Source organism: Talpa occidentalis, unplaced genomic scaffold (genome assembly GCF_014898055.3).
Source record: "Talpa occidentalis isolate TD23 unplaced genomic scaffold, MPIMG_talOcc4v2.1 talOcc4.16, whole genome shotgun sequence".
Lineage (NCBI taxonomy): Eukaryota > Metazoa > Chordata > Mammalia > Eulipotyphla > Talpidae > Talpa > Talpa occidentalis.
In genome coordinates this window covers 61,714,675-61,785,232 of record NW_023601653.1, presented here as the reverse complement: position 1 = coordinate 61,785,232, position 70,558 = coordinate 61,714,675, and the positions used below count along the sequence as shown (strand labels likewise).

The 70,558-nt window shown below is 47.4% G+C and overlaps 2 protein-coding genes and 1 pseudogene across 2 annotated transcripts; 1 reads left to right on the top strand and 2 right to left on the bottom strand.

Moving 5' to 3' along the window:
* The first annotated feature begins 21,083 nt into the window (after positions 1 to 21,083).
* Positions 21,084 to 43,181, top strand: GPRC5A (G protein-coupled receptor class C group 5 member A). Its single transcript, XM_037514315.2, has 4 exons — positions 21,084 to 21,212; positions 35,200 to 36,143; positions 38,833 to 38,891; positions 39,183 to 43,181. The coding sequence occupies exons 2-4, from the start codon at positions 35,207 to 35,209 to the stop codon at positions 39,267 to 39,269; spliced, it is 1,083 nt and encodes a 360-aa protein (XP_037370212.1). The 5' UTR covers positions 21,084 to 21,212; positions 35,200 to 35,206; the 3' UTR covers positions 39,270 to 43,181.
* Positions 43,182 to 45,181: 2,000 nt separating this feature from the next.
* On the bottom strand, positions 45,182 to 47,372 carry LOC119246973 (saccharopine dehydrogenase-like oxidoreductase; annotated as a pseudogene).
* Positions 47,373 to 61,171: 13,799 nt separating this feature from the next.
* On the bottom strand, positions 61,172 to 68,367 carry GPRC5D (G protein-coupled receptor class C group 5 member D). Its single transcript, XM_037515281.1, has 3 exons — positions 67,470 to 68,367; positions 62,339 to 62,406; positions 61,172 to 61,243 (listed from the first exon to the last, which is right to left on the bottom strand). The coding sequence occupies exons 1-3, from the start codon at positions 68,365 to 68,367 to the stop codon at positions 61,172 to 61,174; spliced, it is 1,038 nt and encodes a 345-aa protein (XP_037371178.1).
* Between the last annotated feature and the right edge of the window lie 2,191 nt (positions 68,368 to 70,558).

Here is a 70,558-nt window from a genome sequence, read left to right as displayed (position 1 = left end):
ATGAGTTAACTAGTGTACTAATAGTGAACACTCAGTAAATGTTAACTCTGCTGGTGGTGATTTCTGTTTGTGGGTCATGAGAAGTTTCTAAGTCCACCTGGCATCTGTTATTTGAACTTAGCCCTGAAGATCAACATTCATTACTTGGAACCAAATTCTCTTCTCCTACCTCTTTTCACCAGCCTGAAGCCTTCTTCTGCCTTCCTTCCTATGGTGCCTCTATTGCACAAAATGAACAGGGGTGAATGCAGATCAAACTCTGAAGAGCTAACCAATCAATGAATACTTAATCAGCAGGATGTTAGGTGATGAGAGATCTAGCAGTTTTTGCCTTTAAGGAGTTTTTGGTCTTAATTGGAGAGTTAAAAATAGGAAGTGCATAGTGAAAGGATGATTCAAGAAAATGAAAATGGAGTGTCCTTATGAGAGAAATTTGGGCACAGAGATAGAAGACACTCAAGAAGGTGATGTGATGATGGAGGCAAAAATTGGAGCGATGTGTCTATAAGAAAATATACATCAAGGATGGCCTGCAGCCTCCAGGAGGGAGGAAGAGGCAAGAAGAACCCTCCGCTAGAGCCTTCGGAGAGTGTGCCTCTGCTGAGACCTTGGTTGAGAGCTTTAGCCTGCAGAACTGGGCGAGAATATTTCTGTTCACTTTGAGACTTTTATTCTGATAGCTCTATGCAATGAATCCAATCCTCCGTGGAGGCAAAGCTGCCCTTAAAGCTCAGAAAATTAGTTTAGGATAAAAATAAGGAAACACTGACTCTACACCAAGTTTCTGGAGACCGGAAAAGCAAAAGTCAAATGCGGGGCTAAGTAGAACTCTAGAAATGGCAGACACTCTTGACATGGCTGTAGGACATTCTGGCATCTATAATCAAAGACCAAGATTGCTGTCACGCAGGGCAAACCCAGGCACCTAAATCCATGCCCACGTCTTTATACCACTGTCAGATGCAGAGCCCTGGCACCAAGAATAGCCCTCATCGTGTGTTTCTGGACAATGTGGACAAGAGTACACGACTGATTCTTTTCCCTTAGCCTGTTTTCTTTATATGTAGCCACTGTGTCAGTTGTCAATTGCTGGCCCCTCAGCTCCCTCATTCACCCTTCAGCACCTGCTCACGATAATCGAACAGAGTCTGAGCATTTCTCCTCTTTGGTGAGAAGGATCTTGTGTCAGCAGAGGACAGAGGAGGGAAATTGCAGAGGAAATTGGAGGTGTCCCTTCTAGTTCTGGCACATTGTGCTTTTTCTTTCTTTTGCTGCATGGATGTCAGTGATGGTTATCTCTGAGGACACAGTGCCTCCCTCCCTCATCTTATGCCCAGACCGTGTAGTGTCTTGGTGACCATGCTGCCCCAACCCAGTCCCAGTGACCACCTTCCCATGGCTTGCTGGGTGCATGCTGCATGCTTCAGGCCCGCAGTGCACCCCCAACCACCCCTGCTAATCAGCCTCAGCGCTGGCACCCTGGAGACCTGCCTCCTCATGCCTGGTGATTGCAGACCAGCTCTGGCCTGGGCACCCAGTGAGCATCCCCCCTCCAGTGGGCTGCTCCCAAATCTTCTCCAAGGAGTTGTGACATACGACCTTTGGGAGGGGCCTTCCCTCCAAGTCTGTCTTTCCTCAGCCCTAAAGAACCTTCAGAGCTGTCTTTGTGTTTTGCACTGAGACTCCCTTCATCGCTTCATAAGTCTTTACATTCAACATCTCCTGTTTAAGTGACTGTGTGATTCCTCCGTCTGATTGGACTCAGATGGCTAGAGGCACATTCTGTCTTTGACGAGAAGCCAAGGTGCAGAGCCTTTGAAGGAGTCTCCTGGCATTTCGTTTGATCTCCTGGCTTAAGATTCCTGCCATCCCTGAATCCAAATATTCTGTAAAGTTCTTGATGGGATTCACATGCCTGGCCCTCATCCTGCTCCAGCTCCTGGACAGTTATCTCAGCTCTATTGCCTTCACCAGCTTATCTCACTTTCCAAAGGTTAGTCAAATACTTGTGTAATGATTGCAAGATAAATGCTGCCGCAGCGGCTCTTCTCCAGTTAAGTCAGGATTTTCCTTGTTTGAAAAGATCATCCCTGAGTGTGTGTTAGAAATGTCAAACAGGGTGTTGGAGATCAGAAGTCACTGTATTTCCTCTGTCACAAGGAGGTGATAAGAAGTAAATGAAATACTCTAGGTTGAATGTTTAACCTGGTTCTGGTACTTTGTATTGGTCGTTCTTTTCATTCATTCATGCTTTCATTCATTCATTCATTCTTTCAGCTCATACTCAGTAAGCAGCTCTCATGTTCCAGGAGCTGTTATCACCGCATGGGGAGGCAAGGATGAGCCACACTCATTTCTTGCCTTTAAAGATTGACCAGTTCAGCTTCCTGCTTAGTTTACACCAGAGTATAAGGAGTAAGTCTCCTCGTTATTCTCTCACAAGTAAGTAGAATCTAATGAATGGTTTACTCATAAAATATACAACCTGGAAATATGATCATATATCTAGAGGGACCTTGCTGCTGTGCTAGTTTGATATGAGCTTTGACCAGCCTAGGTTATTGTGGGACATTCTTTTGCTGTGATTAACTATAATCAGTCACAGGTGACATATATAGAGAATGTTACCATATAGTAAGCTATGGGATAAAATTTGCAAACATTGCTTAATTTAATCCTTACAACTATCTTTTATTTATTTATTAGATTTATTTATTTATTTATTTATACAAGCACTGGGTACAGTCAGAAGCACAGGAGGTTGAGAGAATTCACCAGAGCCAGAGGGGAGAGCAGAGCAGGCAGAATGACAAAGTACACTGCCGAGGGGAGCAGCGGGCGGCAGGAGAGGTCTGCGTGTCATGTGGGACCCCGGCGCTGCAGAGGCTGCAGGCAGCTTCGCAACCCAGCGCTCAACTGCTGCGCCACCAGGGAGGCCCCTTACAACTATCTTTTAAATGAAGCATTATTATCCCTATTTTATAGATGAAGGTGAGGCTCAGAGAGTTTGAGACACTTTCTTTAAGTCACTCAACAGGCAAGTACAGGGCTAGGATAGCGTGCAGACCCAACTCCATCTGGCTCAAAAGCCCATGTGAGGGCCTCCCTGGTGGCGCAGCGGTTGAGCGCTGGGTTGCGAAGCTGCCCGCAGCCTCAGCGGCGCCGGTTTGATCCCCGGCTGCTCCCCAGCCACCGGAGGAGGGTCCCACATGGCACGCAGACCTCTCCTGCCGCCCGCTGCTCCCCTCAGCAGTGTACTTCAGTCCTTCTGCCTGCTCTGCTCCCTGCTCTGGCTCTGGTGAATTCTCTCACCCTCCCGCGCTTCTGACTGTACCCAGTGCATGTACAAACAAACAAACAAATAAATAAATAAATATACATGCCTCTTTTTAAAAAAAAAAAAAAAAAAAGCCCATGTGATTCTTTTGGCTTCACCATGCTGCTCTTTTGGGTTGATTTTCAGCTTGGTTTTGCTAAGAACTGAACTGTCTCTCCTTGCCCCCCTCCACCCTCACACTTATCACACCTTGGTACTTGCTGTTTGCTTGACTGTCTTTGCCATGAGACTAAGATTTCCTTGAGGTTAGACATGATCTATTGTTTTTTTTTTTTAAAGATTTATTTACTTTAATTACTTTAATTTACTTTAATTTATTTACTAGAATTGGGGTACAGGCCAGAGATGCACGGGAGGGTGAGAGGATTCACCAGAGACAGAGTGGGGAATAGAACAGGCAGACGGACCGAAGTACACTGCTGAGGGGAGCAGCGGGCGAGACAGGAGAGGTCTGTCCCGCCGTGTGGGTTTCTCCCTGGCCAGCCGGAAATCGAACTTGTGCTGCAGTGGCCGCGCATTGCTTCATAGATTGCATCTTAACCCCTGCATCACCAGGGAGGCCCTAGACATGATCTATTGTTCACCACGGTATCCCCTTGTTTGGGTTACTATTATAGCCGTGTGTAGCTTTATAACATTTCAGTCACTTACGGACCGCTGGACCATGCAGCCGGTGTGGGTGGGGATCTGGCCGTTCCATCCATGTTTGTGTAATTACACTCCATGACGTTCGCACGACAGAATCGCTTAATGATGCTTTTTGCAGACTGTATCCATGTTGTTAAGCAACGCATGACTGTACAGCATAGTAAAGACACCCTAGTATTCAGAGGCTTAAAATGACAAATCCCAGTTCAGTGGGTTGACTCAGTTTAGCTGCATGGTTCCCTTTTGGGATTGCAGTCAGCTGGTGGCTGAGGCTGCTGTTATCTGAAGGCTCAACCACGCTGCCATTCGAGGGGGTGCTCTATCTATGCGGGGTACATTGCTGTGGATGACGGGAATTGTGGGGGATGGCTGGGCATCTCTGTTTCCATGGAGTCGGCCGTGTGGCTGACCTGCCATCCTCCCAACATGAGATACTTCTTTCATAGAATCTGATTTAACCCACGGTGAGTGTTCCGGATAGTTTTGGGTGGAAGCTGCAAGACTTTTTATGACCTAGCCCCAGAAATTAGTCAGCCGTATTCAGTGTGAGTCATGGGGCCAGATGAGATTCAGAATGTGAGGTAACTGCATGGGGCCATATATTGAGATATGTGACTCATTGGGGTCCATTTTGGGAGACCAAGTGCCATTGAGGGGAAAGGGCAGTGCGAGGCAAGAAAGCTCAGAGGAGGAGATGTGTTCATGGGGACCCGCAAATGGAGAGAAGGAAGTAGCTAAGTAAAGGTGGGAAGAAAGAGGAGAGAGGGAATGGTGGTCCAGGGGTGGAATGTAGGGGCCTGGCCTAAGGCGACAGCAGTGGGGATGGAGGCAGGTGAATCTGCAAAAGGTTACGGTGCTGGTTAGTGACAGAGCAGGGACTGGGGCTGCTGACTAATGGCCCAGAAATTTCCTGCCAGGAAATTAACTTTTTTTTTACTTGTTTATTTAGGCAGGCATTTAGCACTTACTATTTAATGAATTTAATGGAGATAGATAAGCAGCTGCGGTAATTGGGCAGAGGTGGTTTAGCTGGGAGCTATGGTTTCCATTTCCATTTCTCTGCCTGCAATTACTGATAACAGATGTGCCCTCGGGAATCACTGTACCTTTGGGTAACTGAGTAAGGTTTGTGATTTTCTTTGAAGGGCAGTCTCCCCCCCCTCGCCCCCCTTCCCCGCCCCCGGCCCCCCCCCAGCTCTACTAGGTTATGTTTATAGGATCACACCCTATTTTCTCATAATTGCCTCATTTATTCTCTTTTGGGTCAGACTGGGAGTGTTTATTTTCTTTTTCTGGCTTATTTGGACTATAAAACACTAATCAGAATCAACTGGCTACTCTGCTCCATTGGGGGCATCCTAGGCCTTTCAAGCAGTGTTTCTCAAATATTCTCTCTGGATACAGGTTGGTCACAGAGCCATGGGTCTTCAAAGGTCCAGACCTGGGTTCTGACTGGTGGGTAGAGATGAGGGAGCCTGGTGGAAGGCAGCTGGGAGCAAGCAGCCCCAGTGGCTTCCGCTTAGAGGAGAGACATTGGAGGTCGCTGTGGTGGCTGCCGGGACTGTGAGTGATTAGTGAGCCTGGCGATGCTCTCATCCACTCAGATGACCCTGAAGGTCTGAGATGATATTCCAGATGACCCCTGAAAATATCCACTCTGATCTCGTCTCTCGTCCATGCTTGTTCCACAGGTGCTTTGATCGGTAGCTCCGTTTTTCAGGGCTTATGTCAGGTCCACCTCCCTCTGTGGGAACCTCCCTCATGATCCAGCCCTTGGGTCTCCTCCCTTTCCTCCACTAATCCCTTGAAGAGCCACAGGGGAGAGCAGGGCCATGAAACTCAGCACTTAGTGTCCTGGGAGGCCTCTGAGGACTGAGGCTTTCATTGCTTTGTCGCCCTACCACCGCTCAGAGTTTTGGGGCAACCTTCATTCACTGATAGATCTAGAAATGGGGAAGAAGTGTTAGCCTGAATGTATAGATCAGGAAGTTGAGGAGGAAAAGGTTAAGTTGCCTGCCCCAGTTTGGGAAGGTTGGCATTTACTCAGTTGCCAGCGAACCAGGAACAATCCCCGCCTGAACATTCCACATATGTTTGTAGTTTAATCTTTCCAACAACCCTAAGAAGTAGGTCCTATTATCCACTTTTTATTGCTGAGGAAAATTGAAGCTTGCATTTTTTGAATAACTCCACCATACTGAGCTGCCAAACGCACCCAGAATGAACGCCCAAGTGTGTCACTGCTAATTGCTTCTAGCTGCTTGTGGTGAGCACTTCCTACATTATGGTACATATTTACCTGCCTGTCTCCTCTACAGACTTAACTATTCCCTGTTCTAAGGGCAGGGCTATGCTTCTGTTTTTATTTTAAACTTGGTAACCCCAGAGCCTGGCACAGAACCTCATGCACGGCTGAAGTTCAGTGAATGAGCCAACAGCCAGCACAGCCTCCCTGCAGAGACTGTGCTGGCCTGCCCGCTTTCAGGCAGGGTCTCTTTCTCACAGTGACATCACCAGACACCTGGTGTGAGGAGAAGTTGTGCTTCCTGATTTTCTATGAAGCCCCGTGGGAGGAGATTGCAATGAGCAGGTGCTGCAATGAGCAGGCAGCTCCCTGGGGAGTGCCAGGACTCTTCACACCTGTGGAGCTGAAGCCACAGCAACCCATGGCTCACTCCGGCCAGATTTATTTGACTTTATTAAGCTTCAATTTCCTCCTCATAAAGTGGGCATACAAATAATGGCCGCCTCATGAGATGGTTGTGGGGATTACATGAGAGGAGACCTGCAAGGCCTGCATCACAGTGAGACACAGGGCAAGCTAGAGTTATTAGGCAGTTTCAGGGACAGTGCAGGAGGGGACCTCTGAAGAATTTAGGGAGGCTTCAGAGATAAGGACAACCAAGGGAAAGTAACCCATTCCACTAGGAAAAACAAACATCTCAGGACCAAGGACAACATTGTTAAAGCTGGTCCTGGTTTCCTTCAGGTGGTAAAGGGAGGCGGAGATTGGAGAAATGGAGAGTGGTTTAATTTATGGTCACATTAGAAGGGCAGCTGTTTAACTTCAATGCAGGGATGCCCATCCAGAGGACTGGGCCATAAAGATAAAGATGCAACACATGGGGAAAGAGAAAGCTGTTAGATAAGGAATGTGAAGATCCCCCACTCAGTAGCAAATTAAGTGAGACAGCCGAGAACTGACCAATCACAAAGAGACTGGTGGAGCTTTAGAATAATGAGGGAAAGAAGGTCTATATTCCCTGAGAGAAGACTCCACTTTGGCTTCCTTGCTCCTCCCAGGCCTGGTTCCCTGGCCTGGGAGTCCCACTTTATTTCTGCTCTTTTTCTCCTCAATAAACTTTTTCTTTCTCTAAACAAACCTGCCTCTTCTCGCTTGCTTGCCTGAGCGTCTGCGAAGTTCCTGCTGTGGCTTCGTGAGACGCCAACCCGTGGGGGTCTAGTGGCTGGGGCTCAGCGCTGCCCCTGCAGCCTGGGGTCCATTCCTGGCTGGGAGACTAGGCCTGACAATTCCGGTATCAAGTACACAGAGATGGTGACCAGAGTTACTGGCTATCTAAAAACCTGAGAAGGGGCCTATCAAGCTATCGCCAGCCACTGCAGCACGAGTTTCATCCCCAGCCAGTGAGCTAACCCACATGGCGCAGCACACCTGTCCTGTATCGCCCACTGCTCGCCCTCAGCAGTGTATTTCAATGGATCCACCTGTTGTGTTCCCCACTCTGTCTCTGGTGAATCCTCTTACCCCCTGCACCTCTGGCCTATACTCCAGTTCTTGTATGCATAAATAAATAAAAATAAATCTTAAAAAAAAAAAATCAAGGCCTGAGAAGGCAGCATGAAAGAGTAACAGTAAAAGCAGCACCAGACCCTGTGGGTACTCTGCCAATAACTCTTTTTTTTTTTTTCCCCCGCCAATCACTCTTCATGTGCCAACTCTTAGGCCTCGTTCGCTGTGCAGAGGCCTTCCCAAAGCAACACTGTCCTAAGCTGAACTTATTTTCCAGGCCTTCCCATTTTTCCTCTCTCTCTTCCTGGTGCAGGGCCTCCTCTGTTTGTACCTGTTGTGTCAGGCTCCCTTAGGAAATGATCCCAGGGGAGATGAATGGGCTGCTGGGCAGGGCAGAGGAGGAGGCCAAGTAAGGTGGGACCCTCAGATGGGCCTGTGGGGAGCAGCCTTTGCAGGTTAATGAATGCAAGAATGAGTGAAACAGATGGCTCAACCAGGCCCCTCTTGTCTTAAATGACAAAATAATATATGTGTGTGTGTGTGTGTGTATGTATGTGTTGTTAAAAAAAAAAAACAAAACAACCAGATACAAAATGGAGCTGTTCAGGCCCAACCCCACCAAAGCTTAATACCTACTAACCTAATTGCAGTTTCAGCCTCTCCCAAAAGTGGACTTTAGAATCCATCAATCTGGAGTGTCACTAGTGATGTCATCTGTGTGTTAGTCACCAGACAAGGGAGCCGCCTGGGGCCCCTCAGTCCAATCCCAAGCTCAACAACACAGGTTTAGGAAAAGCAGGCAGTGAAACAGCTGCTGTTGGCCTCTCCACCCACCAGGAATGGGGGTTTGGATAAAGGGGCCCTGCTCCCAAGCCTGGAAAGGGCTCTAGAGACCCTCTGATTTAGATTGAAGAGAAAACTCCACAGACACTGGTGAGGCCAGGCAAGGAATCCAGGTTTATTGATTAGTGAAAGAGCAAGAAAATAGAGCTCCTGGGAGACGCGGGCAGGAGAGAGACTGCAAGGTGCCAGACATAGGGGTCTAGATAGATTTTAGTGCTGGGGTTTGAGAACAAAGGAGTTAAACTTTATTGGTTGAGAAAGCAAGGAGAGTGGACTTGGCTAAAATCCATTTGTCGGTTGGAGTGTGATCCATGCATTGTTGCCAATTGTGGGCACCAATCAGTGGTAGCTTGGTGGGTGCAGGGCTCGTGACCATCTTCAAAGTCCACCCGACTGAACCTAACCACGCACTGCCTCCTTCCTGCCTTTCTAGTACTCCTACATTTGCTGTGACAGACTCAGGCTTCCTGTGAGTCTGATTTACACCAGGCTTAATCCATTAACTCTTATCTCCCCTGCAGACCTTGCAGGGATTGTTTTTTATCAACTTCTTCCTGGGAGGGGAAGTTTAATTGAGATAATGCATATAAAGCAAATAATGCATGCCTGGTGTAAGAGAGGCATCGACAGATGCTAGCGTAAAACAGAGGATGTGCAAAGAGCCAATTAGAAGTGGAAGGGGTTCAGAGGCAGAGATGTGGGGAAGGGTCCCGAGTGAGTGGGTAGGAGTGAGGAGGGGGCAGGAACCTAGGGCTGCCAGCATCCCCTCCCAGCGTCCTTTAGATTAGAGCAGGATCTTGCCTGCTAGAAGCTATTAAGATGAGCCGGACCCCACAAAATGAAATAAAGTCCCTGATTAATTTAATTTATTTTTATTTTTAAAATTTTAAAATATTTATTTATGCATACAAGAACTGGGGTACAGGCCAGAGGTGCGGGGGGTGAGAGAATTCACTAGAGACAGAGTGGGGAACAGAACAGGCAGACGGATTGAAAAACACTGGTGAGGGAAGCAGCGGGCGAGACAGGAGAGAGATGCCATGCCATGTGGGTCAGTTCCCTGTCTGGCCCCGGGATCAACTCATGCTGCAGAGACTGCGGATAGCTTCACAGTGTTGTGCTTAACCCCTTGCGCCATCAGGGAGGCCCTCCATGATTAATTTTAAATAAAGAAATGTCCGACAGTCCTGTCATGTATCTCAGACGGTGCAGAAATGCAAGAATAGCATCACATATGAATCATGGAAAATGAGCTGTGAATGGAGATATTTGCTAAGAGATGCCAGCCTGGTCTCTAAGAGGTCAATTTGTCAGCTATTTTCATGCGGGAAAGGGAAATTAAGGGAGGAGCTAGGCCCCTGTCTAAAAAGCAGAATGTTGAAAGCTGCAGAGCAACCCAGCTGCCAGTGAGCTCAGCAGGGTGAGGCCCAGGGAGGCCGATCTCTCTAGGGAGAACATGGCAGGGGGCACAGGCTCCAAAGTCCCTGCAAAGTCGGCCACACGCTGGGCCCAGCCAGAGGGAGGGGTTGGAGGAACAATAATCTGACTCTGGAGTCAGGTGCTGAGATAGGGGCTGGGCTGTGTGGGGGCTGCACTGCTTCCAGAATATTTACGTGCTGGCCTGTTAGCTCCCGTTAGCTCTGGAGTCCTTTTCCTCATCTATAGAATAAGGATAATAACATCCACTTGGAGGAACTGTCATGAAGATAAAAAAAATGAGACCAAAAATACACAAGTGCTGTGGAAACTGAAATCGCTGGGTGCCAGTTGTCATTCTCATGAGAAAGAAACAAAACAGCTTGTATCAGTGGGCTGGGGCTCCCAGAACAAAATAGCATGGACTGGGCTGGGCAGTTAAGCCCTTGGCTTGGACTTGACCTTGAAAGTTAATACCGAGCTGGTGGCCAGGTCCTCTCATTCTGCAGCCTCTTCTGTTGGCTTGCAGGTGACCACCACCTGGCTGGTGCTCTTGTGACCTTTTTTTTTGTGCCACAGAGAGGGGGACAGAGCAAGCTCTCTGGTGTCTTTCTGATTAGGACATTCACCCCATCACTAGGGTCCCCCTGTCAAGGCCTCCTCTATCCTTAATTATCTCCCAAAGGCCCCTGCTTCAAATGGCCATCATTTTGGGGAGCTAGGGCTTTAGTATATGAATTTGGGGAGGATATACACACCCAGTCCATAACACTGGCTAAAAAGAATATTTTTCTTATGACTATTCTGTGATCTATTTTAATGAGAGAGAAAAATCTAGATATAGAATTTTTTTTGGTAGTAAGCAAATAGACTTCAAATAAAATGCCAAAATGACTGATTGTACATTTTTCAGCCAAGCTAGAATGTCCCTTCAGTGCCCTCCATGTCACTTCTAGAGCCATCCTTTATTTTTTAAAATTTTTAATTATTATTTTTACATAGAAGAACTGGGGTACAGGCCAGAGGTATGGGGGGTGAGAAGATTCACCACAGAGTGGGGAGCACGGCAGGCAGATCTACTGAAGCACACTGCTGAGGGGAGCAGTGGGTGAGACAGGAGAGGTCTGCTGCGCCATGCGGGTAGCTCCCTGGCCTGTTGGGGATCAAACTCGTGCTGCAGTGGCTGCAGATAACTTCATAGTGCTGAGACTTAACCCCTTGCGGCACCAGGGAGGCCTCTAGAACCATCCTTTTTAAACCAACCTCTGCTGGTGAGTACAGATGTGCAGAGTTACAGGTAAATAGTGGTTCTTTTATCTTTGAGAGTGTGATAAAAGCATTTTTTCAAGGAAAGTACACATATATTTCTGATAATGAAGAGAGGTTCTCTACTTGAAGACCATCTTTGGATCCCTGATATGTGTGTGTATTCTACAAACCTCATGTTATGAACCCCTGAAATACAGAAAATAGGGAATGTTGGTGGGCTCTGAGAATATCAAGGAAGTGTCTTCCATTTTTTGTGGGTGGGAGTAAACATGTGGGATTAAACAATACAGGATGTAAAAGAGTTTGCTATTTAAGTTGCCCGTAAGTAGGTAGTGAAGTGGGAACTGGGAATGGATGGATGCAGGAACAGGAGCCTAGGGATGAGGGATTTCCATTTCTGAGTCCCCAGTTAACTGACTTTGGGGTGTGAGATTTATCCCTGGGGCTCTCTGAACTCCAGTCCTCTTCTTGGTCAAGCTCAGTCTGACTACCTGGAGCTACTATTTACTGAAGTGACACCAAGGGCCACAGTAAGTAGGTTTTCCCCTCATCCTCAAATATTATTACCAATACTTCAGAATTCTTAAAAAATTAGGAAATATTAACCTGCTAAGTTGAATATTATGGAATATCGAACAGTTCTGTTTTATTGAAAAAAATATGTACATACCAACCAACCACACACACACACACACACACACACACATACCCTTGATGTTATTATTTTGTGGGCAGAGAGTCAGGCTTTTTTACAGTGGGAAAATACAATTCCCATAGGTCTCAATTCAGTTCCTTCTTGGGCATCCGGGAGCAGTCTTGGGTATGAGAAACTGAGCAGTCACACCCAGAAATATCTGAGTCTTCACCCCCGATAAATCTTCAGGAGGATGACAGCGGCCTGGTCTTCTCTCACTCTTAAGATGTTCTTCTCAATGCTCACCTTTGTCAGTGGCTATTTACTCTGTTCCCTCCCAAGATCACACCCATCAGTTTCTTGAGAAGTTGTTTCAAGCAGTCGTGGTTTGGGGCAGAAATAAGGAAAAGAAATAAGGAAATGACTGACATTAAGTGGCAGGCCCAATGGCCCCCTTGTTCTGCTCTCCACCTGCCGCAGGCTAGGGTGGTGTTTCCTAGGTGGTGGGAGCCCCGGGCTGTCTGCTGAGTGCCAGTCCAGAGTCTTTCCAAGGGAGTTTCCCTCTAGGTTGGGCCTCTGTTGTTGTCCTTGGAATTAGTGAACTAGATTCCTGTGTCCAGTGACACTAGTGCCATTGGCCCATCTCAGGGATGACACTGGAACCAGACTCCAATGGGGCACTGGGGGCTGCAAAGCAGGCTGGGGGCTCCTCTTGTTCCCCACTCCCTCACCCTACACCAGTTCTAAGCCTTGTGGCCATGTTCCTTGGGATCCCCCAGCAACATATTGAATAAAAACGTAGCAACCAAAGTGCAGGCAACAGGAGGAGAATCTGCTGTCTTTCTAACCCAACAGAGGAGACTAAGGACATTTGGAAGCAACAGTGATTGCCTTGGATAAGGCCTTCAAAACTTTTTTTCCCTTTTACTTGGAATTTGCATTTATTTTATGCTGAGTTTATTCCCTGGATATAAAGTTCTGGGATTTCTGTTTCTGTACAAGCTCCTCTTCCAGTGTAGCAATGATCTCGCTCCCTGAGGAGCAGGGCGAGTGCACATGTGGGTTCACCATGAGCTTGGTAATGCGTGTGACTCATCTTTGGGGCTTTGGTTACCCTTTGTGCTTGGTGACCAGAGACTCTACATCGAAGCCCTCAAGGTCAGCATTACTCTCTGCATTTGTAAGCATGTGGGGTAAACATTCAGCACTCTTTGGCTACTAACCCTGCATTCGTCCCATTATTTGGCCTGGGCACCCCTACCAGCTCCACCATTGTACTGGCAGAACGGCACTGCTTTTGGAGAATCCTGCTGATTCTTAGTGGCTTTTTGGATATGCATGCCCTTGATGGCCCAGGCAGTATCACGGGTGTTCTTAAAATAAACACGAAGATTTGAGCCTTGTGATTTGCATGACATTGTTGGGTTTGGGGCGGGGGCACACGCTTAGTGGGACATTTTCAGAGATCATCTAAGGTGCTAATGGGAAGAGTGGATGACACCCTTTCATTCATTGATGTTTCATCTGCAGCACTACACATACCTGGCGCATAGTAGGTATTTTGTACAAATTTATAGAGTGTATGGATAATTGTGGTTTTTTTTTTTTTTTTTTTTTTTTTTTGGTTCTTTGGCACGAAAAAGGGGAGTTAGCCCAAAGTAGATCACAATATACAACCAGAATTTGTTTCTTACGCAGTTCTTCCACAAGGGCTTCAGTCTTATTTCTGTAAACTCAGGAAATCGTGATTGAGGCTATTTTTAAAAATATATTAAAAATAAATCTCAGCTCACCCTGTACTGGGAAACCAAACCTTTCCCCTACTCTCAAGGGAGTTAACTTCATTTACTGACTTTCTCATCCCTGTAGAAGCATTTATCTGGGTTCTACTGTCTTGACAAGAAAATTTCAAATAAGTCACTACTCTTTTCCTAAGGGTCTTCACCAAGCCTGCTACTTTAGGATGTGGGCGATCTGGGAGTTTGGGGAGTTAGTTTATTTGAAAACAGTTTCAGAAGTGGAGGCCCTCTTACCTCTCTACATTGAAGCCCTGGTGTAAAAAAAACAAGATGGAGAAAATTGTCATTTAAGCCCCTGTAATATCTTTCCTCCTTTGGCAAAATGATCACTGGCATATTCTAAACCACTCTAGGGATTGACAGACTTCTTGTTAATTTCTAAGTCTTAATATCAGATTGTGTCACCAAACTCTCATTTTACCATGAAAATTTTCCAGTGCATGTAACTCAGCTGCTTTAGTGCAAGTGACGGGGCCATGGGATAATTTCTTATGTGGTGATTCTTTCAAGAGTCAACAAGAAAGCATATTCCATGATTGTGTTAAGAAAATTTGGTCATTATTACATTTTCTTTTTTAGATTTATTTATTCATTTATACAAGAACCAGGGTAAAGGCCATATGTGTGGGAAGGTGAGAAGATTCACCAGAGACAGAGCAGGGAACAGAACAGTGATGAAATACACTGCTGAGGGGAGCAGTGGCGAGACAGGAGAGGTCTGCTTGTCATGTGGGTTGCTCCGAGATGGGTGGGGATCGAACCAGCACTGCAGAGGCTGCAGACAGCTTCACAGCGCTGTGCTCAACCGCCTGTGCCACCAGGGGAGGCCCTATTACATTTTCTGATTGTCCTAATTTCAAACACTCATCCCATAGTTGATTCCATAAGCCTTTAAAATGTCTCAGAAATTTTAAGTTTGAGGTCTTCAAATGTTTGACATTGCCTGTTGTACTCTGTGATATCAAACTGGTCAGCCTCATATTTTTGTTTCGAAAATATGGTCATTTGATTAATTAGTCATTTAGCTTAAAGAATTTAGTAATAAGGGCCCTCTTGTTGGTAACACATAAAACAAAGGATTTTCTTTTCAGTTATGTCTGAGACCTCAGACCTTGGGGTCTTCCTCCCTCCTTTTCTTTCTTTCATATCCCACATTCAGTGTGTTAACAAGTTCCGCTGACTTTATCTTCAGAAGGTGTCAGCTCCCCACGCTTGGCCTGCTCCAGACAGTCTTCCTCCTACTGCCTGCCCGGCTTCTCGACCTTGCCAGCCTGTCCCCCAGCCCCATGAGCCTTCTCAACACAGCAACGTGACCTCCTAAAACATCAGCCAGGTCACAGTGCTTGTCTCTGCCAGAGGCTTCTCATCAAACTCAGAGTGAAAGGAAGTCAAAGACCTCGGCTCCTGAGGGCCGAGTAGCCGGCACCTCTTCCTCTCTGACTGCCCTTCGGTCACCCGGTCTCCTTGTCCTGTGAACTCACCAGGCACAGGCCCTACCCCGCTGTTCCCTCCGCCTGGGACACCTTCCTATAGATGGGCGAGTCTTCCTCCCCTCCAACTCCAGGTCTCCGCCTAACTCGCCTTCATAGAGGGGCCTTCCCTGGACAGCCTGTGAGAAATAGCCTCTGTTCCTCTCCCCACCCTTGCCAGGTCTACTTCACCTCATCTATTCACTTGAGTATCGCTTTCTTCCCTCCACAAAAATGTAATTCCCATGAGGACAGAGGCTATCTTGTCCACTGTGGAATCCCCAGCTTCTGGAAGAGTGCCTGGTACACAGACATATAATTTATATAATTTATTATTATTTATTAATATCATTTATATAATTTATTGACATATAATTTATATGCATAAAATGCACCCATTTTTATGGATACCATTTGTTGTGTTTTGACAAATGCATACAGGCTAACAACTAACACAATAAGGATACAGAACATTCCCTCAGCCCAAATCACTCCCCTGTGTCCCGTTGCAGGAAATCCTCAGCCCCACCCTGACCTGATCTGCTGTCTTGTCTGTCTTCCTAGGTGATTTCTGCCTGGAATTTTATAGACCTGACACAGGATGGACTCTCATGCTCTTGCTGGGCCTAATGTTTCTGAGATTCATCCATGTGATTGTGTGCAGTAGTTCACACCTTTTTATTACTGAGTGGAATCACTAGGCCTGTCTTTTAATAGAAAAGACTCCCAGGATGGGGCAGTAGGCCATCCTTCCAGTCCTTTCACACTTTAGTCTGAATGAGTGTTTTCGGCTGAGCAACATATGGAAAGTATAGGGGGTTTGGGTGACTGCAAGAGAGGCAGAGGCCTGATAAAGTGGGTTGTGGAGAGGCGATTTTGCCAGCGTTGCTGTTCTGCTTGCCTTTCATGGAAGCCAAAATGCTGCCTCCTTGCCTTCAGTGGTGCCAGAGCCTGAATGAGCAAAGGAATATTCCTGAACCTCCACTCTATGCTTGGAGTAATTCTACTTGATGCTCATGGCAACACAGTGAATTAAGTGTTATTAATTCTCTTTTTGTAGATGAGGAAATAGGCCAGGGAGCTGTTAGTAGGATTGAAGCCAGGTCTTCTTAACTCCAAGGTTCAAATTCTTTCCGATATCCTGTCTGTAGCTCAGCAACAGACTTTTAAGCAGCTCAAACCAGCAGAACAAACTGGTTTATGAGCCCAACCAAGAATGGGGCTGAGATGAGAGCAGCTCTGGGTGCATCAGTCTCTCTCACCCCTCAGTCCCTGACTCCCTGCTGTGGCTGAACACAGATTCGGGGTGTGTGTGTGTGTGTCAGGACATACCCACTGGGCACAAGTGAGTGGGAAAAGGAGACTCTTAGAGCTGCATTAAGTTTCATGCCACTGAACCAGTCTGGGCACTTAATGGGGTTCTCAATCCAGCCTTGGGGTTACTAGCAGCGGCTCTGGTTTCAGCATGAAGACCTCAGTTCATAAATTTCCTTGGAATTAAGACCCTGAGAATGAACACACTCTTAAAGTCGGTCCCAGAAAAAGCAGGGAAGTCTGAGCTGTCACCGAGGCCTTTTCATAGCCCGATAAGGAGAGGCTTGAGACAGGCAGGGCCTGTGGTTGGCCCTCGTGCTGAGCGCCAGTGCGGAGTCCCTGCAGACTGCATTCCAGGGCCTCAAGTGTCACCTCCAGCGCCACTGGTGTTTACCCTTCGCACACTCCACTCTCCTGCCTTCCACCTGGTGGAGGTAGGAGACGAAACCAAGGCCACTTCAAGATGAAGCCTTGAGGCTCTTGGGGGGCTAGGCAGGCCCTTTGGGACACTCCACAGAAGCCGCGGGCATATGCCAAAAGGTCTACATTCTAGCCAAGTATTTGTTTCCCTGGGGCTACTATAACAGAGCCTCACAAATGGGGGGCTTCGGACAGCAGACCGGCATTTTTTTTTCAGTTCTGGAGGCTGCAAATCCCAAATCTAGGCTCTGGCAGGGTTGCTTCCAGGGAGCACTGTCCCAGCCTTGGTCCTAGCTGCTGCTGCGCTCCTTCGTGCTCCCTGGTGAGACTCAGCGCCCTCCTGCTTCTATGAGTCCCAGCACATCTCTTAATCTGACCGCATCTCCTTGCCCAACTTTGTCTCCCACCAACTCTGTGCTCACAATTTATCAACCAGCAGGCCTGGTACACATCTCTGTGCCTTTGCGACTTCTGCCCTCCCTGCCTCCCCCACCACCTCCGGCTGCCTGCATGCCCTGTTCCCCTCCCTCTCCCTCTGAAAAACTCCTACTTGTCCTTGAAGCTCCCGGGCCTACCCCCCCCCCCAACCCCTGGGGGACTCTGTGCCCAGCTGTGGTCCTGGGGGCACAGGGCATTCTATCCGTCTCCCCATAGGAAGGAGCTCCTCAGAGCTTTCTTTCAGGTCCCCAGCACAGTTGCATAGATGATGATTCACAGCTGCCCCCAAATGACTGAATCAACATGGGAGTTCCCTTCAGGGGCCAGAGACCCAGTAGTGTCTTTCTCACATGTCTGTTATATTCCCTACAAAGGGCGGTGCCTTGGGGGGTCCTCAAAGGCTTCCTGCTTAGCTTAGCAACTGAGTAGAAAAATCTCGCTCAGTAGGAACCTGGCTGGCGGGAGCAAGCAGTCCCACTAGTGTAGTGAGAGAAAATCCCCTGTGCTTTTTCTCCCACCACCCAGGTGCTTCCTAAGTGAGACTCGAGGTCAGGGAGGAAGACAGGTGGCACTTTCCATTTTGCTAGAGAAAAGTTGAAGGGAGAGAAAGGGGGATCCCCTGGCCTGAGGTTCTACAACACTGAATTCCAAGGTAGCCCTGCTAAGGGGGTCATTGGGAGGACCCTCAAACTCCTGGTTCACTCCTGAAATCAAGAGTGGAGGTCACAGCCCTGGGGGTGGATGAGGGGCTGGTAAGGTAGAGGGGACTGGGTTCTGGTTGGCCTGGTGGTGGAACAGAGGTCCCCCCTGGAGTCCCAGCAGCCTAGGGCAGGTGAGGGTGGAGGGCCAGCCACGCTGACTGGGCCACACTTCTTCTCATTGCCAGTCCCAGAAGCTCCATTTGTGTCCCTCCACAGCTCCCTGTCACCAGCAGCCAGGTAACTCTCAAAGGAGAGTGCCCGGAGGTGGGGGTGCTAGCTGGGTCTCCACACTCACTTCATACACTTTCTTCCATAGATTTCCAAAGCCCCTCAGCCTGGTTCTCCAGACCATTTAGCAGGGTGAGCCCCAGTAAAGGAATTATTCCATGTGACTCAGCTAGCCCACTGTCTCCCCTCTGTCTCCCCTCCACCACACCCCCAGACAACCAGAGGGCTCCTGGGGTGGGAGAGACAAGCATGCTGTCCCTGGCTCAGAATTTAAGGAGGTGCCCACTCTCAGGGCTGGGTACGCGCCTCCTTGAATTATGTGCTCTGGATGCCTCACCCACTCCTGGGTGGGGCATTGACAAAGGGTGGGAGAAGAGGTTAAGGCAAGGCAGAAGGGGGAGTGTTAAGGGAGGGGGTCTGCAGTGGAGGCAGTGAAGATAATGGATGCAGGGGCCAAGGCCAGCGCTTCAGAAGCAGCAGAGAATCAGGAGCAACTGGAAAAGCCAAACACTGCCCCTCTCAGTAGGTTCCTGAGGTTTTTGTCCTGGGGAGGGGTTTAGGGTGGGGGAGATATCCCCGAGTCACATCCCTCTGCTTCTTCTCCCTCTTTTGACTTGCCATCCTTGTCTGGATGCTATGAACCCCGCCCTAGGCATGGCGATTCAACTCCAGAAATGCCCGAGCTGTGCGAGGCTGTCCTGTGCTGTCCAGCCAGGTAGCCACTGGCCGTGCAGGGCTTCGGGCTCTTCAGTGAGCTTCGTACACTCAAGTGCTGTGAGTGTAAAGAGCACTCTCGACTTTGGGGGGCGGAGTTGGACACAAAGCAATGCAAACTAGTTCATCAATAACCTTAAAAGTATTGATGACAGGTGGGGATGATAATGTTTGGGGTCACTTGGCTTAACCAATATATAGTATTAAAGTTCATTCCCATTTCTTTGTACTTCTTTGAAGATGGTGGCTAGGGAATTTAACACACGTGCTTGCATTGGTGGCTTGAATTCTATATCCATCGGACAGGGCTGGTCTAGTTCAACCTCCCTTTGACCAACGTGAACCCTGAGGCCCCTGGACACCTGACTTGGAGATGGCGCACCCTGAAAAGTGCTGTCATTTCCAGCCCCGCCATCTCTCTCAGCTCCCCTCAACACAAGTGTGTGTCTCCTCCCCCAACACACACACAGGAGCAGGTGGACTTGGGGCAGTGGGCTTCATGGGAATGTTCCAAGTCTCAAGATATTGGCTGTAGTTTCTTTTTTTTTTAAAGATTTATTTATTTATTTATTTATTTATACAAGCACTGGGTACAGTCAGAAGCGTGGGAGGGCGAGAGAATTCACCAGAGGCAGAGTGGAGAGCAGAACAGGCAGACTACGAAGTACACTGCTGAGGGGAGCAGCGGGAGGCAGGAGAGGTCTGCGTGCCATGTGGGACCCTCCTCCAGTGGCCGGGGAGCAGCTGGGGATCGAACCAGCACTGCAGAGGCTGCGGGCAGCTTCGCAACCCAGCGCTCAACTGCTGCGCCACCGGGGAGGCCCGGCTGTAGTTTCTTGATTGCAATAAAAACCCAACAAAAGCTGAGGTATTGTCTCCGAAAAGTGACATCTTAAAAGCCCCTTAGACTGGGGAAACTTGGGATGTGAGGGGAGTGAGGAGAAAGCTGGGGGGTTCTAAGTCACCCTCTATGAATTCCTATGTATAGGAACACAGGTGAGCTTACCAGGGGGCACCTTAAGAGCAGAGAGCTCCCTTCCCCAGGCAGTGGGGTAGAGCCTTATCCCAGGCCTGACTCAAGGATTGTTTGACAAGTAAACAAAGACAAGTTTCAGTAGGATTGGCTTGATAGTGGAAGAGAAGCAGGCACTGGAGGGCGGGGGACCGGGCTGCAAAGGCAAAGTCTTTTATTTCATAACTTTATCAGGTGTCCCGTTCTCATCCCAACAGCAGTGTCAAGCTTACTGAAGGGAGGGTGCCCTCTCCCAGCCGTGGCCAGCACTAAGGTGCACCTGGCCGGCAGAGAGTCTGACTGGAGGGGTTGGGGAGCTACTGTGGATGGGAGGAAGTTTTTCTTGGTCCCTGCCTCACTTTGGCTGGGCGCCCTGAGTGGGTGGTGGTCTCCTTTTCCCAGCTCTGTCTCCCATCCTGGAAGGCAGTGAGGGTGACAGTGATAGAGAGAAAGGCTAAGCTAAGGGAAGAGTGGATAAAAGTTCACTTTTCCCACTGGAAAGGTGGAAAGGCAACTTGGGGGTCAGTCTTCTGTAGGTAGGTAGCGGTGTGTCTTGATCCTTTGCTCACACACACACACACACACACACACACACACACACACACACCCCCAACCTCGCCAACCTCCAGCCTCCCCAGCTTGCACACACACACACACCCACACCCACCCCAACCTCGCCAACCTCCAGCCTCCCCAGCTTGCCCAGAGCAGACGGGAGCCCCGCGGGGAGGGGGTGTGGCTTGCCCCCCTAAGTGACATCTGGGGGGGCTGATTCAGAGCAGGTTCCTCGCGGCCCCTTCTTAGCCGGTGCCCGAGGCCCCTCCGGAGCGCGCGTCTCGGAGGAGTCATGCTCGGGGCGGGCCAGGCCCGGGTCCCCCCCACCGCGCCCACCTCCCCACCGATGTCAAGGGTGACTGTGCTGCTGACGTCAGGCGGCTTTTGGCTCGTCCCCTGCCTCGGGGACTCTATTTTCATAACAGCGCGCAGGGCCCAGGAGCTGGAATGGGCGTGGCTCCCCGCTGACCCTCTCCCGCCCCCTGTCCCTCCGCTCACCTCCTCGCTCGCTCCCTCCCTCCCTCCGCGACGGCGCCTTTATAACAGCTCGGCGCCGCGAGGGCGCGATCGCCACCCGTGGGCTCCCCCAGCGCCGAGGGGCTCCAGGGCTGCCTCTTAGCGCGGGAAGCAGCCCAAGTTCACCCGCCAAGGCCGAGGCGCAAGGGTAAGTTGCAGCGCGCGCAGCTCAGGGCGCCCCGCCTCGGATTTAAATCCTGGGGGGGTGGGGGGGTGCGTCTTGGGGAGGGGTGGGATACTAGAGGAGGAAAATCCTGGTAAAGAAACTTAAGCTGGCGAGGACAAAAAAAAATGTCCCAGGAAAGGCGATCCTCCAGTTGAACACAACTCAGAAATACCCTCTGGGCTTTCCAGGCTAAGCTAGGCGCAGAGCAGAGAGAGAACCGCGGTAACAGTTTCTAATCTTACACGTTCTGTGGGAGCTCTGAGTAGATGGGATCTGGCAAGGCAGGAGGTAAGCAGTTCTTAGAGATCGGTCCTTTCAGGGGAAGAGGAAAGAGTGAGCAATTCTTAGGGACTGGGGTGAAGCGGGATGGGAACAAGAGGGGTGCAGCAGGAGAGAGATGGTGCCAACTGCAGCTTGACCATGTAAGAAGTTCGCCTTTATGCTGTCCTCCCACTGCCAGTGCGCCCTTCTGAATTTTAAGAAGTGGATTCTAGAATCTCTCACCTGAACCTCATTTCTTGGTGTGAGTTTGGCACCCCACAGCCTCAGCTCTTCAGCATCCCCTCTTTTGATGTCCCTTGGGTTGTTTTGCTCCACAGAGACAGAAGTTGAAGCCCACCTCTGGCAGCAACTAGGAACGACTCCAGAATGACCCCAAAGCTGACCAAGACGGTCTGATAGTTCAGGGCTGTTTATGGCCAAGAAATTTGAAGAACTCTCCATTCCTGACTTGTTTCCAGAGGGCTCTGTAAATGCCACACCTGTTGAAGGGTTGGTTGAATCACCCAGGCTGTGGGTTCTTGCCTGAAGGGGAATACTTGAGCCGCTTCAGATACAATGGGCTGGGGTCCGTGGGAGGGTGAGAAAGGAAGTCAGCCTTCCACCCTCAGAGTCTGTGCACTACCTGTTCCCAGGAGAAAGAAGGAGTGGGTGAGGGCAGGTGTCAGGAGAGTGTTACCTGAGTGAGAGGAAGATTCCTCCCAGGGTATGGAGTGAGCTCCAGGGGCAGAATGGAATGAGCAGAACTCAGAAGGAGCAGAACATTCCTGGGAAGTGACCTGAACCTCGAGTCAGAAAGCCTGATGACTCAAGCCCGCTCTTCAGGACCAGCCCTGTAACTGAGCAGAGGGCTCTGGGCCTAGAGCTTCTCCTCGAACCTGGGCCAAGCCTAGTTCCTCCCCAAGGGTGAGATTTCAGCCCCTCTGGATCTGGGCGTCCTCTCTGGGGTCTGCCTTTTTGTATTCCACTCCTTAGTGGGAATTGAAAACAGAGTGTGAAGAAGAACTTTGACTGTAAGATTTTTCCCTTCTCATTCTGAGAGTTTGTATTCACGCCCACTGCTATTTAAAAACCCATGGAGTGAGCTGAGGAAACAGGCAGGAAATGACATGGTGGCATGGCTAAAGTTGTAGAAACAATGCATTGAATGGTGGTTTTGCTTGAGGGGAACTCTGATTTTCCAAGTAGTTTGTTTCTACTCTTATTGCTGTTTTTGTCACCTTCTAGTCAGAATATATCACCTGTACATTTCTTATTTTAGGTGTTTTTTTTTGTAGTCTCAAATATTCTTGTTTTAGGAAAGGTTTCATGGCTACTTCAATAGAAGCAATAATATAGAGCAGAGGTCTCTAAACTGGGTCAAATGTGCCACAGTCTATTTTTTTTAAAGATGTATTTATTTATTTATACAAGCACTGGGTATACAAGCGCGGGAGGGTGAGAGAATTCACCAGAGCCAGAGCGAGGAACAGAACAGGCAGACCGAAGAAATACACTGCTGAGGGGAGCAGTGGGCGTGGCAGAGAGGTCTGCGTACCATGTGGGATCCTCGCTGGTGGCCGGGGATCGAACTGGCGCTGCAGAGGCTGTGGGCAGCTTCGCAGCCCAGCGCTCATCTGCTGCGCCACCAGGGGAGACCCCACAGTCTATTTTTATAAATAAAGTTTTACAGGAACGCAGCCATGCTCACTTGTCTGTCCATTATTTATGGCTGCTCTTGGCTACAAGGGTATGGCCTACCAAGTGTAAACTACTTTGTTTATAGAAAATGTTTGCTGATCACAAATTTATAGGATCTGAATTATTTGGCTAATAATAGACATTTAATGTGATATAGAATATTTTGATTAAAGTATCCATTAGGCATGAATAAGAACTTACCCTATTTTGGTCATTTTCTTGATTTTTATCTGCTGAGAGGACTGTTAAAGAAATATTAACATTTCCTGTAACGATAGCATTGATTTTAATTTCTTCTTATATTCATGGTAGTTTTAATTTTATGTATTTTGTACTATTTAGTGCATAAAGTTTATGATGGTTGTCTTCAGTGTTGAGTAGCCTAATTATTATGAAGTAAGCTTTTTGGCCCATTTTGCTTTGATGGAAACTTTGTATGATATCATACCTCAGCTCTTCTTTTTTTAAATAATTTAAAGGTATTTAACTTTTTATCAATACATACACAATATCAGCTATCTAAGCATTATTTATTATTTTCTTTTTGCATTTATTTTCACATCTTTCCTTCCTTTTTGCTTGCAGCCTTTCTGAATCCAGTTTTAGGTGAGGTTTTTTTTTATAGCTATAGTTTTTTTTTTTTTTTTCTCCCAGAACAAAACAGTTACATTTGTTGTAATGAAAGTTGCTGGCTAATTGTCTTTTTTTTTTTTTTTTTTAAATAGAGGCATGTTTCATTTATTTATTTATTTGTTTGTTCGTTCGCTTGTTTTGTTTATACATGCACTGGGCACAGTCAGAAGCGCGGGAGGGTGAGAGAATTCACCAGAGCCAGAGTGGGGAGCAGAGCAGGCAGAAGGACCGAGGTACACTGCTGAGGGGAGCAGCGGGCGGCAGGAGAGGTCTGCACGCCATGTGGGACCCTCCTCCGGTGGCCGGGGAGCAGCCGGGAATCGAACCGGCGCCGCAGAGGCTGCGGGCAGCTTCGCAACCCAGCGCTCAACCGCTGCGCCACCGGGGAGGCCCCTTTTTTTTTTTTTTTGCCAGCTGGTCTCTCTCCATCTTCTCTCACATCAGCTAGTATGTATATATTGTATTTTTAGGTTTGCTAGGCAGCTGAATGGATGGTAGTACTGATCAGGGCTTAGACGTACAGATTTGTAAGAAGAGATGATGAGTTTAGTTTGGGACTTGTTGGATTGAACATGGAGATTCCACCTTTATATACTGAAATAAAATACTTAAAGGAAGGAGTCTTTGAGATAGTGTATAAGTCGAGGACTTCATTTTATCCCACTTTCTGGAAATTTTATTTCTTAAAATTCTGGGCCTTATAGATTTGGAAATTTCACTTAAAATTTTAAGTTAAAAAATGTTTTCCAGTACTTTATTTTATATTCTGGTCAGTCATTTAGTTTACATGAATCTAAAGTCCATATGCTTTGCTTAGAAGAGAGGAAGATGGTAATACTCCCCGCAAACGACTTTATCCCAAAGTTAAAGAAATTGGGATGGGGCCTCCCTGGTGGCACAGCGGGTTGAGCGCAGCGCAGTGAAGCTGTCCACAGCCTCTGCAGTGTGGGTTCCATTCCGGCTGGCCAGGGAGCTGCCTACATGGTGCTGCAGACCTCTCCTGTCTCACCCGCTGCTCCCCTCAACAGTGCTTTCGGTCCGTCTGCCTGTTCTGTACCCTGCTCTGTCTCCGGTGAATCCTCTCACCCTCCTGCACATCTGGCCTGAACCCCAGTTCTTGTATGCATGAATAAATCTTTAAAAAAAAAATTGGGATGAACAATGCTGTTATACTTGTTTAGGTCCACCTGTGGTGATAGGATAATTTATTTTCTCTTTGTTACTACATAGAAACACAATTCTTTGAGATTATTCAGATGTTATTCATAAGTTGTTAATATGATGCATCACTTTCACGTCATCAGAATTGGGGTGGCTACCCAGTATAGGGAATTCTGGAGATTTCCCTGTAGATACTTTCAGTTTATAATTTATTTTTCATCAAGCGTTGAGGCATTCTGTGGTACTCCACCCTTGTCTTAGAATCCAGCTTAGATGAAAATACAGGCTTTAGCATCAGCACATAGTCAACTCCAAAAAGCCTTCCTCCCCATTACTCACACTTGCTAATAAATAACTTGCTTTGAGTAAATATTCAGCAGTCAGTCTTAGTTCAGAACATTTGCTCAGCAACTACTGGGCAGAGGACATAACAAGGGGAGACCAAAAAATCGGAGATTTGTTCTCTTTGCCAAAGAAGCTTGTTCTCCGATAGGCACTGATATCCATGTGTTTTTATATATATTGGGAAAAACTTGAGTGCCAAGAAGTATTTACTTGCAAAAACTATGAAGAGACCCACACACTTAAAATGAGACGGGATTAATCATTTAAAAAACCCATAGAGGTAAGTTTGGGGCCAAGTTTCAAAAAATATGGCAAATGGATGCAGAACAGGAGGAGAAGGGTCTTTTTGGCTGGTGAATAAGGCATAAACTAAGGCAAAGAACATGGCTTTGTGGGAGATGACCTCAGACGAGGCTCAATTCCCTTCCAGATCGAAAATACTCTGGGAGGATTTTCTTGCATTGCATAGAGGTGGAGAGTTTAGAGGGTGGGAGGAGAGGAGTAGGAGGATTAGTTGGAGAAAAGCCTGAATCTGTTGTAAGAGGGAAAATTGCGAATACGCTTTAAAAAAAAAGATTTATTTTTTATGCATACAGGAACTGGGGTACAGGCCAGAGGTGTGTGTGTGGGGGGGTGAGAGGACTCACCAAAGACAGAGCAGGGAGCAGAACAGGCAAACTGACTGGAATACTCTGCTGAGGGGAGCAGTGGGTGAGACAGGAGATGTCTGCCGCACCATGTGGGTAGCTCCCTGGTTGGCCCGGGATCAAATATGCTTTTTAGCTGCTAAATCCAAAGGTCCCTTCCCAGCTTTCTCTTATTGTAACATTTATCCCACTCACCTCTCTCTTTTTTTTTTTTTGAACTGCTTCTGACTTCTGGGAAACCACATGGGCTTAGTTCTTTTACTAATCCCCAACAATTTCTTTTCAACCTCTGTTGCCCACTCCTGCTTGGATGAGATGGTATTTCCTGTAGTTTTGTCTTTGACCCTCTACCTCTCCGTCCGTGTTTCCTCTGGGGTTGTGTCTCTTCTCAAGGCTTCAGGTGCCCGTGACTCCTCTTCTTACAGCCCAGACCTCCCCTGAGATCCAGTCCCACATGTCCAGGTGCTTTTTTTAAAAAAAGATTTATTTATTTATGCATACAAGAACTGGGGTACAGGGAAGAGGTGTGGGGGGTGAAAGGGGCTCAGCATATGCTGGTGTCCAGTAGTGTGACTTTTAAGAGTTCCATGATCTCGGGAATTTATTTAATGGCAAGGTTTAGGCTCATGGAGTTCTTGGCGCAGACTCTGGCCTTCTTGGTCTAGGTGTAGTAACTGCCAGTACCTTTCCCACCTCTTTGGTGGAAAAGATGAGTCTTGGAGACAGATGCTAGAAGCTGGGAGACTCCTCAGATGCTGGCGTAGTCCTTGCTCACCAGCCTGTGCTGTGTGTCAGTCAAGGCCATAGCTAGGGTCAGGACTGCTCTGGTGGCCTGTGACTTTGTCCTGCAGGTGAGTGTCCCCCTGGAGCCCCTCTCCTTGGCTTATGCTCACACCCTTCAGGTTCACCCCCAGCTCTGATTTGGGGTTTGGTCAGAAGTTTTGGCACATCATTTTTTAATTACAAGAGCTGGGGCCAGGAAAGTGAAGGGGAGGGAGAAAGAGATTTGGAAATTGTCTTCTTTCAGCTCCCCCGAGGGCCTGGACATGAGCTCAGATCACCCAGTTCAGGGCCCCTGCCCTCATTTTGTAGAGGAGAGGGTGGAGGCAGTGAGCTGTCAACACGTCAGCAGCTGAACCCCTTCTGAAAGGAGCAGGATGATGGGGCTTGGCATTGACCCCAGTATCTGCTTCTCCCCTCTTCCTCTTCCCCTTTTCTCCTCCTTTTGTTGTTGTTCTTCTTCCTCCTCCTCTTCTCCCTCCCCCCTTTCTTTTTTGACCTTTCTCTCAAATCTTACTCATTCCAAAAGGGTTTACGGCAACGCCCAGTGATGTCAGGGTCTGGGGGTGGCGTCCTGGATGGTTGGACAGTGAGTGGTTTGCTCGGTGAGCAGCTGGAGTAAGTATAGGGGGTCTCACCCTTATGACTCAAAGGCCTTTCCCATGTCCAAGACCAGACACCACACACACTACAACCTCACCATCTTCCTCCAACATGCGGGGTTTAGTCACTGTTACTGGGTGTCATTCTAGGACTGAATTCCAGTAAATTCCTCTCTGCTTTTTGGGAAACCCAGGAGACACCTGGAGTCACTTAAAGGGGAACAGGGCAGGGCTCAGGCATGACCCAGCGCCCCTTACCTCAGACCCAAAGTGCAATTTTCAACAGTCCCCAAAAGGAGGGTGTGGGCTGGGGGCAGGGGGGCAGCAAACAGGGGACTTGTGCAGAAACCAGGTACAGCCTGCCCCACCCTTGCACTGAGCAGCCACCCCTCCCCCCAGCCTGGCCCCACTTCTACAAGCAAGCACTAGCCACACACCCCTGCGTCCATCCTGGTTAGGTCCCTGCTGTGTGTCCTGTGCGAGGCCAGAGGCTGGGGAGAGACACTTAACCAGGCAGTCCTGCCTTATCAGAGCCTTTGAGGGTGCAGGGATCTTCCCTGGTGGCAATAGAATGGTCAGAAGTGACAAGCCTGGGGCTCCTGAGGTGGTCCAGGTGCAGAGGGCAGTGGTATGATATAGGGCCGGGAGAAGTGGACCTACCGGGAGGTGCTGAAGAAGTGGAGTCACTAGGGTTGGGTGATGGGTTGGCTAACGTGGACCAGGGATTTCTTAGCCTTTTCCCAACTTGGTGGTGGAGGGTACATTGATTTCAGCGCCACTGCCTCAGGTCCACAAATGGGCGACCTCTCGGATGCCACCTGCTCCACTTTCTCCTCTTCTCGTCTTCCCTCCTGCCTCCCCTGTCTCCGACAGTAGAGCGCCTGCGGGCACAGCCATTTCCTGCCGCTGTGGGAATTTGGGGAAATGCTTCACAGTACAGTTGACGCAGCTCACAGCGGGGCTCTGCTTCTCTGCACACCTACCAGAGCACCCGTGTACGGCTGCCGTCACCCCCATTTCTAACCGGCAGGTCCCTCCTGGTCATTTCCTGCCAGACAAAGGGGCTGTTGTGTTAACACCTCTGACACTGGAGTCAGAATTCTGGTCCGAATCCTGGCCCTTCCACTCACAAGCCGCGTGACTTTGGAGAGCAGCTAACTTGGGCCTCAGTTCATTCCGTTGCAGGACAGGCTTGAGAATGACATGCGCGCCATCATCAGGGGGTGTGAGGGTCGGTGAGTCAGGTGCGGGAGCTGGCTGACCCAGGGTGAGGATGACTTCGAAGACCTCTTTACTGTGTGGGTCTTTGTTGGAGCAAGTCCTTACTTGGTTGACCCCTTGGTCCCTGATTTTGTGGCTATCGTGGTGTCCACTGAGCTCTGAGTCTTTACTCCATTTCTTTTTCTAGCTTTAGCCTGGAGGCTCTTCCGGAGGCTGATTCTCTAGCTCTTGGCAGTTTGTATTCCCAAATGCTGATTGCTACCCTTTTCCTGCTCAAATCCTGCTTTCTAGAAGTCCTTTTCAGCTTCTCGGAACCCTGTCCCCGAACTCCACACCCAGCCCCTTCCCTGGTGTCTTTCCAGGGCACGCAGCATATTCTCAGCGCAGACTTGCTGGTTAAGGAAGTTTCTGTGTTTTCCTCTCCTCCCATTAAAATTGAAGGACCCAGGACATTTTGCTCTGTTGCTCAATTCCTGACATGGTGAGAAGGGTGAAGAAGGGCTGACAGCTCTGAATTAAGATAATTCCAGAAAAATTAGTCACTCAAATCAAAAGAATATTTAGTAAGTTTTCAAAAACATGTTTGTGAGTGAGTTGGGAAAATGAACCTTAGCAAGATATTTGATGTTAAAGATTTGTTGTTAATTTTTAAAGTGTGGTTATGTTAAAAGGAGCTTTATCTTTGAATGAGACCTATTGAATTATTTGTGGATAAAATGATCTGCTGTCTGAGAATTGCTTGCAGATAATCTAGTGAGTTGTATTGGATTGCACATCTAGGGATGTGTATGAAGGAAAATTGGCCATATTGAGAATTTTTGAATTTTTAGTAATTCTTTTTTTTTTAAAGATTTATTTATTTTTGCATACAAGAACTGGGGTACAGGCCAGAGGTGGGGGGTGGTGAGAGGATTCACCAGAGACAGAGTGGGCAACAGAACAGGCAGATCTACTGAAATACACTGTTGAGGAGAGCAGCGGGCGAGACAGGAGAGGTCTGCTGAGCCATGTGGGTAGCTCCCTGGCCAGGGATCAAACTTGTGCGGCAGTGGCTATGGATAGCTTCATAGGTTACATCTTAACCTCTTGTGCCACCAGGGAGTCCCAATTTAGTAATTCTTGAAAGCAAGTGTTGAGTACATGGACCTCCACTGTAGTATTTATTTTTGAGTATGCTTGAAAATTTCTGTTATAAAAACATAAACATCGCATAAACATTTTAAAATGCCAGGGTTTAAAGGCATTTTGGGGACTGTTTATCTAGCTTGCTGGCATGATTGGGGTTGGGAGGTGGAAGTAAAACTGGGGGAAGCTGGTTTTCTCCCCTCTGCACACCACTGATCATTTTTGGACCCTTGCCTGCAGGTGTCAGGAGGCTCTGGGATCCTTCTTGCCCCACAAGTCCAACTCGGAGCAGGAGATATCTCCCTGATTGTCTCTGTCCAGTACCTGAACGGTCCTTCAGTTCTCATCGATCTCTGTCAAGATTTCCAGTGATTAGGCTCGAAGTCCTTTCTAATTATCAGGTCTTCTAATATCAACCACTTCTCCAGTAACTGTCCTACCTGGGGTGGGGCTGGTACAGCTGGTAGGGAGGATCCGTAGATGACAGAACAAAGGGGAGAGGAAAATGCCTTTTCTGCCAGACACCACCCTGATGAGTAATTCCAGGGAGTCAGCGGTAGGGTGAAGGGAGCCAAGATGAAATGCACGGGATTTGGGCCTTTCTCTGGTCCTGGCAGACTAGGTTCCTCCTCTTCTGCACTGGGGCCTGGACCAGGGTGCATCTGCTGCCCTCCCCGGGCACCACAGCATGGACAGCAGCGGGTAAGGCTGATCAGACTTTGCATATAGTGGTCCCTTCTATGGTCTACTTATATGTGGTTTCCATTATCTAAAATATTACATACAGTGAGATATTCTGTGAGAGAGCGGATGAGAGACCGGGAGAGGGAGATTTCCATAACTTTTTTGGAAAGATTTATTTATGTATGTAAGAACGGGGTACAGGTCAGAGGTGCTGGGGGTGAGAGGATTCACCTGAGACAGAGTGGGGAGCAGAACAGGCAGACTGAAATACACTGCTGAGGGGAGAAGCAGGCGAGACAGGAGAGGTCTGCTGTGGCATGTGGGTAACTCCCTAGCTGGCTGGGGATCGAACTGGTACTTCAGAGGCTGTGGACAGCTTCATAATGCTGTGCTTAACCCCTTGTGCCACCAGGGAGGCCCAGATTCACATAACTTTTTATTTTTTAATTTCCATTTTCAGTGCATTCAATGTATTCAAAAAAAACATTTTGAAAATGTACCATCTGTCTGTCCTTTTTAACAAAGTATAATAAAACACCCCCCCATAGAATAGCTGACGTTCAGCATTCACAATCAAATGAACAGAACATTAAATATTTACAAAATGGGAAAGTTTTCCTTTGCTCCTAAAAAAAAAAATGTGTCCAACAAAGATGATGAGGATTCTTGAGTCCAGGGGCTCTAAGGTCTTTGGGTTCCCAGCCTTTGACTTTGTGCAAGGAGCTACTCACAGTACTGGGGCTCCAGGTCCTGCCCCCCTCCCTCAGCAGCACAGAGCAATGTTGACCTTTGACCCAACTAGCAGCATGGAGTTTGGGGAGTGGATTAGAGATTACCACTTTCATTCACAGGCTCAGTCTTCTCAGCCTCTTCAGAAGTGATGGCTGTAAATGTCACCTGACTCATTCTCCGGAAAGGCCGTGACCTCTTAGTTCATTGCACATATTGCCTGTTCTTGTAATTGTTCTATTATGAGTTAGTGTTGCTAATCTATTACTGTGCCTGATTTCTAGATTAAACTTTATCACGGGGATATCTGTATAGAAAAAAGGCTTAGCAGATAGAGCTGGGACCACCTGTGGTTTCAGTCTCCCCCCTCCACGCACTTGGGGGGGCTCTATTGTACTAGTATTTGAGGGTTACCTATATCTGAATCTCATGTGCCTTTTTTCCCCCTCCTGTTTCTCCTTCTGCTTTGCCTTGTAGTGGTGGGACATACCATTCTTTGCTCCCTGCTGGGTCATGGTGGGGACGACTTGGGGGTAGTTTCTGTGGGGTAGGGTCCAGGTGACAGACCTCTGGGCCATGAGGAGCCTGAGGCAGAAGTGGCAGGAAACTATGGCAGGAAACACATCTGCTTTCCTTTTTAACACTGAGCTTCTGGAATAATGATGGGCACCCCATGGCACTCAGTGAATATTTGGTGAATGAATGACCGTCTGATACAAAGTGAAGCTTGGAGAGCTAAATTTCATGAAAAAGTTAGGAAGGTAGAGTTAAGCTCTACCTGATGTTGATTTATTCCAACACAGCCTACCTGTAATATTTTAACACATACATAGTAATCATTCATGTATGTGTGTGTGCAGATACAAGGTACACTTGTATCTAGTACACATATTGAGATATGTTTTTTTAAAAGATTTATTTTATTTTATTTTTTTAAAGATTTATTTATTTATTTATACAAGCACTGGGTACAGTCAGAAGCGCGGGAGGGTGAGAGAATTCACCAGAGCGGGGAGCACAGCAGGCAGAAGGACCGAAGTACACTGCTGAGGGGAGCAGCGGGCGGCAGGAGAGGTCTGCGCGCCATGTGGGACCCTCCTCCGGTGGCCGGGGAGCAGCTGGGGATCCAACCGGCGCTGCAGAGGCTGCGGGCAGCTTCGCAACCCAGCGCTCAACCGCTGCGCCACCGGGGAGGCCCTAAAAGATTTATTTTTATTTATGCATACAAGAGCTGGGATATAGGCCATAGCTATGGGGGGTGGGAGGGAGGGTGAGAGGATTCACCAGAAACAGAGTGGGGAGCAGAACAGGCAGATCCACTGAAATATACCGCCGAGGGGAGCAACAGACGAGACAGGAGAGAGCCTGGTTTTTTTTTTTTTTTTTTTGTGGAAGTGATGCGAATGACATAGTTCTGGTGTGATGATGCTCACCTAAACGAAAAGGTGACTCTGCATGTTTCAGGGCCTGTGATTTTATATGTCTGCACCGAGGAGGAGGCTCATGAGCCAAGGCAGTCAGGAGCGAGGCTTGTTTTGATTTCGCTGTGCTGGTCTCTGCCTCCTGGGTTATCTTGAAGGACAGACGGAGGGGGAGGGTGTTTTCTCCTGGGTTGGTCACAGCACCCACAAAGGCTGGCTCACCTTAGAAATCCTGTTTATAAGCATTCCTGGGTCTGTGCTGAAGAACTCCTGGTTGTTTTCTCAGATATAAGGAACGAGGTAGGACCAGCTGGTGCATTGTGCCTTTTCCCCTTCCCACCTCCCTCCACCCTTCCCTGCTTCCAAATTTCTTTCTGTACACGCTGTCTCCCATGGCATACCCAGGGAACCCAGAGTATGTTTTTTTTTTTTTAAAGATTTATTTATTTATGCATACAAGAACTGGGGTACAGGCCAGAGGTGTGGGAGGTCAGAGGACTCACTAGAGACAGAATGGGGAGCAGAACAGGCAGATCTACTGAAATACACTGCTGAAGGGACAGTGGGCGAGACAGGAGAGGTCTGCTGTGTGCCATGTGGGTGGCTCCCTGGCCGGGGATCGAACTCGTTCTGCAGAGGCTGCGGGCAGCTTCACAGAGCTGTGCTCAACCCCTTGCGCCACCAGGGAGGCCCTTTGTTTTTTGTGTTTTTTTTTTTTTTTTTTTATGGTGGTGTCTTGATACCAGTACAAAACAGCCCTTCTTCTCACTCCGCCTCTCCGGTCTGTATTTGTCCTCTATTCAATCCAAAGCTTTTCCCTGTTGACTGAGCGATCCTATCAGGAAAAGAAAAGCTGAAGCAAAACCAAACCAAGCCAAAAAACCCCCATGTACAAAGAGCAAACAGCAGAACAAAAGGAATTGTGTCATAGAGACTTGTAAAGAGTCAACTAATTCAGAAAACACCAGAGTTTGTTGAGGAACTGCTAAAACTGTAGCAATTTTGAATTCCACTGTTTTATCTGGCGCTGACTTTAGAAGTTGAGAACCATGCGTGTTCTTTTCTCACTTCCAATTTCTCAGTATCTTCCCACTTGTGCTCTGAAGCCCTTGGAATTACATTTCAGTGGGATTTGGGACATCCCTGGGATCTAATCTGGACATGGGGGTTGTGGGAACAGAGGCGGATGCAGATGTGGAGATTCAGGACAGGAGGGACATACGCTTCTATGATTCATGTCAGTTTCTGAGGCTCCTCCAGCGGGAAAGGGTATTACCTGCTTGTGGGTCATCTGTTACCTGGAAACTCCCATCCTTCCCAGGCTGAACTGAGAGTGTGAGTCAAGAATGGCTGGTTTATGGGGCATCTGATGAGGGAAGGAGGGAGCGAAAGAGAGAGAGAATGAGAAAGAAAATAGAAACCTGTAGGAGTTATAAGCATGGATTCCGGAGCCTGATAACCGGGATTCGAATCCTGCCTCTGCTGTTTCCTGACTGTGTTGGACAAGTAACTTGACCTCTTTCTGTCTCAGCTTTCCTCATCCGTAAAGTAGGGGTAATAATTTTTAGTACATGTGACTGTTGGGAATTAAGTAGTACAGATAAAGGGTGATAAGAGTGTCTGATCCCCAGTAAAAAGGAGCACTCACTATTGGTGCCCCTCCTTGTTGGAGTCTCTTGTATTCTTGTATCATCCAGGAAATTCCTCCTTCCAGGTAGTTAATTAAGAGCCTGTGATAACAGGGACTAGTCCTTCTATCACTTTTTGCAATTAGCAGAGCCATGCTTATGAGTCTTTTTTTTTTTAAAACATTTATTTATTTATGCATACAAGAACTGGGGTATAGGTGAGAATGGAGGGGATGAGAGGATTCACCAGAGACAGAGTGGGGAGCAGAACAGGCAGATTGACTGAAATACACTGCTGAGGGGAGCAGCGGGCGAGGCAGGAGAGGTCTGCTGCACCATGTGGGTAGCTCCCTGGCCAGGGGATAGAACTCATGCTCCAGTGCTTGAGGATAGCTTCATAGGTTGTGTCTTAACCCCTTGCACCACCAGGGATGCCCCTTATGAATCTTAAGGAGGGAAAAAATCTCTTCAAATAGGTGAGGAGAGAGCTGAAGAGGACGCTCCAGCAGCTGAATTGAGAATGTTAGGCCTCCTGGGGAGGAGTCGGCAGCCCACACAACCCCTGATCCAGGAGAGGATGGGGGTGCTTCCACACGACATCTGAAACAGAGGGGAAGAAAGCCTGGGACTACTGTTGAGATTTACCATTAAAGTGTTTTCTGTAGGCTGAGCTCTTTGCCTGCTCACTCTTTCCTAAGGAAACCCTAACCAAAGACACCAGAAACCTTGGTGAGGGATTTGTGAAGAGTGATTTGTGACATTTTCTGAAGTGAGCCTAGGTGGTCTGGCTTCAGGGAAGGTATTCAGATATTAAAATGGCGGGTGTGGGGGGTTTGGGGAGGTGTTGTATGAGACTAGTTCCTTCCCCCTTCATCAGCCTTTGGAATTTGCCAGCAGAGGTGGAGAAACATTAGCCGCCTGATCTAACATAGTTCAGGTTAAACGGACACAATTTCCCCCTCATCTTTGGTCCTTTGTGCCTGAGTTTGTTAGGAGATTCACAACTCCCCCTGCCCCCATTTGCTTTCATGCAGGACCACAATGACCTCAGCAGCCCCTACAACCACTACATTCCGGGGATGCCGTGAGCATCTGGCTCCCAAGTACCACAGACTCTGTGATATGTCCGAAATTTGGGGCATCGTCCTAGAGGCGGTGGCTGCACTGGGAGCTGTGACCTCGGTGGCCTTCCTGCTGGCTCTGCTCATCCTGATTTGCAAGGTGCAAGACTCCAACAAAAGGAAGTTGCTCCCCACCCAGTTTCTCTTCCTCCTGGGAGTGCTGGGGGTCTTCGGCCTCACCTTCGCCTTCATCATCCAGCTGGACAAGAGCACAGGGCCCACACGCTTCTTCCTCTTCGGCGTCCTGTTTGCCCTCTGCTTCTCCTGCCTGCTGGCTCACGCTTTCAACTTGACCAAGCTGGTGCGTGGGAGGAGGCCCCTGTCCTTGCTGGTGATACTGGCTCTGGCCGTGGGCTTCAGCCTGGTCCAGGACATCATTGCTGTTGAGTACATGGTCCTTACCATGAACAGGACCCACACTGAAATCTTCCAGGAACTTCCCAGTCCCCGGCGCAATGAAGACTTTGTCCTGCTGCTCACCTATGTCATCTTCTTGATGGCCCTGACCTTCCTCACCTCCTCTTTTGCCTTCTGTGGGTCCTTCACTGGCTGGAAGAAACACGCGGCCCACATCTACCTCACCACGCTCCTGTCCATCATCATCTGGGCGGCATGGATCACGCTGCTGTTGATCCCTGCCATCGAGGACAGGTGGGATGATACCATCCTCGCCTCTGCCTTGGTGGCCAACGGCTGGGTCTTCCTGTTGACTTACGTGATACCCGAGTTCCAACTGCTCACGAAACAGCGGAATCCCACAGATTACCCTGTCGATGACTCATTCTGCAAACCTCAACTCATGAAGCAGAGCTATGGAGTGGAGAACAGAGCCTACTCACAGGAGGAAGTCATGCATGGTACGGGGCCTGGCTGGGTGGAGAATGCCTTGCAGGATGTAACACTGGGAGCAGGCAGGATTATCTGGGCCAAAACCCCAGTAGCAGAGATAAGGTCCCCAAGGTTTGGATCTGCTTAAAATCATCCAGTGAGGGCCTCCCCAGTGGTGAGCAGTTGAGCGCTGGGTTGCGAAGCTGCCTGCAGCCTCTGCAGCGCCGGTTCGATCCCCGGCTGCTCCCCGGCCACCGGAGGAGGGTCCCACATGGCGCGCAGACCTCTCCTGCCGCTCACTGCTCCCCTCAGCAGTGTACTTCGGTCCTTCTGCCTGCTCTGCTCCCCGCTCTGGCTCTGGTGAATTCTCTCACCCTCCCGCGCTTCTGACTGTACCCAGTGCTTGTATAAATAAATAAGTAAATCTTTAAAAAAAAAAAAAATCATCCAGTGAGCTGGAGACAAGTGGAATGAGAAGCTGACCTCTGGAGTCTGGTAGTTTCTATGAATCAAAATAAGATGGGGCAAAGAGATAGAAAAGGAATGACTAGAAAAAGTCTTTGGGCCAAGTAGGTATGACTGTGATCTTAGTGATAACTGGGTATTCCTTCCAAAAAGGTGGGGTCTTTATAGATTCAAGAGCAGAGACCATAGAGCACAGCTCTGGGAGAAAACCCTGCTCTCAGAGACCAGCAGGAATCCCATAAAGCCGCTGAGGATTCCCATTTAGCCTGAAGAGCTGCATTTTTTTATTGCATGTCTCTGGCCCCATGGGAGAGATGGTATCTGCAAATCATACAGGAATCAAGTTTGCTCTTGCCTGGAGTTCTGAGGAGCCAGTGTTCTGTTGTTCTCCTAAAAAGAGGCTAAACTGATACCCAGGAACTGCCCTTGTCTTCAGGAATCCAGTCCCCGGTCTCTGGGCCTCATTAAGGCCGGGTTCTTAGGACCAGCTGACACTTTTCTCTGTGAGGTGCAGAGCTCCCAGGTCCTTCTCACTGGGCTGTGAGAAGGGGAGAGGTGCTGGGTGCTTGGGAGCCTGCAGGACAGGGGAAGCTTGGGGACACCTCTCCACCCGGCCCCTCCTGTGACTCTCTTGTCTCTCTCTTGGACCCACTGTGATCACCCACTAATGGGTCTTCCTTCCTTTTATCTCTCTTTCCATTCACTTTCTGGGCCACCACCATTGGTCTGTTCTTCTGAGCTGCTTCCCTGGATACCACTCCTTCCCCCTCACATTCCCCACTGGCTTCTCATTGTCGGCAGCTGTGGATTCCTTAGTGCAACTTTGCATGGCCAGAGCCCACTGGCCCTGGAGCTGTGCTCTCCATCCAAACAGTCCCTGCCTTTTCCTGCCTCTGCCTCCAGGGTGTCCTTTTTTCCTACTCTTGCCCCCCCCCTTTTTTAAAAAAAAGATTTATTTATTTATTTATACAAGTACTGGGTACAGTCAGAAACGCGGGAGGGTGCGAGAACTCACCAGAGCCAGAGCGGGGAGCAGCAGAACAGGCAGACTGACGAAGTACACTGCTGAGGGGAGCAGCGGGCACAGCAGGAGAGGTCTGCGCGCCATGTGGGACCCTCGCCAGTGGCCGGGGATCGAACCTGCACTGCAGAGGCTGTGGGCAGCTTTGCAGCCCAGCGCTCAACCGCTGCGCCACCGGGGAGGCCCTACTCTTGCCCTTTTTGAGCCAAGATTCCCCAGTCTCCCTCAGGACTCACTGCCTGAACAGCTTAGAACTTTGACATGCACTTAGCAGGCTCCGTCTCACCCCAGCTCCCACGTAGCCCCATCATTCTGCTTCATTCTCGTGTTCTTCACAGTCGCTCACATATAGGTGTGTAGGTATTTATTTAGTAAACGAGAAGATCCATTTGGTGGGAAAGGAATGGGTTTTTAATTATTGCACTTTTAATTACTTCATGGTGATTGTATGTGTTTATGCATCTGTTCCTGGGTTTAAACTCCTCTGATATCCCCCAGATACCTACAAAAACAGTTGGTCATAAATTCTGCCCCTTCCCAAAGAAAATAATATGTTCTCTCCTTGTTGGGTAGTTAAGGAAATGAGGAAATCCCCAGTGAGATTCAGTCCGGGTAGATGGCTGGCTTGTGCCCAAAAAGATTGGTTTAAAAAATGCTTCTGGGGCCTCCCTGGTGGCGCAGCAGTTGAGCGCTGGGTTGCGAAGCTGCCTGCAGTCTCTGCAGCGCCAGTTCGATTCCCGGCCGCCGGGCGAGGGTCCCACATGGCGCGCAGACCTCTCCTGCTGCCCGCTGCTCCCCTCAGCAGTGTACTTCGGTCCTTCTGCCTGCTCTGCTCCCCGCTCTGGCTCTGGTGAATTCTCTCACCCTCCCGCGCTTCTGACTGTACCCAGTGATAGTATAAATAAATAAATCTAAAAAAAAAAAAAAGTTTAAAAAAAAAAATCTTTCTGAAGTGGTCCCAGACTGAGGTGGGCTTCCAGGGATGTCTGAGAAGCTGCTTCCCGAGTGACTCGACTCGTGTTGCCTGTTACTCATTTGTTCAGTCACTATTGTTCTTAGTCAATGCCTGGTCCTGGGCTGGGACAGGGTCACTTCCTCCAGGAGGTGACGGATTAAATGGGTAATTGGGATAACACTTCGGCTTGGAGAAATGACTCAGCTGGGGTGGGAGCAGGTGGGAATTCAAAGGAGGGGACCTTAACCCTTTTATTGCCACTCCCCATCTGTTTCAGGACTTGAGGATCTGGGTGACACCCTGTATGCCCCGTACTCCACCCATTTTCAGCTGCAGGTAAGTGAGCTCTCTTTCCTTTGCCATCCCAGAGTTAGTACTGAACTCTTGTCTTTTGGGACAAGTGATGTAGTCATTCTTGTGACCCCAAAGGGCCATCTTGAAAGGAGGATGTGTCTGCCTTTAACCTGCCTCAAGGGGTTCTCACAGGATATAGGAGTGTGGGGCTCCAGGGTTGGGGGCACTTTCAGGGAGGGTGGAGGCCAATAGAATATTTGACTCCTGCCCCGGTTGGCATTGCAGCGAAATGGCCAGGAAGTGGGTTTTACCTAATGGTTGCTTCCTTTTCAGAATCGGGCCTCCCAGAAGAATTTCTCCATTCCACGGGCCCAGGCCAGCCCTTACAATAACTATGAGGGAAGAAAAGAGGGCAGTTAACTCTGTTCTGAAGCATGGGGCGAACACAAGAAGTCAGCAGAACCAGCGGGGAGCTCCAGGGATGTGGGTGAAGTCCAGAGTCTTCTCAGGAAATCCCATCTCCTGGGCGGCGGGGCCTCCATCCTGCTCTGGACTTGATGCTGGCTCATCGGGCGCCGCTTCTTAGCAGGGTAGTCTCTTCCTTTATCCCAATCTAAGGATCCTCCTTTTAAAAGGGGACTCAGGGGAGCCTCCTAGGCTTCCCTGTCCTCCTACCTGTGACCAAAGCCCAGGCGTCAGCCAGCAACTCTAACGCATGGCTGGGTTTTCACGGCTCCCGGGGCCACAGCAGAACTTCAGATCTGGGCCCAAACAGCCCAGGCCTGTCCCTCAGCCCATCCTGCCCAAGTCTACACTGGAAGCCAGTTTACTGGCACCCTCCCCTCTCTCTCCTTGGTGGGAGAGGCTGAAGGCCGCCCCCCCCCACCCGCGACACTGGCTCATCTCTGAGGTGTTGCTGGACACGGGGCCTCGCGGGGGCCCTGGCAGCTCCTCCAGGTCACCCCTCCCTGCACCTTCCCCACACTGGCTGCCTGCTCAGACCTCATCTCCCCTCCAGGCTTTACCAGGAGTTCTTCGGGACCTCGCAGGCACGGGAAGCCCATTTCTCTTTGCCAGGAGAATCTGGGCGCTGTCCTTGTTACACATTCCTGGGCCCAAGACCTCTGCTCCCCTTGTTCCTTGGTCTCAGTGAAGAGGCCGATGCTCTGCCCACCTCCTGCCTTCTGTCAGTGGGCATCATGTACTCACGGGGGTCCTTGTATGAGAGGTTATTCTCTGCTCCTCACCAGAGATGCAATAAAGATGTGGTGGCGATTCTTTCACGGTGGCAGCATGGCGCGAAGCTGGGCATGGGGCATGGGGTGGAGGCACCGCAGACTGCCCTGCTGACTTCATGTTGGAGCCAAAGGGCAAGGTTCAGTTCTGCTGGGTGTGGACTAGATCCTTCTCTGTGTGTCTCTCCTTATGTCCCAGATAGATGCGTTTCTCCCAATTTTGGAGGGTGAACAGCATGGAGAGAAGGGGTGGGCCCTGAGGTTTTGCTCCAGGACCACAGAGGAGTGGCAGCCTGGGGGTGCGGTCAGCAGCTCAGGAAAGACCGGGTGGAGGCCTCAAAGCCAGTTGTATGGTTCACTTGAGATTTAATTCTAGGAGGGGACAAATCCACATCCCTTGTTTGACAGAATCAGTTCACAATATCTCTTGCAAAGACAGGGCACTTTGTAATTATTATTTACTTAATCCTAGAAATAACTCTGTGGGCGGGCCAGTAGGATATCTCTGTTTGTTGAAGGAAAAATAAATCCCCAGATACAGAAGCTGATTGACATTTAAATATTGGTATCTGAATCAGGCAGTTACCTTCCAAGAGCCTGATGCTCTGCTTTTTAGCAAAAGGAAACCCATGAGGGAAGGGTGGGGCCTGAATTGGGGACATTGACATTCTACAAAGTTGGGTTGATTATTTCCCCACATGGCTTTGCATGGACACTAACCTAGTTTTGTATTAAAAAGAGGAAATGACAAATAATAATTTGGATCGTTGTAAGCTCTCCTTGTCTTTTCCAAAAGGCCTACCCCAGAGAAGTTTGTTGTGAGGAGAAAACATTATAATTTCAGGTACATCATCGACCACAGTACAGGTACTCAAGAAATATATATATGCCTTCCTTCCTCTTTCCTTCTTTGGTTTCCAGCCTATCAACCTAGCAAAGGGGGATGATCAAAAGATGAAGCCACCATGTACACTGGGTCTGCCTTCTTACTAGGGAAAAGAGTCGTCTGCCTTTGTGTCCCTATGATTGTTATCCTCCAGTCAATCTCTTCTTCTGCAGTCAACCTCTTCAAGCTCCTTAAAAACAGGAGAGGGGGCCTCTCTGGTGGCACAAGGGGTTAAGCGTCAGTACTATGAAGCTATCTGCAGCCTCTGCAGCACGAGTTTGATCCCTGACCAGGGAGCTACCCACATGGCACAGCAGAACCTCTCCTGTCTCGCCCACTGCTCTCCTCAGCAGTGTATTTCAGTCAATCTGCCTGTTCTGCTCCCCATTCTGTCTCTGGTGAATCCTCTCACCCCCCCACACCTCAGGCCTGTACCCCAGTTCTTGTATGCATAAATGAATCTTAAAAAAAAAAAGCAGGAGAGGGCAGGAAAACGGCACTTGTCTCTACAAATTGGTGTCCTCTCTGTGAGAGTGTGACTGTCACCTCACCTCACCTCACCTCACCTCACCTCACCTCACCTCACCTCACCTCACCTCACCTCACCTCACCTCACCTCACCATGTCACTGTAGGCTGTCACCTCACTGAATTCTTTTTTCCTCCAGGTGGGAGAAGACTGCGCCCTTCTAACAGCACTTGTCATCCCCCCACGCTGCTAACCTGTCTTCAGGTCTGATGTCTTCTGCATATAATTAAACTCTTTTGTTAAAATAGGGACACCTCAGGGACTGAGGATGACTATGGTATCAGAGAAGAGGGCTTCAAATTCCTTCCTGTAACTCCATCTCTACCTGGCTGGAAATACAATGTACAGATTTAGTCCAACCTGATCCTTCAGTGATGGCAGCTAATTGATGGCTGAGAACCAAAAATGGCATCTCACTTGAAATAAATGGGTGGTCATGAGATGAGGCTAACCAGTCTTTCTTCTTTCCTTGTCAGAGGAGAAAGGGCCAGCGGCTCATTTCTGCGCTCAGGTTAGGTGAGAGGCTGTCCACAGCAGCCATACCCTATGCTGCCACTTGATGGCGGTAGAACCTCAGACATCACCCTCTGGCCGCCATGTCTCAAAAGCAAACATGTACAGCTGCTTTCCTGCAGGGGGTGTGAGGCAGAACTGCAGCTTCTCCGTGGGCTTGAGGCAGTAAGTCATATTTTAAAAGCTTGTATGTATGAATTGCTTGTGTGTGCCCTCCCATTATCTCTGAAGAATTTGCTCCCTGTCTCCTGAGCCAGAGTTTTATTGCCTGTGTCTTATTTTTGTGAAATTCTCCAAAGTATTCCCAGCTCATCTGCATGCCATCTGGCATCTGTACAGAGTGGCCTCCTATGCTGTTGTTGTTAATGTCGGCTCGTGTTTGTAGGGTGAGGACATTGGCTTTTGTCAGGGAAGTGTGCCAGAACAAAGTACAGCCCTGTCCTGGAAATGTGCTGGTAAAACCCATGTTCCCCACTAAGCGTCTCTGGGTTTCCTTCCTGCGTTTCTAGACTTGTCGTTACAGCTGAGAACTGAACTGCGCCCAGCTGATCTTTCTGTGCCCACTTCCTTCTGTTGCTGCCAGATTTGCAGTTTTCCACTGCCTCGGCCCCAGTCTGAAATTTGGGAGCATTTCAGAAAGGAGATGGCAGCTTCAGCGTTCATAGCTGTGGAGAAATCGGCCTCCTGCTTGGGGTCATTCTCTGGAATCTCTTCCACCCAGGGCAGACAGTGCTTTGCTGGGCTTGGTGCTGTCACAGTTGTTGGCTGGCAGCATTTGGGTGCCTGACTCCGGCAAGCACCCCCCACATTGCCAGGTCCCTTAGGGTGGAGGCTTCTAGCTCACAGGGCTTCTTTAACTGGTGTCTCACTGCCTTCCTCTGAGAGGAAGGCATTAGTTACTAACATCGGGACTAGATTTCTGTTACTGGGCTTTTTCTAAATCCAATACTTAATTTCAGACACTTTTTTTCCCTCTAAAGAGGGAAAAAAAAATTGGTGTCCTGATCGGGAGAAAATTTTTGCACACAATAGCACCGACTGATCACAAAGATCTACAAAGAGCTCACAAGGCTCAACAAAAACAAAGTAAATGGGCCTCCCCAGTGGCGCAGCGGTTGAGCGCTGGGTTGCGAAGCTGCCCGCAGCCTCTGAGGCGCCGGTTCCATCCCCGGCTGCTCCCCGGCCACCGGAGGAGGGTCCCACATGGCGCGCAGACCTCTCCTGCCGCCCGCTGCTCCCCTCAGCAGTGTGCTTCGGTCCTTCTGCCTGCTCTGCTCCCCGCTCTGGCTCTGGTGAATTCTCTCACCCTCCCGCGCTTCTGACTGTACCCAGTGCATGTATAAATAAATAAATAATCTTAAAAAAAAATTTGCTTAAAAAAATAATAAATTTCTTAAAAAAAACAAAAACAAAGTAAATAACCCAATCAAAAAATGGGCAGAAGAGCTAAAAAAGATACTTCTCCAAAGAGGAAATGCAAATGGCCAACAGGCACATGAAAAAATGTTCAGCATCCCTTGTAATCAGGGAAATGCAAATCAAAACCACACTGAGATACCATCTTACACCAGTAAGAATGGCACATATCAAAAAAAAAAAAAAAAAAGCAACAACATATGTTGGTGAGGATGTGGAGAAAAAGTAACTCTCCTACATTGTTGGTGGGAGTGCAAACTGGTCCAACCACTATGGAAAGCTGTGTGGAGACTCCTCAACCTGCTAAAGATGGAGCTGCCATGTGATCCAGCGATTCCACTCCGAGGGATCTACCCAAAGGACACAAAAACATTGATTCAAAAGAACACCTGTACACCTATGTTTATTGCAGCACTATTTACAATAGGTAAAACCTGGAAACAACCCAAATGCCCCAAAATAGATGACTGGATAAAGAAGATGCGGTACATATATACAATGGAATATTATTAAGCAATCAAAAAAGAGAAACTCATGCCATTCACAGCAATGTGGATGGAGCTAGAAGGGATCATGCTCATTGAAATAAGCCAGAAAGAAAAAGAAAAATATCAGATGGTCTCACTTATAGGAGGAATGTAGAGGACCCAAATCAGGGCTCAGGGAAAAAACATAATTTATAATACAGTAAAAATCAAAATCAACAGGCAACCAGAGACATTCTGCAAGGGGGAGAAGCGTGTAGCATCAAAACAGGAGGGAAGAGCACAAGGGACTATGGTGATGGTACACAGGTGAAAGGGTGGTGGGAATTTCACGGGTACTATACCCAAGATGAAAATGAATACATTGTGAAAAAATGAGGAATGATGTAAGAATTATATAAAATAAATTTTAAAAAATTTTTTAAAAAGGATGTTTGAGTACAAAATAAAATGACCATGCTCACTGCATTTTACGGTCCTCTCATTTTCCTTTGCTTTCCCGGTTGCCTTTCTTTCCATGGTTTCTTCTCTCCCCTCTGTGTATAAGCTGTGGGGGAGTTTTGGGGGAGCCCTGGCTTTGTCTGGGCCACCACAGACCATTCTCCAGACAAAGGCAAAAGAGGCTGTGAAGGGGTTAGGGCGAGACTTCATTTTCCCCAGTCAGCTCTGGTCCATTCGCTTCCAGGATCCCCACATGGCATCAAAGCACTAACCCAGCAACTTAACTCCTGTGTAGGGGGTTCCAGCCCCTGTCAGCCACTGTACTCCCTATGCAGTTTCTAAGGCAGCCCCCACCTCATTTTTTTCAATCGACAATCTTCTGTTATCCAATTCAGGTAACAGTCCAATACCAGTCACCATAGATGCATTAAACACTAAATTCAAGTCCAAAAGCTGCAGTTCTCTTTAGCAAAGAGCCACATGATGATACACAGGCCCATCAGAAAGTGAGGCCCCACTTCACGTCACCGCAAGGAAAGCAGCAGATACTTTTCTCTGTGAACACCAGCTGGAGAGATTCGCCAGGGGCTGTTATCCATGCCTACCCTACCATCTACCACCCCTATAAAAACCAAAGAGGGATTCTTCCATGAGTCAGTCGAATATTATTTCTCTTGCACACTTAAATCACAAAATCATACAAAATTTGAAATGGAGGATAAACTAGTGCAATCACCTGCTTTTTTTTTTTTTTAAAGATTTATTTATTTATTTATACAAGCACTGGGTACAGTCAGAAGCGCGGGAGGGTGAGAGAATTCACCAGAGCCAGAGCGGGGAGCAGAGCAGGCAGAGGGACCGAAGTACACTGCTGAGGGGAGCAGCGGGCGGCAGGGGAGGTCTGCGCTCCATGTGGGACCCTCCTCCAGTGGCCGGGGAGCAGCCAGGGATCGAACCAGCGTTGCAGAGGCTGCGGGCAGCTTCACAACCCAGCGTTCAACCGCTGCGCCACCGGGAAGGCCCCGCAATCACCTGCTTTTAAAGTGTCCATATTTAGATTTGACAGCCCTTTTAACATAAAGAGGAGGATAATAGAATTTCAAATATTTTTTGAAAAGCTGTTAATTCAGGCATTTTTTATGACTTTGGTTAATTTGTCAAATAGTTAGACTTCAGAGCTGCTAATGACTCTAAATTCAATGCCACGTGGGTTGAGTAAGTCAGCGATCTTCGTTCTGGAGAAAGCCACTCCAGGCGTGAAGACCCCACCCGCTTTGGGGTGGTCAGAATCTTCCTCTTGAAGATTTGGGGGCAGCCACTTAGCCAGCCTCTGGTCCTTTCAACGGAGTACCAATTCTAGCATTTGGTTGGTCCTGATCAAGACCGAAGCCTTGGTTATAACCATATGTGACATGACATACAAAGAATGTTCTTGTAAATGATGAGGCATCAGCCTCTTTTTGGGTTGGGCCTTGTTTTGAAAAGTAACCAAAGGAGAAGAGCCACGGGAATTTTACGAGAAGTCGCCTTCCAATGCCAAACCTCACACAGAATAAAAAGAAAAGTTCTGCAAACATCAGCTCAATGACAGAGGCGAGGCCTCCCACAGCCATGGGAGCAGCGCCCAGCACAGGCAGTTACTCTGAAGGCTCCTGTGAGAACCCAGGTCTGCTTCACAACAGGCACATCTGGGCAGGGGAAAGCAGTGGGGGATCCGTCGAGTTTCCTGTAGGGAGAATGTAGCCAGCTTCTTTTAAACACTGGGCCCATGATGGGGACAGGTTTCAGATTTGACTCATTTTTTTTAGTTCCTTCAGATTACTCTGATCTCTGAAACCATAAACTGCTGACTGCCAGGTACTGTGGTGAACACAAAGCCCTCGGCTCCTGAATGTGCTCAGGAGCCATCCCAGCCATCAGTGTCCTTCAGTCTACTTCTGGTCTCTCGTTCCCCCAGATCTACCGGGATGGAGTCAGAGACACAGCCCCCTGGGCTGTGGATGCCCCTTTCAGCAGCTTTCTCGTGATACTTGCAACACATTCACTCCAGAAATGGAGGTTCTCCACAACACGTCCATGCAGCCAGTTCCATGTTTTTCCTACAGGTCCTGTTGTTATAGAGCAACCCCGATATTGAACGGGTTCCTGGCTGTGGGTCCTCACCCGCACACTTTAAAGCGCGGGTGAAAAGTTCTGCAAACACACAAAAGGGTTAATAAAAGGTTTATTTACAAGAGAAAAAGAAATAAGGAAAATGTACAACTCAGGGAGAAAATAGGGAAATAAAGTCTTTAATGCGTCCTACCCGATCCGACGACCTGGAAACCCAAAGTCACTCTCAGAGCTGGCCGGACGCTGCGAGCTGGCCGAGAGCCAAAAATGGGGCATCCCCAAAGCCCACGTGTCTGCCTTTTGTATCCACCTGGCTGCTTAACCCCACCCTCAGGTCCCAGCCACCTTCCCTTTGGTGGTGATGGGATTTGGAGTTCCCAGTGTCTTTGGCTTTGACCTGGGGTGGGGGTGGAGTCCACAAAGCCTATATGGAATTTGCTTTGGGACATCCTTTTCCCCCTAACACTGTAACCAGGAGACCGGAGTTCAGGCCACCTGTCACCACCCAATGCCAATAAATTAGAGTCAGGAATTGAATCTTTAAGATGCGCTTTAATCAGACAGCTGGCAATCTGGAAGACGGGCAGTTAACATCCTAAAGAAAACACCTTAACATTTCATTTCCAGCTGCCTTTTTATTGTGAGCCGAACGAAGACAGTTCAGCAGTGAGCAGGCCTTCCCTGCAGGCAGGAGCTCGTGATGTACTGCCCTGGAGGTCCTTATCGCCCTCCTGGACACCTGGCCTCATGCTGGTACCCCTCTGCTGAGGCAGGTCTGTGGATAGCACTGCTTCCTGCACTCCTGCAGACTGTGATTGGGCTGGAAAATCAACTCAGAGAAGACAGACCATAAACAATGTATGCAGATTTCCTCCTCCACCATGTGCCATGTCTTACCTGATTTCCCCCGCCCTCGCTCCTATCAGTTCTCCTTAGACTCAAGAGGGTCCTGCACAGTTGAGTGCAGCTGCTGCCCATGTAGGCACGTCACCAGGCAAGGCTGGGCTCCTGAGATCACAGATTAGCCTGCCAATCTCAGATGACAGTGTGGCTCTGCCTGGCACTTGCTCAGCATCTCCCTGGAACAGTAGGTGGGTCTGCAGTCTGGAGCCACCTCCTCGGGCACCAACCTGTGAAGCCAGGGGAAGCCCACAGGCAGCAGAGTCCTGGGGGTGGGTGGAGTCCACGGAGGGGCTAGAGCGTGACTGCCCAGGTGTCTTCTCATCTGCAGCCCAAACGCTTCCAAACCTCAGTGGACGTGGAAATGGCCCTCGTTGCTTGGAGGTGCCTCACCTCTTAGCCAGTGCTGGATTGGAGGTCGGCATCCAGCCCCTGGTTGTGGATCCCAGTTCTGCAATGCCTTCCTTGGGAATGGAAGGGTCCATGTATGCAGGGGATATGCTAATACGTATAGCGTCACTTCTCTGTGGATGTGGTGAATGCAGACCCCTTGCAAAGGTACCTGAACTTTATAAAACCAGGTGCTCCGCTGGCTTCAGATACATGCAGTCGATGCCTGACAAATTGCTCGATTTAGTTCTTTACACAAAAGCTACCATTTTTCAAGTACAAAAAACCAGTCCATGTTGTTCTCTAGTGATTAATGGCTAAGAAAGAACCTGTGATTTTTACTGCTCAGCAGAATCACAAAGATTTGTGGGCTCCCTGGAGCAGCTGGGTTCAGCCTTCTGGGTCATGAGCCGGGATCTCTCTGAACACTTGGGAACCGGGTGAGGGTCGGAGGGAGTATTGGACTGGTAACTAGTTGAGGGGTGGGGGGGCGGGAGGAAGAGACCAAGGCTGAGCTGGGAGAAAGTGTGGGAGCAGAGGGCTGATAGGTTGGAGGACGGACTGTAAAATCAGAGACCTGGCAAAATAATGAAGAAAACAGTATGCTAAGGTGAGGCTCAGGTGAAAGACTTAAGAATCAGAAATTCAGGAAAACTTGAAATCACAATTCTCAGGTTGACCAGCCCTCTGTGACATTGGGCAGATGGATTTGACCTCTTTCCAGCACCTTTTCGTAAGAGAGGCTGATCTTTCCACTCAGTTCCCGGGAGGGCCCCATATCATGGATTAGGGGGACAATGTGAGGAACAGCAACTCTCCAAAGGCACAGGCTCTGCCACATGCAATAGGGGGTCCTTTTGATGATTTTGGCCTTCTGCCCCCACCCCCAGGCACTGGCCGGCTCCTCTCCTCTGTCCTTTTCCTGAAACACCTGGACATCAGCCACCTAACAGGAAGCTGGGTGTTTTCCCCAGGCCCCAAGGGCGTGTGTTTGTGTGTGTGTGTTGCAGTTAATTTTAAGAGAAAACTAAAGGACAGGAAGACAAACAGTTCTACATCAATTCTGCATAAAGAATAAATTCAGACGTTTTCATGCCCTCCAAATATTTTCCCCAGTCGCCTCTGAGAGTCTCTGAAATCCCTTGTACCTGTGCGAGGTGCCCTCCGGCGGCTGTGTTCTTTTGCACACGGACACACACCCAGCTCCCGGTTACACACAGTGATGTGTGCTTGGAAGATTTAGAGTCATTTCCATAAGTGACATTGAAGTGAAAATATATTATTGAGCAAATGAATATAATAACGATTCCAGCAGAACTTGAGCCCAGGTGCAATGAGCATTCCAATGCAGGCATAATCAACAAGTCTGCTTACTTACAGCTTCTTCTCTTTCACGATTCATGGCCAGGGCCTCAGCACTCTTATCTACAAGGTCGGGCAGCCAACTAGCTGGTCTCTCTCTCCAAGGCCATCCCCGAATGTCTGCATCTTTCCCCCCTTGCCTTGCCCCGCTTGCCTGGGGACTTTGCCACAAATGGTTGTGCCTGCTGAAAAACAATATTATGAATGTAACAGATATGGACACAGTTGTGTATAAAAGGAACACTTGGTGGTTAAACCAGCGCTCACACCTTTCGGGGCTACCCAAGTCTGAGACCTCATGCATGAGTAATAAATCTTCTCCTGACCTCACCATTCCTGAAGTACCGCTTGTTCTTCCCTTGCTTGGGTAAAAGGGTAGAATTTATTTCTACAACAATATGAGACCATCATCCTTTTTTTCCGTGTAAAGTTTTTATTCCACTTTTTCAGTTTTCTGACATATATTGAAGAAGGAACTTGCAACATGTAAAGGGTACTTTGTAATGATTTGATATACATAGGTACATGGAGAGACTCCTCCAGTTGAGTTCATGGGATGAGAACATTTAAGTCTAACTCTCTTAGCATATTAAAAAAAAATCACCATCCTTAATGTGAGGCACTGTCGGGCCTCCCTGGTGGCGCAGGCGGTTGAGTGCAGCACTGTGAAGCTGTCCACAGCCTCTGAAGCGCCGGTTCGATGCCCGGCCTGTCAGGGAGAAAACCACATGGTGCAGCAGATCTCTCCTGTCTCACTTGCTGCTCCCTCCAGCAGTGTGTTTCGGTCGATCTGCCTCTTCTGTTCCCTGCTCTGTCTCTGGTGAATCCTCTCATCCTCCCGTGCATCTGGCCTGTACCCCAGTTCTTGTATGCATGAATAAAAAAATCTTTTAAAAAAATGTGAGGCACCATCTGTGTGCCTCCACACCACCAGGTCAAATAAAAATCAAACCAGTAGCCAAACAGTGGGATGTTGACTGTGCAGCTGAGAAGGGATGCAGGCCGCCGGTGGTCCCTTACTGACCTGTCCCTGTGACCTTGGAGTCCACACTCTGCCTCATGTGCCCTTAGGGCTGTGTCACTCCCCGATGGCCTCATCTCACTTTCTACAGTTTTCCAGATCCCTGCTTTTCCCAGAAAAGTACGGAAATGCATCGCAGTGCAAAAGACCTTCCCATATACAGAGAGAGGAAATTTGATGACAGAACCTTTCTACCTCATCCGGGTGAATCCCAAGGAGGTTTTGCAGGGCTGTTTGGTTAGGGCCTGAGTCTTAGTAAGCAGGGCCTCCTTCCCCATGATTATCACCTACTGGGATGCTTGGAAAGTGACATATTTTAAGGCACATGGGGATAGGGGTGAGTGGGTGCTGCTGCGCACTGGCAGACGTGGTGAGTCTGGGTCTCAGCTCCTGCCCCCGAAGTGTGAAGCGAGTCAATGTCTTGTCCCCTTTCCTCCAGCTGAGGGCTCCCTGTCTCTCTGACTGCTTTGCCAGCCCTTCTTGGTTACGATCCTTCGAGTTCTCAGTGTTCAAATCAAGAGACAATTATTCCATGTGCCCTTCCCTGGAGAGGCTGGCTCTTGCTCCAGGGTCACCCCCCTTCCCAAGTCTTCTCACAATACTTGGTAGCATTTGTAGGGTAAGGAAAAATGTCAGGCTTTTCTGCCCTCCTGCCATCAGGATAGATGATGGATCCTTGCGGTCCTGAATGCATGCCTGATGGCGGGTACCTGGAATAGCGTGTGGGCATAGGTAGATGGGATTCACCTGGGCTGAGACTGGGCTTTTAAGGGCGGCATCACGGGGACGCCAATAGAAGCCGAAGAGAAGCCGAAAGAGAAGCCGAGATCACTGGAGAGCCCAGATAGAGTGAGGATTTGCTGGGGGCTGGGAGAACTGCCAGCCTCCCGGCCCCCCTGCACCCCTGCCTGCTGTGTACCAGGTAAATCCCAATACCAGGAGACTCTGACTCCTCCTTTACCCGGTCTGCTGGATCAGAAAACCTACCCTGTGGCCCATTCCTGGCCCTATACATCTCAGTTTACCTGTGGCTTCCTCACGGATGCTCTCACACCTGTCAATTCATGTCTGTCTTCAGGTGTCCATTTTTCCAAAACACTTATCATTTGAAATCGCATGTATTCATTGGTTCCCTTGTCTTTCTCCCACTGCTCTGCGTGTCTCAGGAAATACTGTCACTCTCCCTGTGTCCCCAGGGTGCAGCAAGCATAGGCGTGCTTGTTAATTAATGAATAAACTCGTTGGGAGAAGGGATTTTTGCTTGTTTGTCATAATTTCCCGGGGTTCTAGCATCTCACGCTGACAACACGGCCAAGAGACCTGTATCTGTTCAGGTGTCTTCACTGCCAATTTAGCCTGAAAGAATTTTGATGGGTTTCAGCTGATCGACCATCAGCTGTTTTTCTTTTTCCATACAAGGACACTTAATCCAATATGAAACAAGCTGCTCCCAAGCTGGAGGCTTGGCGGAGAGAAAGGAAACCCTTTGCTCTTTGGACTGGACTGCATTTAATCATGTCTAGGTTTTACCTCCTGAAGGCTTTTCTTGGTCAAGCTCGGGAAAGTGCCCTTTCCTCGGAGAACCACACAAGACCAAACCTCGAGTATGAAAGAGCCAAGCAGTCCCCAAAGCAAAAAATCAGAAGCATTGTAGATGGATTCCCCTCCAAAGATTGCAACCTCCCCCGACCCCCACTACCCAAATGTATGACTTTTCTAAACTATCTTGAACCAAATGGATGCAGGAGGATCTTTCAGTTTGGTATAAACCAAACTGGAACTAGATGAGTGAGTTACCAAACAGATTCAGAAGAATTTATCTTTCCTAAATTTTAAGGCTGTAAATGCTTCTGCCAACATTTTCTCTTCGGAATACTGGATGGGTGTGTCCTGGCTGTGACCCCTTGAACTGGATCAGTGTGGATACAGCAGACCTGGAGTGGGGTGACATGATGCCCACAGGGGAAGAGAAAAAGATGCAAATTGAATGCAAATGTTCCCAGGGACAGGACTCCCATTCTCTGCATTGATCATGCCTTATCAAGCTGATCACTTCTGCCTCAGGGGCTCAGCTGCTGAAGTCTCTGCTACACTTTAGACCAAATCAGAAGCCTTTTCTTATAAGTGGAGCAATGCTTCGTAAACTCACTCGATCTTAAGAGTCACATGGGGAATTTTAAAATATGTAAAGTTCCAGGGTTCTCTCTTGGAGGTCTGGGTAAGAAATTCATGACTATGAAATTTATATTTGTAACATGAATCTCAGGGGATTCTCCTGCTGAGGCAGGTTTGGGTAAAGGCTTGGTTAGTTCACTACATTTGTCATTCGGCCAATCGCCTTCCCTGCAAGCCATGGCAGCTGCCTCCCCAAACTTTGAATCTAAATCCATTGGAAGAATCTCTTTGTTCTTTTGGTGAGTTCACTGGGACCTCCAGCGTGGTTCTGCAAACGTGCTCAGACCCCTTCTCTGGGATCTGGAAGGAGATGCTGCAGTGTGAAACGTGGAAACAGACAGAGGCAGAGGCGGCAGAAGACCCCTGCCAGGACAGCAGCTGTCTCTACCACCAGGTATTTTGGGGCCGCCTTCTTATGCTGCTTGTACAAGCTTCTCTCCCCACCCCCACCCCCAGTGTCCACCTCCACCTCCAAGCCCTTTCTAGACTGTCTCTACTGGTACACCACTGCCTTATCTTCAAATATGCATCCCACCTCAAACTCAGTGGGTTCAGAACTGTACTTATTTGCTATCCTCTGTATCCCCAAATCTATTTGTTTCTCCCCTGAACTCTCTTCCTGGGTTACCTCTTATAAGGTGGAATCATCACCCACTTAGCTACCCGGGCCCTGGTCCTGACTTCCCAGTGTTCTCATTCCTTGTGTCTAATCCTAATGATCTGTTGAAGGCAGTGGTTTGCAACCATGGCTGCAAAACAGAATCATCTGGAATGATTTTAAAACAAACGCATGCCTGGGCTCCACTCCCAGAAATTCTGATTTAATTGCACTATGTGCTGTGAGATCAGGCCATGGATGGCTTGAGGCTACCAGAGGAGGGTTGGAGTGGGGAGCACAGGGGGAGGCACCCACTGGACTATGGTGCCTTGGTGGTGGCCCTGGGGTGGTCACTACAATAAAAACAAACAAAAATAAATAAAATAAAATCTTTCCAGGTGATTCCTGTGTGCAGCTGGTGTCCCTTCTCCACCCATTACATCCCTGCACACCTGGCGAACAGCAGGGCTGGGACCAGGCTGCAGAGACAGAGGTGCTCACGTTGGACATAAAACTGGAGGGAGGGACTGAACCCTCAGTGGCCAAGATAAATAACATCTGTGACAGTATGTTAAAAGAATGCCAAAAAGTGGCTGATAAACAACACATCAAAATGTCACACAAGCAGGCTGTTTATGGTTTTCTGGACCACCTTGTATCACTCCGAGGCAGTTGTAGCTCATCCCTGCGGCCGCGGCTCCTGGGCCATCCTGCCCCTCTTGTGGTTTTGAGGGTTGCCAGAGGCTGTAGATTGGGCAATGAAGGCTTTAGATTTTTTGACCCAGGGAGTTTTTATTGACTTTTCCCACTTGGTTCAAAACATGGGGGAGGGTATTTTGCTAAGAGTCAATAGGACCATGTGGCTCAGGGGTGCTTGTGATGGGACCTGAGATTTCTTGCTTAGTCTAAGTCCTAGATGTGCTGACCACGCCCAGCTCCCCAGCCTTATCCATTGCTTTTTCCACTTTGAATGTTTCTTCATGCGTTATTGCTCTGCCTTGCAGTTCTTCTAGTGCACTTTGGTTTTCCTGGCAGCCATGACTTTACCCGGGCGTTTTGGTTTTTTTTCCTGTTCTGCAAATTTGGGTCATTACATTGCATCATTCTTTCTTGTTTATTTTTTGCCCTGCACAAAGGCATCTGGCTGAGAGGGGGACTTGACTTGGAGGCCAGCCTGGCCCCACCTGCCCACCCTCTGCCCAGGCATGATGCTGCATCCTTTGGGGTGGGAAGGTGTCTTTTCTCATTTATTCACCCAGAGGGGGCACATTTTTCTAACTCTTCCAACAAAGCCTTCCTGTTGTGCCAAGTTCTTTCCCTCCTTCATCTGCCTGAGGAATTCCTACCTGCCATGGCACTATTGACCTCACAGTGAAGTCTTTCTCCCTCTGCCGCCCAGACAGAGTGACTCTGTGTTCCCAGTTACTGCCTCACCTTCCGCATGCTTTTATGGTGGTGGCTACCTCAGTGAATTATAATTACGTGACCTGTCAGAGCTACGGGGCTTGGGTTGGCAGATCAGCCTGGCATCTATCAGTCAAGAGCAGGGCGGAGCATCTTTCATCTAAGGAGGTCTTTGAGGAACACTCGAATAGCAAGTGGTAAAGGAAATTATTCAGACAAGCGACTCCTTGTTTTACTCCAGGAGACCAAACGATTGGTCCGGGGGCTTTGTCAGTCAGAAGGGCTGGGCCACTCAAGGTGACAATGAACCCCAAAGCCTTGGTGGCTAAAAATTAAAATATCCATTGGTATTTTTTGCTCATGCTGCCTGTTCACCCTGGACCCCAGAGAGATGGAGCAGGCACTATTGTGATATGGAACAGGCACTGTGGAGAGATAGAGCAGGCACTATTGAAATGCTGCTGGTCACACTGTAGGGAAAAGCTCCCACAGTGAGTGGCTTGTGCCCGAAATTTTTCTTGGAAGTGCCCTTGTTTCTGCTCCAACTTATTTTTTTTAATATTTATTTTATTTATGCATAAAAGAGCTGGGGTATAGGCCAGAGGTGTGGGGGGATGAGAGGATTCACCAGAGATAGAGTGGAGAGCAGAACAGGCAGATCTACTTAAATACACTGCTGAGGGGAGCAGCGGACGAGACAGGAGAGGTCTGCCGTGCCATGTGGGTAGCTTCCTGGCCGGGGATTGAGCTCATGCTCATGCTGCAGTGGCTGGCGATATCTTGATAGCGCTGAGACTTTAACCTCTGCGACCCCAGGGAGACCCCTCTGCTCCAATTTATTGGCAAGAATTAGTCTCAAGGTTCCACCCAACTTCAAAGGTGCAACTCTACCTATCACATAGCTGGAAGGTAGGAAGGTTTGGGAGCATTTGACAAATAACATAACTGGTAGAGACTGCCATTTTCATAAAACACACGGATGTCGCTTATTTCCTAAATAAGCACTTCTGCCAGTTGTTTTGGTGTTTAGAAAATGAATTATCAACAGCAGGATATGAAAATAACTAGGTCAGCTTAAATTCTGATGTGTGGTCTTTTGGGGGCTATCTTTCAGAAAGGGACATTTCTGCCAATATGTAAAGCTTCTTATGGGGTATGTGTCTACAGATGTGATACAGATGAGGCTGCAAAAATCAGCAACTCATGACCCAAGTGCAGTTGCAGATGAGATTCTTAGTATCTTTTTAAAAACGATTTGTTTATGCATACAAGAACTGGGGTACAGGCCAGAGGTGTAGGGGGGTTGAGAGGATTCACCAGAGACACAGCAGGCAACAGAACAGGCAGATCCACTGAAATACACTGCTTAGGGGAGCAGTGGGCAAGATAGGAGAGGTCTGCTGCGCTATGCTGGTAGCTCCCTGCCCAGCTGGGGATCTAACTTGTGCTTCAGAGGCTGTGGATAGCTTCACAGTGCTGTGCTCAACCCCTTGCACCACCAGGGAGGTCCAGATCCTTAGTATCTTAGTAAGATGATGAAAGTAAATGGCCTAACCCAGCCACTAAATCAAATGAGATAGCGGATGTGGAAGCCGTTTGAAAATTGTCAACTGCTAAGGTGTAAAATACCATAAAGTGTAAAGTGCTATTTAAAAATAAACAATCATTAGTCTAAAGGACCAGTCATTTCAAAGATCCTTAAGTTTTAAGATCCAATTTGGCTACAGGTATTTCCTACTTTCTTCTCTGTATATTTTTATTTGCCTCGAAAATAAGCCCCTACTAATGAGGGAGATACAGCAAACAGTCTTTTAATCTGAATCAGCTCTATATTCAAAACGAAAAAGGAGAAGTTCAGTTTTTCCAGAAATAAATTTTCCTTGGGGATAAGGCCTCTGACTTCGACATTAAGGAATTTAAAAATGAATTGCAGATGAAGTTTCTTCTACATACAAATAAAGTCCAGATGGAAACTACAAGGAAAGGTTGCCTTTGCAGCAGATATTTTAAAAAGCCTGAGCCCTCAGTATAAGCAGATGGGACCTGTTTTAGGAAGATGTGCTAATCCTAAAAATTCTTAACAGCAGAATAATTAAGAGGTGAATTTCTCATTAAAAAAGGAATTTTAAAAACAGAGTGCACCCCTCCGTTGGTGCTTTTATATCACATAAAGGCATGCTAGTAAGTAAAGAAGTGTTATTTCCATAAACGCAAATATATGTACAATGCTAAAATTCATATCTGTTTTACATCTGTGTAACTCTATCTGTGTAACTGCATATACTCCATTTAGCCTACAGTTAGTGCATAATAATAGACACAATTAAAATTCCAACCAGCATTGTCTATCTTGAGTCCTGTGATGACACAGTTATCCCAAGATAACTGTGACTGAGATCATGTGAAATATGAAATGAAAACTTATGTCTAATTCCCGAGTTAAAGAATGTACCTGTAAAATAAAGTGCGAACTAATCTCATGTCAGATGTCAAATATTTACACGTAAGTGGTTTACTCCAAGAACATAATACATCAATAAATTTCTCATAATTTTCACATTAAAAAAAATCTGCTTGGAGGATTCTACCAACCCCCAAACCCCGACTTCATTTAACTGCATTCTAAATATGAGTCAAGTCCTAATAGTTACACTAATTTTAGAAAAATCCAGAAAAATATCCAATGACATTTCCAAATTGTACTTGGTAGCTCTCTGTGGGATAGATAACATCAACTTTAAAATGTCATCATTGAATTCACCTCTCTGATCTGAACAGCTTGAACATGGGACTAATCTAATCCTACTGATTTTGTTGAGACATTCCTAAAGGATTTCCTAGAAAGATATTCTGATGGTGTTTTAAGAGATGAAAGTATCCTGTGTCTCCTGAGGGAACCACTTTGAAGTCCTTTGAATCAATACGTTCTGATATTCATTAATTGAAAATTTAATTCTAACTAATCCATTTTTTAAAAAAAAGATTTATTTATTTATGCATACAAGAGCTAAGGTACAGGCCAGAGATGCCGGGGGTGAGAGGATTCACCAGAGACAGAGTGGGGAACCGAACAGGCAGATCGACCGAAGTGCACTGCTGAGGGGAGCAGCGGGCCAGACAGGACAGGTCTGCTGCACCATGTGGGTTGCTCCCTAGCCAGCTGGGGATCCAACTCATGCTGCAGAGGCTGCAAATTGCTTCACAGTGCAGTGCTTAACCCCTTGCGCCACCAGGGAGCCCCAAATCTATTTTTGAAGAGTGTTAAACACCATCTCTTCCAAGACACCAGTACCTTAAAACTGGCCTAAGTCATTAAGACATTTGTAACAACTCCAAGGAAAAGTCTGTCTTAGATGTCAAACCATTTATCTGAGAAGTCAAGATCTTCTTGATTTACATGTTGAAAATGTAAATGATTCACAGTTTGAATGTATAAAAAAAACCTGTTTTGAAAAGAAGGAAAGGAAGACATGAATCTGGCCTGTGTGAAGTAGGTATGATCCTAGATAAAGGGAGAAATTGTTTAAAAGAAGAAAGATTTAAATAGTGGATAGGCTAAGAAAACTTTAGCCTGAACAGACCACAAGTTGAAATAAGGTATGAAAAATAGAAGACTCTATGCTTATGAAGAGATAGTGAACTTTAATATAGAGGGAGACAAACCTTTGATGTGCTTTAAATCAGGAAAAAATAAGGAACAATTAAGGATATATCTACCCTACCCAGGAAGGTATTCTGTTGATACTCTAACCAACTGAAATAACCATAACCATTACACTAGGAAGCTACTTTATAAAGAAGTTCTTCAGTCATACCCTTTCCTTTACATAGATAAAATCAGAAAAGGACCATAAACACCTTTCAACACATTACATTTAAGTAAATGAATTTCAGTCTTCAGATAATACTTGTTGAATTGAATGAGTACAGTATGCTAACCACAAATAGTTGTATCTAATCTCTTGAGTCCTCAAGGATCTTGATTTAGAAAATTATTGGAGTTTTTAGCTTTGTGTGAGTAGCTGCATAAACTTGAAAGAAGAAAATTGTATTTTTCACTAACTGTTCTGTAATGTCATAAAATTATATTTTCCTGGGTTACTCTCCCCTGAGTTGGTCACCCAACCCTACTCCTGTGGCTCAGAGAGGACAATTCCCTGCCACAGCTTTCCACTAAGGGAGCAGACATATGTAACCAGGTCTGTACCATGTGACTAAACCAGGCCAAGACAAATGGAGCAATGGTAGGTACCAGACCCAAGGGCCAATCCACAGCCTGAGTGTCAATGAAGGAGCAACTGGTGCAAAAAGAGTTCCCAGGGTGTCCCTGGTGGCGCAAGGGGTTAAGCACAGCACTGTGAAGCTATCCACAGCCTCTGCAGCATGAGTTTGATTCCCGGTGGGTCAGGGAGTTACCCACACGGTGCAGCAGACCTTTGCTGTCTCCCCTGCTGCTCCCCTCAGCAGTGTGTTTCAGTCAGTCTGCCTCTTCTGTTCCCTACTCTCTTTGGTGAATCCTCTCACCCCCACACCTCTAGCCTGTACTCCAGTTCTTGTATGCATAAATAAATAAGTCTTTAAAAAAAAAAAAGAGTTCCCAATCTGGACAATGATGATCAACTGAACCAATCAGCATCCTCCTCAGGAACATGAGTTATGACGTACAAGGAAAGTATCAGCTGGTATTGGATGGTAATGAAAACACCATAAAAGTAAACAGAGGGAAGAAAGTGTCCAAGTGACGGAGGGGGATTGTGAGATGGGGATGGGAGACAAGCTTCTCCCATTGTCTGACAGTATTTTGTCTCCATGAAGCTGACTGAGGCTGCATTGGGCTCCTGAGGAGTTTTGTCTCCCTGCGCCATTTGTGACCTTACAACTCCATTCCTGAAACTCCCTTAATGAGCCTCTTGCCACCTTACAATCCCCCAAGTTTCACTCACAGATAACTCAACATTTGGTGACATTGTGCTGTAACTTCAAAGGCAATTTGGCACCCAGCAGCTCAGTTTTGCCTTCACTAATTTTGGGAAAACATTTTTAGAAACAATATTAGCCACTGTGTGTGGCTTCAATGGGTTTATTAAAATTTGCCAGCCAGTCCTTCAGAAACATTTTCTGCCTACAAAACAAAATAAAATTACGATGAAGATGCTGAGTCATCATTTTTGAGATCAACACTAGAATGGGTGATGATGGTTTTCTTCCAGAGCGAATGTAAGATCATGTGACTTGAGTTTCTTTTTCTCAACTCAGATGCTTTCTGTGGTTTGTTAAATAATATACCACCTAATAGACAGGTCCGAGTCTTAATGTTTAAACATTTTCTCTTAAAATTTTAATTAATAAGGGCAGAAGGTCAAACTCTGGTGCTCCCTGAGGTACTGGCTAAGACTGATAACATTGCTCAGGGCATAGATTTCAAAAGGAGCAGCTAATTTGAGTGAAGCAGAAAAACAGAGGTAAACATTTCTATTGTGTAGAGGCTGAATTCTTGGACTGCAGGTGAGGGCCTGGATTCTAGCTGGTTCTGACGCTAACAAGCCATATTATTTTGGGCAAGTCCTTGTATGCAAAAGGAAGGAGTTGTGTTCCTGAGACTCTCTGCCTTGTGTTTTCTCCCCTACAAAAATGTAAGCTCTGTCAGAGGAACATCATCTGCCTTGTGTGCCTTGGGCTGAGTCTGAGAACTGTTCCCTGGCAGCTGCTCAGGAAATATTAGTTGCTGCTATTGAGCAATCCATGTTCTACATTGTTCTTTGAAAAGGCACCTTTAAATGTTTAAAGTCTCAGCTATTTTCCAAAGCACGTTCAGATGGCAGGTTCTCAACACTCACTGATCTAAAATATCTCATTTGGTTCTCAGGGGGTGTATGCCTGACTTGTTAATACCAAAACCCCAGGCATGGAGAAGCCTTGCAGAGTGGGAGGAGGCGTGCCCCGTGAGTCAGAAGACCTACCCACCAACCATTGTGTGACATGGGTAAGTCCTTCTGTTTTTCCAAGGTTCTGTTTTCTCATCTGCACAGTGAGCAGGCTGAACTTGACCCTAATGACCCTCTGGTGGCACAGCTCTGACTGATTCTGTGATGTGTAACAAGAGTGTGTAAGGATGGACAAGTCCAGTGGGAAGGATGAGGAGCTGCATGAGGAGTGAAGGCAAAGTAATTAGTGCAGAGGCATTGGCTCATCACAGACCAAGACAGGCAGACTCTGCTTTTTATGTGCAGCAGCTAAAATCCTTTATGAGCATCCGCTGGTGTGGCTCTTCCCTTTGCTATTACTGGCTCATCAAAGCAGGTCGTTGACCTCAGCAGATCTGCCACCATCCTCAGCAGGTCTGGCTGTCATGGAGTGGTGACACCATGGGGGAAGGCCCACCTGCCTGCAAGCCAGTGGCATGTCCTTGTTATGGGACTGCCCAGTTGTAAGGATCTGAGGATTCTGCATAACTTTTATCACAAGCCTGGGTCAAGCACATGGGGGGGCCCCAGTAGTAAGTTGCTAGCCTCCTCTATGCTTTGTCACATTAGCCTGACCCTAATTTCTTCAGACCAGGGTCTTTTGGTGCCATTAGTAAGAGGCAGCAATTCTTTCCAGCATGGCTAAGGAAGGGAATCTCTCAGTTACATGGGTGAAGAAAAAGACACATAGTCACAGTTGGGTGGCCAGCAAGATTGTAATTATGCTTGAAAGGGCAGCCTTCTGATGAGGGGGCCAGATGGATGGAAAGGACCAGAAAATACGGAAGAAAGAATGAGCCGGTTCTTTGTTGGCAGCGTGTTTCCGTGGCCTCTCCAGAAGTCTGCACTGGGGTGGTCTTCTGGGTTTTCATCACTCATGTGTCCTGTGGACATTATAACCCTGAGTCTTGCTGGGGGCTGAGTTTAGCCCGTGGGATGACATACTCCTGCGTGGGGTCAACAGTCTGGAAAGAAAGAAAGGCCATCATCAACATCTGAGCCAACACAGAGGATGATGGACTAGATCTGCAGGAATAGAGCTGAGATACCATCATTTTCACCCTTTTTTAATAAAAAATGAGGCTATCCAATTCAGAATGCTCACCCTCTCCCCTCTTAGCCATTAAAGAATCAATCTTTGTGCAAGATTCTTGACTAGCTGACCAATGGGAATGGAAAGTTATCCAAGAAATTCCTGGAGAGGGTAATAGAGACCTTTTTCATTGTGTAAATGTCCTCCAGAGGGTTAATTATGATAAATGATATCACTGTGTCTTGGACCCTGCATTGTTCAGGAAAAGGCTAAGTCTCAGATAAAAAACCAGAGGGATTGGCTTAGAGTTGTCTAGTTCAACACAACACATTGAACAAATGGGCTGAACATGATGTCACTCAAATTTTAGTTACTTCTGATCCCCATAATAGAAGATTTGTGTCCCAATGTGGCCTTCTCGACGGTCTGGATTTATGTCTTCAAGCCATCGTGACCTAATGCAAGTAACCTCCAATTCTAATCAGCAGCATTCCCTCTGTGTTTGAAAGGATTACAGCCCAAACACTCATCTGAGATTCCAGATGACGATGACAGACCTAGCCCAGATCCTGGGGTAGCCTGGGATGCTGGAGCTAGACAGTGACTCAGAGAGGCAGCCAGTGGGGCTCAGGGGACAGATTTAGACCATGGATCCTAAAACGAGATCCATGCTCATACACATTTCCCATCTCCATTGTCTCCAGAGATGAAAGAGGTGCCCTTGCTCCTCTTAACCCTCATGCGGACCCTTCAAGCTGCCTTCCCTTTCCAGGGACGATCACCTGTCAGAATATATTGCCAGTGGCAGAGGCAGAGGGGACTGGTAGGGTGTCAGGCAGAGACAAAAGGCAGAGCTTGCTGTTTATGCACTGCCCTGGTATGATTTAATTCACGATGGTTCAAGCACCACGTGCCAAAAGGGATGGTCCTGCCCTGCCTCTCAGGTCAGTAAGGCCACTGGGAACGAAGCCTGGCTGAGGAAGGAGGGCTGGCTAGTTCTTCCCTGGTGAACGTAGATGAGATTTACCTGCAGCTGAATGGGGGTACCATATGAAGTTAATGCTACATCCTCCTCAGCTCCATCACTGTCTCGGGCTGAAAGCCAAAGGAGGGAAGGACGGGGTTAGTGTCAGAGAGTCACCTGGAGACACAGTGAGGACTATGAGAACACTCTGGACCTGGCCAAGAGGCTCCTGACCCTTTAAAAAGGTATTCTCAGTTGAAGCTGCTTTTTTTTTTTCCTTTTTAATCTCTGATTTAAAAAAAAAAAGAGTGCTTTTTTAGTTTCTGAGGAAGACTGTAGGTGGATTGCATTTGTGTGTTTGGGAGAAGCTCACCCAGCTTTAGGCATTAAAAAGGCTGAAGGTTCATGGTCTTTAGAGGAAGAGGAAGTGCGGGCTCTGGGCCAGGACCTTTGCCCCCTGGGTACCCTCAACTGTAAAATATAAGGCCTTCACTAGATCATCTCTAATGCCCCTCTAGTCTTGAGACTCTACAAGCTTTGATTTAAGTTTTCAAACTGGATAGGATAGGGGACCTCCCTGGTGGTGCAAGGGGTTAAGACACACCACTATGAGGCTATCCACAGCCACTGCAGCATGAGTTGGATCCCCAGCCTGGGAGATATCCACATGGCGCAACAGACCTCTCCTGACTTGCCCGCTGCTCCCCTCAGGAGTGTATTTCAGTCAGTCTGCCTGTTCTGTTCCCCACTCTGTCTCTGGTGAATCCTCTCACCCCCCACACCTCTGGCCCCGTTCTTGTATTCACAAATAAATCTTTAAAAAAACAACAACAGGACAGAATAAAGCAGTTCCCTAAGAATGATTTTATACCATCGTAGACTAATCCATACATGGCTATTTGTGTCACGTGTGTCCCTGCAACAAGACCATAAGCTCCCTGAAGGCAGCTTCTGTCTGTAAGGTCAGGCCCTTGCTCGGGAAATGCATTGCTTGTCTGATGGTGGTGGACACAGTGTGTTACCACTGTTCTCACTGAGCGGCTGTGGCTGAGCTCATGGAGGCTGGTGCAGCCAGATGCTCTACTTGTTAGCTGTGTCAACTTGGACCCTGTTCCTTAACCTCTTGTTGCCTTTGCTTCCTGATGGGACTACCAGAGGGATGGTGATGATCAGAAGAGTGACTCTATTTCACAGTGTTGTCAGTGCCCTCTTGGGGCAGGGCATGATGCAGGCCCCTCCACCATGTTATCCTTTACATGCTCTTATTGGTGCTGGTGCTAGTGGTGTTATAATGGTGGCTCTGCCATCTTCTCCCTGCCATTTTTTAGTGTTTGGACCCTTCATGGCTGAATGAATAGAATCTGTGGTTTAACTTTGCTGCTATGGCTTAACAAGACTCTTTCACCCTCAACCCCTTGGTAATCCACGTTCACCTACCATTGTCATAGGCCAGATGATAGAGAAGCTTATTCTCCAGCTCTAGTTCATCATTCATCAAAAATGATATTTATATATTAAATTGACCTCTCTGTATACTTATGTTTCTATATTATTCCTGTAACCACCTGTGATGCGAAATCTGAGTTGAGTAAGACCTTACACTTCAATGTGAAGGAGGCAGGACATTATAACCACCATTTCAAGACAAGGAGCCTGAATTCCTAGAAGAATTGAAGCACTTAGTTTAGTCTCAAAGTTGGTAAGAAGGAGAGCTGAAACTCAGAGGCAGGACAGATGAGACTGAATCCCACCCTCTTTTGGTGCCCCCATGCTGCTCCTGGGGTCTTCATAAATATCATTAATCTTGCTTTATCTGTCCTCAGACAAAGCACATCCTGCCCAGACTCACTGTCTTCTCCCCGTGACTCCTCTTCTCTCTCTGTGATCTGTAACTCTTGAGCAGTTCTGTGAATTGTTTATTGAAGGAAACGACACAAACTACACTGTCATATTGGTTTCTCCTGGTAAAGTGGGAGCTTTGAGGAAAAAAAATATTATGAACAGCCTAAAAAGGCTATATGCAGCAAAAGGTAGAATCTGCTTTAAGGAAAAACCCAAAGAGCTTATATTTGCAAGGACATTATTCTCTTGGTTTGCATTATTTTCTAGTCATGGGCTCATTTTTACATTACAGATCATTATGTTTGTCTTAGCATCTTTAAAAAGAATCATACTAGGTTTGTCTTTTTTCATTCAAACACTGGATGGAAAAATGCCCATAAAAACACGATACTTTCACATTTCCTGTCTCAAATATAAATGGCTCTTGCGTCTAGCAACTGGATATAACAGTGTTCTAATTAATCTAAGGCAGATAAAGCAGGCAAAACTGGGACAGGAGTTTTCTCTGCATAAGAAAAGGATTCATGGCTGATTTCTACTATATTTAGCATCTCTGCAAATTATATCATATTAAAAACTTTCAGCTAAAATAAAAGAGCTTTAACTTTTAGATGTTCAATTAATATGTAGCTTTTTAGGAGCATGTGTATCACACAGGGCAAAGAAGATTCGGTGCCTGGAATAACTTGTCTGATTGAATTTTCATCCTTCATCCAGATATTTGTACATTTTGGAATTAAGTCCATAAGCCACTTCAGAGAGATAAAATCTAATCTTCCAGGGAAACGGAGTCCTTAATCCTCTTTGCCGATCTAGTTCAGTTGTCTACCAACTCTTATTTTCATAATTTATCTAAACCCTTCCAGCTTTCACTTGAAGCTCTCTCCACCCTTGCCTTTCACTGGAGACAGAAAGTCACCAGGCACCAGCCTGGTGGAGAGGCGTCTCTCTACTTGTGACATCCCCTGCTGGTCCCCTCATGTCTCATTCCTCTTTCAGCTAAATAATTCTGGTCCCAAAAGCCAGTGGTTAATCAAATAATTATGTGATTGGAATCACAAATGCAAACAATAATAATCAGAAGAGGCACATGCAAATGCAGGCCTCACTGAACAAAATGTCCTCTTTTTGTCCAGAATTTAGAGAGAATTTAAATGGTCTATAGAAAAGTACACACAGCCTCAGAACTCTTCTTTCAATTTCATTTGTCTTAACCTTTCCATGTAGGGCTGATGTTTTAACCTTTTAATCATCCTTGTGGTTTCCACCGAGTCTCTCCAAGCTCCCCACCCTTCTCTTTAGTGGATCCCAGAACTGAAATGGTTTTATGTTTATTTTGTTTTTTGCCAGAGACTGACCGATGCCGAGGACAACAGCCGAATTGTTCTCACTGACCACGCATCTGTTTATAAGGTGCCGTGATTTTTTTTTTAGCAAACAAAAACTTAAGACTGTGGTAAGCTCCTTTCCCATAGTCAACTCACAATCTGCGTAGCACTTAGGATTTTTAAGTGCTTGCTGTTATACTGTACTTGTCTAGCTCCTGTGTGTCTATTTGTATGTCTTTCCTAGTTAGGTGTACACTCGTGCTTTTTATTGGCTTTTAATCATATTCTTCTAATTTTTGATATTTATATTGTTTCCAGGGGACCTAAATTCTGATGCTGTTCTCTAAGCTTAGGTTTCTAATTATTCTGCGCAATTTCAGAGCACAATCTATTGACCCCTGACTCCAAAATATCAACAAGATTGAGAATGTCTATCATTGCTCAGAAGTAGATTTTCTCACCCTGCTTGAGTAGTAAGTGTGCCCCAGGAGGCACTGTGCTTTGCAAGTCTTCAACTAAGATGCTCCTTAGAACCCTTTAAACACTTGCCTAATATTCTCAGGGTATGGAATATTCATCATTGCAATTTTTTGGTGTTTTAGGGTTATAAGACTATACTCTTTCTCCCTCCCTTCCTGTCTTTGTTTCCTGGAAACACACAACAACAATAAAACAAATAGAGGAGATTTTATCCTATCTTCCAGCGAGAACTATGAGAAGTCATTTTGAGAAAGATTGACGTTGCAATTCTGTCCCAAACCAGCAATGATAAACTTATTGGAAGGATGTATCCCATCAATTCCTGGCTCTCCATCAACTGAACTGAAAAGAATTAATGGCTGCGTCTATCTGAACAGGATTTAATTTGAATGTGTAATTAGTCATAGATTGCAGCTTAAAAAAGTCTGTGCACATACAAGGAAAGCTTCTATTAATTTTTTTTTGAGTCTGGTGAACATTATGTGTGCTTTACAATATACACAATAACATCCATCTTTGTACATTAGAAATAAATTGTGAGAAATCAGATGCCTATTAAGACACAAGAATGGATGTAGCATTCTGATATTGGGTTATGGATAATAGGCCAGATGTTTCAGAAAGAATTAATGAGTTTTGAGATATTTCCAGATAACTCAAATTAGCCACTGTTCCCCCAGGTTGTTGGGGTCCAAGTATCCTCATTGTCATGGATAATATAGTTTATTCTTTAACAAAATACAGTCAGGTGGCCTGGTCTTACATAAGGATAAATTTCTGACCCAGAAATTTTTATGAAAATGTCACAGAGCAAGTTGCTTTATTTCTATTAATGATCACACATCTGAGCTTTTACTCCAAATCCTGATTGAAATGGATCTTCCTGTCTCTTTTTTTTATTTTATATATTTTTTATAAAATATATAAATATATAAGTATATTTTACATCATTTTTCATTTTTGCACAATGTATGCATTTTCATCTTGGTTATAGTCCCCATACCATTCCCACCCCCTTGTTTTGATTCCTGTCTCTTTTTGTAGACCTTGAAGGGCTTTAAACAGCTCCTGGTTTGAAAAGCAGGAAGTCCTATGAATTAGTTATTATGATATTTAGACAATCAGCTTTGAGAATTAAATTTAAAAAATGACAAATCACCATAGCACTTAATGGTCCAAAATGATGGTCTTAGCATCCTCCAGACCTCACCTGCGGCCAGTTAACTCACTTTATAATGGGTGCCTTTCTTTACCCAATATGAGCACTCAGCTTTAACTTTTAAACGTTCAATTAATACACAGCACGCAGCCATGCCCTCTTAATTCAGAGCCTCGCATTCATTTCTGTCTTGGCCTCTCCCCATACATTTACAGTTTAGCCTTGAATCTGAGTGTCTTCATCTCCATTCCTGAACTATTAAGTCATCCACATCAATCCTGGCCATTTTCTTTGTGTTCCCTGTGGTTCACCCTATTGCCCTACTTCTCTCTTGCTTCTCCCACCACTTCCACCTCCCTGCTCCCTGGCTCCCCCAGGAAAGTACCTCTGGAGAGATCCTGGTTCTCCACTCGGTAGCTGCGTTGGTAAGTTGGCACGTGGCAGGCATTACCTGGTGCAGGGCACTCTGGCTTACTCGATCTGTAGAGAATGCAGAACTCGGGAATGATGTACAGCAGCAGGAACACCCACGCATTGCTGACCAGGCCGATGCAGATGACAGGGTCATCCCACTGGGGCTGCCGCTGGAGCTGTGGGTTGCCTCTCATGAGCATGGAGATCCACACCACCCAGATAATGATGGACACCAGCATGGTGATGAAGATGAGTCTTCCGTGCTGCTTCCAGTTCTCACACGGGCCGCAGAAGGTGGCCTTGGAGACGAAGAACGTGAGGGCCATCAGGAAGAGGACATAAACCAGGAGGACCACAAAGTCCACGTTGAGCTGGTAGGGTGTCATGTGCACAAACATCATACAGTGGGTCATTATGAGCGTCACGTACTCAATGGCGATGATCGTCTGCAGCAGGCTGGCGCCAATAGCAATGCACAGAATGGTCGTCCAACAGAAGGAAACTCTACCCCGGACCAGCTTCACCAAGTTGGAGGCATGAGCGAGGAGGCACGAGAAACAGATAGCAAAGAGAACCCCAAAGAGAAAGTAGCGTACAGGGGCAGTCTGCTCATTGAACTGGATGATGAAGGCAAAAGCGAGGCTGAAAAGCCCCAGTACAGCCAGGAGGAAGAGGAACTGAGTAGGGAGGACATTCCACTGGCTGCAGTCTTGAACCCTTCGCATGAGAAAAAGACATGCCAAGAGCAGCAAGATGGTGACCACTATGCCGATGGCTGCCAGGGCTTCCATGACAATGCCCCAGGTCCCATCAGTGTCACAGAGGAGATAGTAGTCCCCAGTGGACTTGACACAGTCCTCCTCGTACATGGTGACTTGTAGATGTGCCTCCCAAGAATGGTCTTCTGTTCCCCTGTAGAAAGAAAGAGATAAAGTTAGGATTCTTCATCTACCTTCCAGAACACCTGTTAGGTAGATCTATGCAGAGCCCCGTACAGGCCCCTTCCCAAGTGAAGAACACTCTCTCAGCTCCTTTCTGCTGAGGAAAGCAGAACAGACTTCACTTGGGAGCTTGACACTCCATCCCTTTTAATGTCACAGTTTCCACCAAGCCTTTTTGAAACCAAAGACCAACTCTTTGTCATAAAATTGGGTGTATGACTACATTTGCCTGATTGATGGGGTTCCAGTTAGACTCAAGAACCAGACTTGTCAACATTAATAGATTGTTGGGCCACTCAAGACACTGATGCACTGTTAGGAGGAGACAGGCAGATGATTTTCCTCCGTAATTTTAACGACATTCCTTCTTTTCATTGAAGTCCAGTCAGTCCAATGCCATGTTATTATTTAAATACCTTACATAATTCAGTATTAAATATTTGTTCATCAAAGAAGCATACAAAATGGTTTCTGCCTTCAGATAACTTTCTGGACAGCTTAACACCAAAATCTTAATCTTTACTGAGGTTGCCTAGAAAAATCGCACATCATCATTTGGAAAAAATTACACATTTTTTGTGTACTTTAGCGTCTACAACAAAACACCTTAATTCTGTGCTCCTCCAGTTAGTCCCAAACCAGGTGGCCGGAGCGATCTATGTTGAAAGCTGAGCTATGGCCCTTCATTCCCCACTTACCCTCTCCGTGTCCACGCTGGAAGCTGAGGCTGCAGTGGCTGCGAGGCTGTTACTGTCAATGAGTAAGAAGGAGACAAACGCAGCTTCTTTAATCTCTCCCCAAATGGGCGGAAGGACTGGAGGCCCTCACTCAGGTTCCTGCAGCACCAATAAAAAAGAACCGGAAGGTCAGAAAGACACACCTATTCCAGTTTCACAGCAACTTTTCTATAGAGATTTCCTTGGTGAGAACAATTGTTTTTCATCCAACTGCTGACCAAAGGCACCTTGACCTTGAGGAGGTCCTGAGGGGATGTGACTTTAGGCACTGCATCCATCCACTCCATGGACCCTGGACCCCAGGGACCTGGGCGTCCTCAGCTAGCCTCACGTGAGGCTACATCATTCTTCCGATCTATACCCTAAAAAGTCATCTCCTTAATCTTCCCTTGTTTTGATTTTGGTTGTAAGATCCAAAAGAGCATCCATTCAGCCAAAGAGTAAGAGTTTCATTGGGCCATAAAGAAGAGTTAAGTGCATTTAAAGGGCCAGTGGTGGGCAAATTTGTGAATTAGGGAGAAGGTGTCTTCTCTATGCAGCTACTCCCTACTTCTCTCTTTGGAAATCAGTCCTAGGTCTTAGTTGTCCATCAGGTGTGGGCTCCTACCTGGACTAGTTCTGCTTGGATTTGCCCAAGGCCTTGGTGTGACTTCCCCCTCTCCTCCCACTCCATAGACCCTTCAGAATATACATGTTCTAGGTCATTCCATCAGACATTCCTAAAACTCAGGAGAACGAACCATTGGAGGTTACCAGGTGATATTGGTAAATATATTCCTCTCTCATCAGTGGTGATAACAGAGCACCTAGTAGAATGTCCAATCTTCAGGGACAGCAGCACCAGCCCTCCCCACCCACCTTTACCCCTTAGTTCTTTGCCTGGATATTTCATTTTGGGAGAGGACTTCTGAAGACCCCAGAGTGGGGCCTGGTTTCAAGTACCCTGATGGAACCCTGCCTTGTAAGCCCACTGTCTTTCCTTCATACCTCCTGTTCCTGAGATTGAGCCAGCTTGGTTTTGCCATGCCCTCACGAAGAAACCAGCTCCCATCTGCTCCCCTTCTTTAAGACATTGTTCCCGTTCTGAGTTGCCTTTTGCTTTATTCCTGATCACTCTGTTTCCTACCCAAACACTTTCCCTTCCTCTAAGAGCTGGTTTCTCTCCTCTATGGGCTTTCTTGCCTTCCCTGATGCTCTGTGCCCTGGGAATGAACCCCATATGAGCCCCAGAGGGTGAACCCCACCACACAGAGGGGCTGTGCTGTTCTAAAGTATGGAAACCGTGCTTTCTATTTTATCTGTATCAATTTATTAATAAATGTAATAATTAATTAATTAAAAATAACAGGTAAACTAATCACTTTTATCTGTATTAGTCTCAA

What these genes read in the sequence shown, in the direction of transcription:
- GPRC5A (XM_037514315.2), top strand. Translation starts at nt 35,207, where the DNA reads ATGACCTCAGCAGCCCCTACAACCACTACATTCCGGGGATGCCGTGAG. An exon ending in ACAGGAGGAAGTCATGCATG is followed by an intron (nt 36,144 to 38,832) that starts GTACGGGGCCTG and finishes CATCTGTTTCAG; the next exon opens with GACTTGAGGATCTGGGTGAC. An exon ending in CCACCCATTTTCAGCTGCAG is followed by an intron (nt 38,892 to 39,182) that starts GTAAGTGAGCTC and finishes CTTCCTTTTCAG; the next exon opens with AATCGGGCCTCCCAGAAGAA.
- GPRC5D (XM_037515281.1), bottom strand. Translation starts at nt 68,367, where the DNA reads ATGTACGAGGAGGACTGTGTCAAGTCCACTGGGGACTACTATCTCCTC. An exon ending in GAACCAGGATCTCTCCAGAG is followed by an intron (nt 62,407 to 67,469) that starts GTACTTTCCTGG and finishes TTTGGCTTTCAG; the next exon opens with CCCGAGACAGTGATGGAGCT. An exon ending in GTACCCCCATTCAGCTGCAG is followed by an intron (nt 61,244 to 62,338) that starts GTAAATCTCATC and finishes CTTTCTTTCCAG; the next exon opens with ACTGTTGACCCCACGCAGGA.